The following is a 72089-nucleotide window of genomic DNA, read 5'->3' on the forward strand; positions in this document are numbered from 1 at the left end:
AGACTGGGGCAATGGTTCACCTTCCAACAGGACAACAACTCTAAGCACACAGCTAAGACCATGCAGGAGTTGCTTTGGGACAAGTCTCAATATCCCTGAGTGGCCCAGCGAGAGCCAGGACTTGAACCCAATCGAACATCTCTGGAGAGAACTGAAAATGGCTGTGCAGCGACCCTCCTCATCCAACCTGACAGAGCTTGAGAGGATCTGCAGAGAATGGGACAAACTCCCCAAATACATGTGCCAAGCTTGTACTCACTGCCAAAGGTGCTTCAACAAAGTACTGAGTAAAGGGTCTAAATACTTATGTAAATGTGATATTGCCATTTTTTATTTGTAATAAATTTGCAAAAATGTTTCAAAAAATGTTTTGCTTTGTCATTAAGGGGTGTAGATTGATGAGGGAAGAAACAATTTAATCAATTTTAGAATAAGGCTGTAACGTAACAAAATGTGGAAAAAGTGAAGGGGTCTGAATAATTTCCGATTGTACTGTAATATATTTAAATAATTTCTGCCATTTGTTCGGCTTCAATTTTAGTGCCTTTAATGTGACATTCTGTAAAAACTCAACCCTCTCAACCTTCCATGTCATCCTAGTTTTCTGACAGCCACTGTCAGCTGTTTGCTTGCTAGCTATTCCCACATTTTTGGTGGACATCAATCTTACTAGCTAGCTTGACATCAAAACTTCAACTGACAAAACGTTGTCCTAAAAATTCACCCATTCCAAACGCTTTTGTTCTGCCTGTCAATCAGTTCAAAAGGCTGGTGCCATGAAAAGTGGACCATATATCACAGTGTCTTTGTGTCTAGTGTGGTTATATCCAATGTCAAAATACAGTTTTTACTGAGTTTAACCTCACTTGCCAAGTCAAATCTTAAACAAAGATGAGACTAGCATTGGACATTTATTTTTGGGAATCTGAAATCAAATGAACACATGATGGCATACGGGTATAAACAGCACAAACCTTTATGATACAAAACAAACAATAAATGATGTGCATTATAGGTAAATAAACTTAGAATTCAAGCTTGACTTGCATTTCATAATCAGTACATTGAGAACAAAACCATTGTCGATTAATTGATTTGCCATTATAAAAACTAAAATCACAGCCCTCCAAAGAGCACATTGATATGACAGAAATGCATCTCTTATAACACATTTGTAACAGACAGCACACAACTGTATAACACTGTAATAAGGTCTTAGACCTTAGGTCTTTTATTTATTCAACAAATCCTTTCTCTGCAAACATATTGCTGCTTCTACAAAAGTACTTTTAATTGTCACAATATCAGAATAAAAGACTGAATAGTTCAACCCGAAAATGACAGCCCAATTACTCAGCTCCCATATCTCAAACCCTGGCTCACTGACAGCCCAATTACTAGTGATGCGGCAATAAAATCGGTACGGTTACATATCGGGATATTATTTTTGATGATGTTTCATATCGTTTTGACAATATGGCAATATTACTGTTGCGCTAGTTGGCTTAACCTGCACCAAAACTCCTTTATAGCTTGTTCTCCATCTTATTTTGAAATGGGGAGCCAATTTGTTTTCAGCACTTTCATTTCCATGACTGATCAAAACTCGTTATCTCATGGCTCTCTTGTCCCTCTGCAGCAGACATATCCTGAGAAATATGTTTGGAATATCGAATTGCAGTATCGAATCTCAATACATATAGAATCGTGAGAATCGCATCGGCACCTAAGTAGCGTGATATTGCATCGTGAGGTCAGTCCCTGGCAATTCCTATCAATTACCTGGACACATTTAAACAAACATGGAACCAAAGAAAGAGAGAAACAGAGACAGAGAGAGAGAGACAGCGAGAGAAACACACAGAGACATACAGAGAGACAGCGAGAGAAACACACACAGAGACATACAGAGAGACAGAGAGAGAAACACACACAGAGACATACAGAGACGGAGAGAGAGAGACAGCGAGAGAAACACACAGAGACATACAGAGACATACAGAGAGACAGAGAGAGAGGAGAAACAATGGTGGTTTGTTATGAGAACCATTCAGAAAGAAATGTTCTGTAGTTACAACAGCACTATGACAAGAACCCTCAGAAAAAGAGGTTTGTGTAAAAATAGGTTCATGTTGCCTTTCTCTGTTAATTTTTATCAAAGCATAATATTGCATTATGTAACTTCCTGTAGAGGGCGCTGAAAAAGGACATTAATCCTCTCTGCATTCCTGTCCCAACCCTGTGTCCCTTCATAATTCTTCCCCTCCAGTGTTTATGAATCTGATGAAAACAAGATCAATATGATGACAGCGTCCACCTAGACTTCCAACAGGCTTTGGGGATCGTCTGCTTTCTTGTGTATACAGTTCCATAGGTCCTTTAGTTCAGGTCCATGGGCACAAACACTGGGCTGTAGAATAGAGTGAGGCCTGCTCCTCCTGCTGAAGTGCTGGAGCCTGGGTCTTTTCTACAGACTTGTCAGGGCAGACACCTTCTTCTTCCGGGCTGCCAGCATCTCGTAGAAGGGGTCCCTGCTGATGGCATTTCTACATTAAGAGAGGGGAGAACAATATGAATTTAACTTTTTGGCATGAGACTAGAGCAGGATCATACAGATGAAGGATAGGACATGACTTGGAAGAAATAAGAACCAAAACTCTCGCCTTTCTCCCAAAATGTGCACTTGTTCACTTCCCGGAATGGATTTGAAAGTAAATGACTGGTACAGTTGAAGTCAGAAGTGTAGATACACTTAGGTTGGAGTCATTAAAACCCATTTTCAACCACTCCACAAATTCCTTGTTAACAAATTATAGTTTTGGCAATTTGGTTAGGACATCTACTTTGTGCATGACACAAGTCATTTTTCCAAAAATGGTTTAAAGACAGATTATTTCACTTATGATTCACTGTATCACAATTCCAGTGGGTCAGAAGTTTACATACACTAAAGTTGACTGTGGCTTTAAACAGCTTGGACAATTCCAGAAAATGATGTCATGGCTTTAGAAGCTTCTGATAGGCTAATTGACATAATTTGAGTCAATTGGAGGTGTACCTGTGGATGTATTTCAAGGCCTACCTTCAAACTCAGTGCCTCTTTGCTTGACTTAGGGCTGCAATCCTGTTAACAGATTGATATGACAACAGCCAGTGAAAGTGCAGGGCGCCAAATTCAAAACAACAGAAATCTCACAATGAAAATGTAATTTGGTGCGAAAAGTGGAAATCAATCCCAGAACAACAGCAAAGGGCCTTGTGAAGATGCTGGAGGAAACAGGTACAAAAATATCTATATCCACAATAAAACGAGTACTATATCAACATAACCTGAAAGGCCGCTCAGCAAGGAAGAAGCCACTGCTCCAAAACCACCATAAAAATGCCAGACTACAGTTTGCAACTGCACATGGGGACAAAGATCATACTTTTTGGAGAAATGTCCTCTGGTCTGATGAAACAAAAATAGAACTGTTTGGCCATAATGACCATCGTCATGTTTGGAGGAAAAAGGGGGAGTCTTGCAAGCCGAAGAACACCATCCCAACCGTGAAGCACCGGGGTGGCAGCATCATGTTGTGGGGGTGCTTTGCTGCAGGAGGGACTGGTGCACTTCACAAAATAGATGGCATTATGAGGAAAGAAAATTATGTGGATATATTGAAGCAACATCTCAAGACATCAGTCAGGAAGTTAAAACTTGGTCGCAAATGGGTCTTCCAAATGGACAATGACCTCAAGCATACTTCCAAAGTTGTGGCAAAATGGCTTAAGGACAACAAAGTCAAGGTATTGGAGTGGCCGTCACAAAGCGCTGACCTCAATCCAATAGAAACTTTGTGGGCAGAACTGAAAAAGCGTGTGGGCGCAAGGAGGCCTACAAACCTGACTCAGTTACAACATCTCTGTCAGGAGGAATGGGCCAAAATTCAACAAACGTATTGTGGGAAGCTTGTGGAAGGCTACTCGAAACATTTGACCCAAGTTAAACAATTTAAATGCAATGCTTCCAAATACTAATTGAGTGCATGTAAACTTCTGAACCACTGGAAATGTGATGAAATAAATAAAAGCTGAAATAAATCCTTCTCTCTACTATTATTCTGACATTTCACATTCTTAAAATAAAGTGGTGATCCTAACTGACCTAAGACAGGGATTTTTTACTTGGATTAAATGTCAGGAATTGTGAAAAACTGAGTTTAAATGTATTTGGCTAAGGTGTATGTAAACTTCCGACTTCAACTGTATATGGAAAGTCCCTCTAGCGCATGCCTACACAAATCCAATGGTGTTTTTTGAATGCATATACACTTCAGGAAGAATGAGAGGTTATTTGGACACCGCCAAGAATTCACTTTATGCTGGTGATCCACTCCTCCTTTTCCTCGGCTGTGGGGGCGGAGATTCGATAGAAAGTGTGGTTGCCCTCGACAACACGTCCGTCCGCCTCGGTCTTACATGCCTTGATCACCTGATCCCTGTGGTCAGGGATGAACAGCTCAAAACAGTTCTGAGAGAGAGAGAAAGCGAGGGAGAGAGATAGATGTGACTCAGAGGCTTTTAAAAGAAAACAGAGAGAAAGAGCACAGGAAAAGAGGGAGAGAGAAAGAAAGTAACTTACTGGTTTCTTGGAGTCGTCCACCTCTCTAATACTCAGATTCTCCAGAGGGATGATACCCCTAGGCTCCTTATCCTGGAGGGAGGGAGGAGTGAGAAACAGCTCACAACTGGTACATTGCATGTAATGGAGAAAAAGCATAACAGAAAAAGAGAGAGGAATAGAGAAGAGAGAGGAATAGAAAGAGAGAGCAACTCACAGTAGTGTACTCAAAGTAGTACAGGCAGTTGTCTGTGAGGATGAACCATCGTCTCTTCCATGTCTTCACACGCCCTCCTGAGGGGGTTAGAGGTTAAAGGTCAGAGTTCAATCAGGATTCATTAGATTAAAGGGTTAGAACAGATTAAAAAGGTGCCCCTAGACAGTCCAGGCAGACGGCAGCCCAGACATCAGCCAGTACCAGGCAGGAGGCTATGGACGCATTCCAGGTAGTCTTTAATGCAGTCATGTTTCTCAGAAGACACAGCATGATAGCAACAAAGTTGACCGTGAATGCAATGCATTAGTTGAGATCATACAGAATGATAGAGAACTCTTTTTTTGTATCTGTCCCATTAGGGCATCTATAAGTGCACAGGCAGTGCCATTGAGGCCATCTCCATTTTGAAGTAGTACATTTTCTTCTTCTACTACTACTACTTCTGTGTTGCTAAACAAACTGAAAGGGTGCATACTGCCACCTGGAGTGTGTTGTTTGAACAGGTATAAAGGTTGCCAATTTACTGCCACCTGCAGTTATGGAATATTTGCTCACGAGTATAATTCATTAGCTGATCCCTCCTGATGACCCGGATGGAATAATGTGATCATTTTCTAACCCATAGGAAGTCCCACCCAGTTGACTACTTCAAAATGGTAAAAGTCCTCAATTGCGCTGCCCATGCTGCAATGGGCTTTTGAGCACTAGAGTCCTCTATATATCTCTATGGTTCAGATACTGATTGGATGGTAGGGTTAGGTTTAAAGGTTGTTTGCGTTGAAGTTAATGACATCTTGCACAGATTAAAGAGCAGATAAATCACATTTTACCAACAATTAAACACCATTTCATTCTTTGTAATGAAATCATAGTTAACAGTAGATTTTCATTGGACAAAACCTTGTTTTTTTTATTTCACCTTTATTTAACCAGGTAGGCTAGTTGAGAACAAGTTCTCATTTACAACTGCGACCTGGCCAAGATAAAGCGTAGCAATTCGACACATACAACAACACAGAGTTACACATGAAATAAACAAAACATACAGTCAATAATACAGTAGAACAAAAGAAAACAAAAAGTCTATATACAGTGAGTGCAAATGAGATAAGTTAAGGAAATAAATAGGCCAAGGTGGCAAAGTAATAACAATATAGCAATTAAACACTGGAATGGTAGATCGGCAGAAGATGAATGTGCAGGTAGAGATACTGGGGTGCAAAGGAGCAAAATAAATAAATAAATACCAGTATGGGGATGAGGTAGGTAGATAGATAGACTGTTTACAGATGGGCTATGTTGCATGGCATGGGTTGCATGGCAGAGTATGGGAAGCAGCACCAAGAAGCAAAGCACATACAGGCTGAGGAGGTTAACACCTTGATCACACTGATAGCGTTATTACGCAAAATAGTAAGCAGCATCATCTGGATATGTGTGCAACAAATGTTCAACATTCACCTTCTGCTACCATTTCTGTCAAGCCGTCTACGCATTCAGTTTGACGCATATGTTCCATAAATCCAACGTATGCACCACACAGAACGCACTGCGATGCAATGCTGCAAGGCAAATGCAGCGCTCCATTGGAAATTAATGTACTTCTAGTGTACCAAAATGACGCTGTTGGCGTGATCAAGGCATCAGGCTCCCAATCCATAAATACATATTTACATACATACCTCCTGGAGACCAAAATCATCCAAAACAAATGAGGAAGAAAAAACACAAAGACAAACTACATTGAGTCATAAATACTTTTACCCATTATATATGTTTATACTCATTATATAGGCTATATTCTTGGTATGAATGAGAAGGCCAAACAGGAGAGTGTAGTTCTGCTTCTGTCCATACGAGGGAGTGGAAGTATCAATAAAGCTTGCTTTCCTGTGTTCTATAAGACTTTTACAGCAAAGTTGACTCTCTCACCTCTTTTGAGTAGCCAGCCCTCCCGGTCAGGGTTGAAGAAAGTGTGTGTGAGGTCATTCCCATCATCCTCTGGAATTTTAAAGGGCTCGTTCTTTATACCCTCATACAGGTTCTACAGAGAGTGCGAGAGAGAGAGAGATATTGAGAGTGAGTGATACGGAGAGAGAGAGAGAGAGAAACAGAAATAAAGAGAGAGAGAAACAGAAAGAAAGAGAGAGAGAAACAGAAAGAGAGAGAGAAACAGAAAGAAAGAGAGCGAGAGAGAGAGAGAAAGAGAGAGAGAGAGAGAGAGAGAGAAAGAGAAAGAGAGAGAAAGAGAAAGAGAAAGAGGGAGAGAGAGAAAGAAAAAAAGAGAGAAAGAAAGAGAGAAAGAAAGAGAAAGAAAGAAAGAGAAAGAGAGAGGGAGAGAGAGAAAGAGAGAGAGAGAGAGAAAGAGAGAAAGAGAGAGAGAGAAAGAGAGAGAGAGAGAAAGAGAGAAAGAGAGAGAGAGAGAGAGAGAGAGAGAGAAAGAGAGAGAAAATGAGAGAGAGAGAAAGAGAGAGAGATAAAAAAGAGAGAAAGAGAGAGAGAGAAAGAGAGAAAGAAAGAGAGAGAAAGAAAGATAGAAAGAAAGAGAAAGAGAGAGGGAGAGAGAGAAAGAGAGGAGGATATGGAGAGAGGGGTTATGGAGAGAGAGGGATATGGAGAGAGGGATACAGAGAGATGCAGAGAAAGAGATGGATATATATATATATATATATATATATATATATATATATATAGAGAGAGAGAGAGAGAGAGAGAGAGAAAGAGAGATATGGAGAGGGATATATGGAGAAAGAGGGAGATATGGAGGGAGAAAGAGGGATATTATATATACATATATGAGAGAGAGAAAGAGGGATGGAGAGAGAAAATAGAAAGGTATAGAAAGAGAGAGAGAGGTAGAGAAAGATTTTTTAAAATCTAAACACTCTTAGATAACTTTCTGGAAACCACATCCACTCACAGTAAAGAAGGCATCAATCTGTCAGTAGAAAAACGTCAACAATATAGTCAGGCAAACGGCAAAAGAAGCACAACTGGATTTATAAAAAACAAACCAAAACCCCCCACGATGACAAGACTATCAAACCAAAAGCACAGAGACCCAAATAATGGTGAATTACGCTTTACGCCTTATTACTGTGAGACATTAAAACTCTATAAACATACGCTCAGAACAAAAAAAGCCCAGTACAAAAGCAGCTGACACAAATTGAGTAGTCCATGAACAAACCATTTTTGGCAAAATTGGAAACTAGAGGGATTAGCATTACAAAATGGTGACATATGGACAACCCATTTTAAAACACTCTACAACACCGTTCAAACTGATACAAACACAGAACAATGCCAAATTCATGAGAAATTGAATGGATTAAAAAAAGCTATAAAGAACAATCAAAATCCTTTGGACTCCCCAATGACTGACCAGGAGCTCTATAAGAAACTTCAGGCCCTTAAATGTAAAAAAAAAAAAAAAAAAAAAAAAAAAAAAGCATACAGACCTGATGGCATCCTAAATGAGATGCTCAAATTCACTAGTGCAAAATTTCAATTCGCTATATTAAAACTGTTTAATTTTATCCTGACTGTAGGTTATTTTCCTGACATCTGGAATAAAGGACTCATAACCCCAATCTTTAAGAACAGAGACATATTTTACCCTAACAATTACAGATGCATTTGTGTGAACAATAATTTGAGGGAGGTTTTCTGTAGTATTATAAATGCAAGACTTCTAAACTTCCTTAATAAGCACAATGTCAAGTAAAAGCCAAATTCGATTTATACCAAAATATTACATGACCAATCATATTTACACCCTACACACCCTGATAGATAAACATGTCCACCAAAATAGCACCAAAATTTACGCTTGCTTTATCGACTTTCAAAATGCATTTAATTCTATTTTGCCTACAGGACTGTTCTAAAAAGTTATTGAAGGTGGTGTAAGGGGTAAAACATATGACATTATCAAAACTGGTAAGAAAAAACATAAGAATTCTTTAACCAGAGGCGGGGCCTTCGCCAGGTTTGCAATCTGAGCCCCACGCTCTTCAATATTTACATCAACAGTGGTATTCTAGAAAAAGCAGATGATCTGTGCCTGCTGACACCCACAGCACATGGCCAACAGCTGAGCCTGGACCTGCTAGAGCAGTACTGCCAGACCTGGGCCCTGGCAGTACACCCAAAAAATATTTTCCAGAGAAGATGCAGATCTCAGGGAATTAGACCAAAGTTCATAATTGGTACAAAATATAGAGTAGGGCACACACTACAATTACTTAGGTTTAAAAATAGTATTTACAGGACACCTTCATGAGGCGGTGAATGAACAGAGAGAAAGCACACAGGGCTATAAAACAAAATCAAATCGAAATACCTCAAATTTGGCGAAAACTAATTGATTGTGTCATTGAACCAATTGCACTATATGGCAGCGAGGTGCGGGGTCCACTTGCAAAACAAGATTCCACCCAATGGGACAAACACCCCATTGAGACCCTGCATGCAGAGTTTTGTAAGATTGTCCAGAGGAAAATTACAAACACTACATGCAAGGCAGAATTAGGCCAACATCCACTAATAATAAAAACAAAAAAAAGAGCAATTCTGTTTTGGAAACATCTAAAATACAGTGACCCCCTCTCATATCATTACCATGCCCTGCAATGCCAAGAGCTGAGCATAGAGTCCCCTCATCTAGCTGGTCCAGGTTCACAAACCTGTTTTACTAACACACTGAAGCCTCAGGACCAAACATCCAATGAATCAGAATAAACCAAATTACAACAGTCAAAACAATTATCCTATTGGGAAACACAAGCACAAAGCAGTGCTATCTGGCACCATGGCAAACTATTTGACCATGGTGACTAATCAAAACCTTAGAAAAACCTTGACAAAGAACATGCTCAATGAGCACAGCCTTGTCATTGAGAAGGGTAGACACAGGAAACCTGCTCCATTTAGAGGAAAGGCTGTGCAACCACTAAACCACAGCATAACCTGAGACAGAGCTGCATTTCCTGACAAAATGTCCAAAATATAAAACAAATAGTGTAATTTCCTTATTCAAGGTTTCAAAGACCTCTCTGATGAGAATAGGCTACCCGTCCTGTTGGGGGAGGACGCAGAGCGCTGTGGGTTGGCAGAGCACTACATAGCTGCCATAAAATGAGGGACAGTGTCTTACAGACCAACCAACCTGCACATGCCCTCTATGTTATTGTCCATTGTATGGTTATTTTTACCCTTGATTATTGTTGTTACTGATTGTCCCATTGACAATGTTGATTATTATTATTTTAATTATGTTAATATTGTAAATGTATCACTTAATCACCAAAGTATGCTTTGGCAATAAATAAATTATTACATCATGCCAATAAAGCAAATTGAATTGAGAGAGGAGGGAGAGAGAGAGAGAGAGAGAGAGAGAGAGAGAGAGAGAGAGAGAGAGAGAGAGAGAGAGAGAGAGAGAGAGAGAGAGAGAGAGAGACTTCCCACAAAATGAGGTGGAAACTGAGCTGCACTTCCTAACCTCCTGCCAAATGTATGACCCTATTAGAGACACATTTCCCTCAGGTTACACAGACCCACAAAGAATCCGAAAACAAATCCAATTTTGATAAACTCCCACTCCGCCAGGAAAATAACCTCTCCCCCAACAAAACGAAGGAGCTGATCATGGACTTCAGGAGACAGCAGAAGGAGCACACCCCTATCCATATCGACAGGATGTGCTGAAGAGGAGATCCCTTCTCCAAACTCATTGCACATTATAAGAGAAGACAGAGCTGTTATCTTGGCAAAGGGAGCTTGCGCAAAGTATTGAATGAAGGGTGCCAATAACTGTGGCACACATATATTTGAGGAAAAATATGTGTTTTATGATAAAAAAACATTTTTTCTTTCAATTATTTTACTTTAATAAAATGTTTGATTTTTGTGAATATTTTGAATGAAAGACCAAAAGGATATATTTACCAAGGGTGCCATTATTAGTGGAGGGCGTTGTACTACTGCACTGTTGGAGCTAGGAACAGAAGCATTTCGCTACTCCCACAATAACATCTGCTAAATATGTATATGTGACCAATAACATTTGATTTTATATGAAGTATTGGGTGAAATACCAGTGTGTCATCACAGCAGCAAGATGTGACCTATTGCCACAAGAAAAGGGCAACCAGTGAAGAACAAACACCATTGTAAACACAACCCATATTTATGTTTATTCATTTTCTTTTTTCTACTTAAACTATTTGCACATCGTTACGACACTGTATATAGACAGACGTTGTCATGTGTGACCAGGTCCTCAACCTCTAGTATTGTATGGATAGAGGGCGGAAGAGACAGAGGTATAGATAATGGGAGGGGAAGAGAGAGAGCTTTATAAAAGGACAGAGGGATGGAGAAAGTGATAAATACCCTGAGTAGGTCCTCAGGCAGGTCACCTCCATCGTTGATTCCTCTGTTCATGGCGTTGAATCTCTGGTGGGAGGGTTTGTCCTTCACATTGGGGTTATGGAGACTGGTGTTCAGCATGATCACAGCAAACGACAACACATAACACGTATCTGGAGCACAGAGGGGGACAGGAAGGTTTGTGTGTGTGTGTGTGTGTGTGTGTGTGTGTGTGTGTGTGTGTGTGTGTGTGTGTGTGTGTGTGTGTGTGTGTGTGTGTGTGTGTGTGTGTGTGTGTGTGTGTGTGTGTGTGACTGAATGGTGGCCTTTCTATACCGCTGTGCTGGAAGACCCCAGGGTTACAGTGACAGTATCTCTGGGCAAACGCCTCCATCATCCTGTCGATCTTCTGAGCTTCGCCTGGCAACCGGAAACTCCAAAGGAACTGCCTGGGTGAGAGAACATGCAATCATAAGGGTGTGTGTGTGTGTGTGTGTGTGTGTGTGTGTGTGTGTGTGTTTGTGTGTGTGTGTGTTACCTGAGGGCCTGGACCAGGTTGAGGTCTGTGAATTCATGCAGCTCCACGAAGGCATGTAGAACCTCAAGATTGAAGTCATTTCTACAGAAAACACATACCAACAGACAGTATTCAAGTCTATGGCCATAAAACTGAATAGATCAGGGTCATGTTCAGTAGGGAATACTGTAATTAAACGTTTTAAAAACAAACATTTGCATTTCCTGTTCATTCTGTTTCTCCTTTTTTCAAAATGTTGCTGTGAGATTTCTCAGAGAACAGCTCTGCAACCAGAAACATGGAAACTCAAATATAATCTATAATCTCCTAATACTGACCTCCTTTCTGTGGCCAATGTGTGTGTGTGTGTGTCTGTCTGTCTGTCTAGGGAGGATGGGCCAAATCAATATCACTGAGTTGAGAATGCATTAACCCACTTAAGAGGACACTTAAGAGGTCACTCAATACTGCTCACCCACCCACCCGTTTCTCACCTCTCCCCCAGATAGTCTCCGATGGCGGTCTTGTTAAGCCCCTCCCCTTTATAGAGAAACTGGGCGATGTCATTGCTGGTGTTCTTCAGCAGACCGCTGTCAATCAAAAACCGGATCCCCTGATTGATGGTACACAGCCAATCAAAACACAGAATCCCAACCACAGCACAGAGTGGAAGTTAGGGGCTGGTTTGCCATTGGGTTTCTCCCTCACCTTCTTGGGGTCCATGTTGAACTTCTTACGGCCCATGGACACCTGCTTGTTTCTCTGCATGCTTTTTCTACAGACAAAACACAGTTATGAAGTCTGTATAACACATTCATAGAGCCTACCTAAACACTACATAGGACCTTCAAAACACAATTCCAATTACCCTCATAACAGACAGAAATCTTTGTAAACCATTTAAACACACACTTCATACATGTTATTAACACCATCCCTCAATTAACAGCCCCATTAACTCATTTAGATGTCTGTAGCTTCGGGGCAACAACTGGCCCAGACCAATCACTTAAAGGAGACACACACAGACACCCGATCACTGACATCATTACCAATCATTAAGGATGATTCTTCTCCCTCTCCCAACATTTTTTACATTTGAATAATTTAGCAGATGCTCTTATCCAGAGCGTCTTACAGTTAGTGCATTCATCTGAAGATAGCTAGGTAAGGCAGCCACACATAGAGTAGTAGTAAGTCACTTTTTCCTCAATAAAAAGTTATCAGCAAAGTGCTAGTAGGAAAAGACAAGTGCAACTATTATTTATTTTTCAGGGGGCGGGCTTGGATGGCCCTTGAGACCACAGGTGGCAGAACAGAGTGCTAGGGTTGGGGTGTAGGGTTTGAGCATAGCCTGAAGGCAGGGAGGGGCAGAGCCATCACCACACAAAGGGTAGAACGCACACAGTACATACAGTACACACACAGGACAATCCTCAGTAGAGTGATACACAATCACAATAACAGACATAGAAACACACACAGATCATACCTCTCTTTGGTAATGCCCAGGTTGTCAATTTCATTCGTCACCTCTTCTATCTCATCCTTCAGCCTCTAGAGAGAGAGAGAGAGATAAGTGTATGGTACAGTGAGATCACATTACTCTGTCTGTCTCGTGATGTCTGACCATCCCTCAACCCCACAGAGCAGCTTTGATGCAGCCTCAGCTAATACTCATACCCATGGCACTAAAAGAGAGGGAGGGAGGAAGAGAGAGGAATAAAGGCGGGAGAAAGAAGAGTGAGAGAATTTGTTGTGTATATGTAATTGGTGTATGGATGGAATATGTTTACAAGACGTAAACCAACTGAAATATCTGCCTTTGAAAAAGGGGTTTCAAGGTTTCTGACAGGAGACATACTTTATATACTGTTTGGGAGGAGTTAAGTGGAGACAATCCTATGGGTTGTGTAGGAGGAGGTAAGTGGAGACAGTTCTATGGGTTGTGTAGGAGGTAAGTGGGTGAATCTTCTACAGATGGTCCCACTGGGAACTGATGCACCTGCTGCTAGCTAGGGTCAAACCAGACAACCCTCCCCCCGCCGGTCACTCATTTTGTGGCACGGAGTCAATGTGGATTACTCTACACACAGCCAGAGACAGTAGCCGCAGCGTCGCCCTTGCAAAAGAAACCTGCGACAGATTGGCTAGTGAAACACACACTCAACCCTGTGATTGGACCAAAAAAATGTCAATCAACACAGGTCGGTGAGCTAGCGAACAGATTACTGATTTGCTGTAGCATTCAGCTATAGAATTGGGTGCAGTGCAAAGGTCATATTGTAGGATGAGAGGATTGACATAATAAATAAATATGCAGCTCTAAACATTGTTTGGCTTATGAAGCCCCCTCCATCTGTGCAGAGAAGATAACCTCCTCCGAATCCCCAAAACACAACAGCCACAGGAGAACTTTGTTTGGACGTCGTAAAGGACCATTCACCAACACTGAAAAGATATAGCTAGCTAACAACCTCCTTTTCTATGTGGAAAAGACAGTCAGAGACTTACCAGCTACGTTAGCCTCTCGAAAAAAGCTTCTCCCAAGTGGGTGTGACACCTACTCCGATTGCCTGCTGCACTGCTACTTGGATTCCACCTGGCGATTGGTTCACCGTCTGCCCTGGCCTGTCTCCCCCTGTCTGGTATAGGCACCCCTGCCCCCCCCCTCTCCCCCGAGCTTTCGCTAGTCTCCAGCACACATGCACTGTTGAGGTGAGTGACTCTGAACTTACAATGGCTAGCCCCAAGTTGTTATATTTTTCTCTTGTGCTTTATGCTATTGGCCTCATGACTCCTGCATGCTTAGTTGACTATGAACCTGCTTGTTTAGACCAACCGTGGGACAGACTGTTTGTTCCCGCACTCGGGACTCTGACTCTCTATTGGTTACACGGAACCTTGGCCTCTCATCCTATTCTAACCGCATCTCGCCGGCGTTGTATTCATGTTACCTGATGAAATTGCTGTACAATATGATCTTGTTGCCATCTAATGCACATTCCAATGTTATAAAATCAACACTGCAGAGCTCTCCCTGTCCTCTGCCTTGCCCTGATTGTATTACTTCCAATTACAGTGGGGCAAAAAAGTATTTAGTCAGCCACCAATTGTGCAAGTTCTCCCACTTAAAAAGATGAGAGAAGCCTGTAATTTTCATCATAGGTACACTTCAACTATGACAGACAAAATTAGAAAGAAAATCCAGAAAATCACATTGTGGGATTTTTAATGAATGTATTTGCAAATTATGGTGGAAAATAAGTATTTGGTCAATAACAAAGTATCTCAATACTTTGTTATATACCCTTTGTTGACAATGACAGAGGTCAAACGTTTTGTGTAAGTCTTCACAAGGTTTTCACACACTGTTGCTGGTATTTTGGCCCATTCCTCCATGCAGATCTCCTCTAGAGCAGTGATGTTTTGGGGCTGTTGCTGGGCAACACAGACTTTCAACTCCCTCCAAAGATTTTCTATGGGGTTGAGATCTGGAGACTGGCTAGGCCACTCCAGGACCTTGAAATGCTTCTTACGAAGCTACTCCTTCGTTGCCCGGGCAGTCCGTTTGGGATCATTGTCATGCTGAAAGACCCAGCCACGTTTCATCTTCAATGCCCTTGCTGATGGAAGGAGGTTTTCACTCAAAATCTCACGATACATGGCCCCATTCATTCTTTCCTTTACACGGATCAGTCGTCCTGGTCCCTTTGCAGAAAAACAGCCCCAAAGCATTATGTTTCCACCCCCACGCTTCACAGTAGGTATGGTGTTCTTTGGATGCAACTCAGCATCCTTTGTCCTCCAAACACGACGAGTTGCGTTTTTACCAAAAAGTAATATTTTGGTTTCATCTGACCATATGACATTCTCCCAATCTTCTTCTGGATCATCCAAATGCTCTTTAGCAAACTTCAGACGGGCCTGGACATGTACTGGCTTAAGCAGGGGGATACGTCTGGCACTGCAGGATTTGAGTCCCTGGCGGCGTAGTGTGTTACTGATGGTAGGCTTTTTTACTTTGGTGCCAGCTCTCTGTAGGTCATTCACTAGGTCCGCCCGTGTGGTTCTGGGATTTTTGCTCACCGTTCTTGTGATCATTTTGACCCCATGGGGTGAGATCTTGCGTGGAGCCCCAGATCGAGGGAGATTATCAGTGGTCTTGTATGTCTTCCATTTCCTAATAATTGCTCCCACAGTTGATTTCTTCATACCAAGCTGCTTACCTATTGCAGATTCAGTCTTCCCAGCCTGGTGCAGGTCTACAATTTTGTTTCTGGTGTCCTTTGACAGCTCTTTGGTCTTGGCCATAGTGGAGTTTGGAGTGTGACTGTTTGAGGTTGTGGACAGGTGTCTTTTATACTGATAACAAGTTCAAACAGGTGCCATTAATACAGGTAACGAGTGGAGGACAGAGGAGCCTCTCAAAGAAGAAGTTACAGGTCTGTGAGAAACAGAAATCTTGCTTGTTTGTAGGTGACCAAATACTTATTTTCCACCATCATTTGCAAATAAATTCATAAAAAATCCTACAATGTGATTTTCTGGATTTTTTTTCTCTCATTTTGTCTGTCATAGTTGAAGTGTACCTATGATGAAAATTACAGGCCTCTCTCATCTTTTTAAGTGTGAGAACTTGCACAATTGGTGGCTGACTAAATACTTTTTTGCCCCACTGTATATCTGGAAATGTGCATGAACACCCTGGCCATCTGCTGTTGCTAGCCCCAATTCTGATTTGTGCTCTGATATCTGCTTCAATTATTTCTGGTCTTGTAAAAGCCTGGATTTTCTGCACGTTAACACTATAATCTTATTACATAAAATGGATCAATTGAAAGTGTGGGTTCTCAGCTCCAATCCAGATGTGTTGGTCATTACAGAGACATGGTTAAGAAAGAGAGTTTTGAGCAATGTTAACCTTTCTCGTTATAATCTTTTTCGGCAAGACAGATCTTCCAAAGGTGATGGAGTGGCAATCTTTAACAAGGATCACCTTCAGTGCTCGGTTGTCTCCACCAAGTCTGTCCCCAAACAATTTGATTTGCTGGTTTTACACATTAAACTTTGTTGACTGATACTGGGTGTTATCGGCCACCATCAGCACCGGCCTGTACCCTAAATGCCCTAAGCTCTCTCCTGGCCCTTTACACCAAGTCTGAATTTGTCCTATTCGGTGACCTAAACAGGGACATGCTTAAACCACCAGACCAAGTCCTAAAGCAATGGGACTCTAATCAAATTGTATTACTTACGAGCCCCTAACCAACAATGCAGTTTAAAAAAAATACAGATAAGAATAAGAAACTAAAGCAACAAGTCATTAAAGAGCAGCAGTAAAATAACAATAGCGAGACTAAATACAGGGGGGTACCGGTACGGGGTAATATGTACATGTAGGTAGAGTTATTAAAGTGACTATGCATAGATGATAACAGATAGTAGCAGCGGTGTAAAAATAATGGGGGGTGGGGAGGGGGGCAATGCAAAGTGTCTGGGTAGCCATTTGATTAGATGTTCAGGAGTCTTATGACTTGGGGGTAGAAGCGGTTTAAAAGCCTTTTGGACCTAGACTTGGCATTCCAGTACCGTTTCCATGCGGTAGCAGAGAAACCAGTCTATGACTAGAGTGGCTGGAGTCAACGACAATATTTAGGGCCTTCCTCCGACACCGCCTAGTATAGAGGTCCTGGATGGCCGGAAGCTTGGCCCCAGTGATGTACTGGGCCGTTCGCACTACCCTCTGTAGTGCCTTGCGGTCAGAGGCCGAGCAGTTGCCATACCAGGCAATGATGCAACCTGTCAGGATGCTGTCGATGATGCAGCTATAGAACCTTTTGAGGATCTGAGGACCCATGCCAAATATTTTCAGTCTCCGGAGGGGGAATAGGTGTTGTCGTGCCCTTTAAATGGTCTTAAATGATTGTGTTGGAGTTGTGCCTGGCCGTGCAGTCATGGGTGAACAGAGGGGACTGAGCACGCACCCCTGAGGGGCCCCTGTGTTGAGGATCAACCTGCCGTCTGCTGATTTCATGCTCTTATGACTGCTACAAGGTTCCTATTTTATACCATGTTGTGCTGCAGCCATGTTGCGTTGCTATCATGTTGTCATGTTGTGTTGCTACCATGCTGTGTTTTCATGTGTTGCTGCCATGCTAATGTTGTTGTCTTAGGTCTCTCATTATGTAGTGTTGTCTTTCGTCGTGATGTGTTTTGCCCTATATTTGTATTTATTTTTAATTTTCAATCCCTTTTGCCTTCTGGTAGGCCGTCATTGTAAATAAGAATTTGTTCTTAACTGACTTGCCTAGTTAAATAAAATCAAGAATATTAACTGTTTCCTTTGCTAGCTTACCAGCAACAATTACTAACATAGGCCGACTGATCTTTTGGTATGTAAAAATTGCTTGAAATGTATCATTTAGTTATGAAGCTTGTATTTGGGATTTGCTGTTAAAATGAATTATTACTGTGGCGAAGACACATCATATGCGAAGCTCTTCACTTGCGCTCTACAAACTCCTGCCTATGGAGGGCTTTTTTTCCTTGTTGAAATGTTTGCTGTTGCTTTCACACATGTAAATACATAGACCTGTGTGGTAAATCTATATGAAATCCAATACAACAATAATAATAGCTAGCGTTTCATCATTCCATCCCTATACTGTTCATTTCAACAGTCATTTCTGTTTGATAGGCCTATAATACATTTTCATTTAGCCAACCATTTCGTACACTGCTCTGAGTGGGCCCAATGTTTATAGTGCACATGAACTTTCGCAAGACTAATGAGGGAGAAGTTCTGTTTATTTAATTCATATTTCCTGTGTTATGTCAGAGTTCTGTGTCCTATTTTTTAAGATATGATTTAACAAGGCAAATCAGTTAAGAACAATTCTTATTTACAATGACGGCCTACACCGGCCAAACCCAGACGACGCTGGGCCAATTGTGCGCCACCCTATGGGACTCCCAATCACTGCTGGTTGTGATACAGCCCTATGTCTCTGCCATTATGGTTGTGGGTAATAGGAGTGAACATGGTGCTCAGTGTAACAGAAATATGCTACATGGCCTGCGCTCCACGCTTTGGGGTCAAAACGTTCAATAAGAGAAAATGATTGTTCCATGTATGCATGGTGTTTAAATATTAACAATCATTAAGTCTGATTAAGACGAATGTACCAATGTAACAATGGATGTGCAAAATGCCTTTTACATTGTAGAACCAGTTTATTGCCAATTGGGTAATTGTATGGTCCTGGGGGCCAAGTGCTTTTAGGTCTACCTGTTTGAGCTCCTTTTAGACCGTTTCCATTTGGTTTCTCAAGGGGAGGCTGTACAGTCTTGCCCTCTACCTGTGTCCATTCAGATATGACAGGTTAAGCCTGGTACAGAGGCTATTTCTTTTGGGCTGTTGCCTGTGTATATTTGGTACATTTACTTGAACATTTTGTATGATATGGTGCTTTCACCATTGATCACCAAGACCTGTAAAAAAATCTACACTGAGCACGTCAACCTGCCTTCTGCTGATTTCATGCTCTTATGACTGCTACAAGGTTCCTATTTTATAATTACATAGTCTAATCAAACTGTGTTGTAGATAAATGAAAAGGGCTGCCTCAATATATACACAAAGATTTGTAGTTGCATGTATAGATTCAATTTTTTTACTTGACTTGAAAACTTGTGACTCGACTTGCTCCTAAAATACCTTGGACTTAACTCGAGTCTTGACCTGTATTACTTGAGACTCGGATAATAGTGACTTGGTCCCACCTCTCACACACACAAACACAGTCCCTTTCAGGGTCAGGTTAAGGGGCAGGTCAAGATCTAAGCCCCTGGCTGGCTAATCAGAGCCACTGAGATCAAAGACACAAAAACAGAGAGATGAAACAAAGAGAAAGAGGGGGGGATATTGAATACATTCACAAAACAATGTTGAGAGAGAGGGGGATAGAGAAATTTGAGAGGGATAAATAAGATGGAGAGAGCAACAGAGAGGGAGGATGAAGGAATAAGAGAGTGAGATGAGACACATAGCGCTTTGAGAATCAAAAAAAAGATTTAACCTTTATTTAACCAGGAAGGGCTCATTGAGATTTGAAATATATTTTCAAGAGCATCCTGGCCAAGATAGGCCGTACCAAGTCATTACACAATTAAAGACAGACAACATGAAAAACTATAGGTAATCTAGTAAAAAAAAAGAGAATTCACAAGAGTATAACAAAATCATATAACAGCAAATTAAAAACATTGACAGGTCAGGGAATCAAACTCAAAATCCTTCATCAATGATTTAAAAACACCAATCGGGACAAGTTCTTCCAGTTTAAAAGTATTTTGTAAGGTGTTCCAAGACGATGGCGCAGAGTATATAAAAGCCCTTTTACCAAATACAGTTCAGACATTTGGAACAGTTAGCAGGATAAAGTCCTACGAACGAAGAGAGTACCCTCCACATTTCTGAACAATACAAATGCACAAATAAAAAAATGGTAGTAAACCCATAATGGCTTTGTAAATAAAAGTATACCAGTGACTGAGCCTACGAGTGACTAGAGAAGGCCAGCCTACCCTGGTATACAAAGTGCAGTGGTGCGTAAGAGTTTTGCAGTTTAAAATAAATCTCAAAGCTGCATGGTAAAAGGTGTCAATTGATCTCAAACACTGAGCAGAAGCATTCATATATAAAATATCCCCATAGTCTAGTAAGGGCATAAATGTAGCTGATACTAGCCTCCTGGCTTCAAAAGAAAAACAGGCCTTATTCCTAAAATAATAATCATTTATTATTATAGGGTGAGATGAAGAGACAGACGTTGCGTCCAAATGGCTTCCTACTCCCTACATAGTCAATTACTTTTGACCACTACCAGTGGACTTCATAGGGAATAGGGTGCCATTTGGACGCACCCAGAGAGGGGGTTACAGACCAGTTTCTAACAGATTAGAGGGATAATCATCGGAGGACAATATGCATGAGAGAGTCTGCTGACTCTGATGTATCCTGCATCTGTGTTTGGGTTACCAGTTTGACACGTCGCCAGTCTCGGTAACAGGGACATTACACTTCATTACCACTCCATCAGCCCCCCTGGGGTCCTACCATCCTTTACCAATAGACAACTTTAGCACAATACTAATATTAATGTTTGCACACACCCACAGGATAAGAGCGCCTACTAAATTACTTTTTTTAGTAGTTTGTTTTGCCAGTAATTTACTGGCTTTTAAAAATAAAAATGAGTCATTTAGCAGACACTCTTATCTAGAGCGATTTACAGGAGCAATTACGGTTAAGTGCCTTGCTCAAGGGCACGTCAGCAGATTTTTCACCTAGTCGGCTTAGGGATTCAAACCAGTAACCTTTTGATTACTGGCGCAAAGCCCTAACCGCTCTGCTACCTGCGACTTCTGTGCTGCCAGTAATTTACAGTAACCTATTGGCTACCGTTCCATTTATCATTATCACATCAAATCTACTGAAACACCAATGCACAGCATATTACTGGAACACCTGTCTACAGCAACATGCTGCATTTCTAGAATCTACAGTGCATTACTGGAAACAGTGGTAAGTAAACTGTTGCAGATTTACAGTGCAGGGAGCTAGTATCAACGACAGGCAGTATTTCTGCTCCATGTATTTGATATACAGTACAGTACAGTACAGTAGGTATTTCAATACCTATTTTGTCATTTGTATTTCACTGGCATAAACTACAATTCATGTAGCCCATTTTGTAACAGTTTAATAATGCATGCATGCATTTCCTAATACAAAAATGAACTTGCAAAAAGCCCGCTTAACTATAACAACATTGTCGGTAACGGCAACATGACCTTTATACTTGCCATGACTGTGCTATGCTCTTGCACTGACAGTGTCGCTGTGGATAAGTGTGTCTGCTAACTTACCAAAATGTAAAAATGAACACTTGCAAAGAACATGCTTGGGTATCAGCCCCTGAACTAGGCCTTAATTTGATCAAAATACAAGTAGTTTAAGGGTTGAACTCAGAATAATACCCAGCTGTGTGCTTTGCAAGTTCATTTTTACATTTCGGTCATTTAGCAAGTGCTCTTGTCCAGAGCGACTTAGTCAGTGCATTATACTAAGGTTGATAAGAAAACACATCATAGCAAGTACAACCTTTACTGAGAATTTGGTTGAAATTAAGGATACATTGGCCTTCAAGGTATTTTGTATTTGTAACAAGTTACTTTGAAGGATCTTTGCCCATCTCTGGCTAGTGGAAAGTACGTTACTGTAAGTTAGACCAGTAGACCAGTTGAGAACAAGTTCTCATTTACAACTGCGACCTGGCCAAGATAAAGCAAAGCACTGCAACACAAACAACAACAGAGTTACACATGGAATAAACAAACGTTCAGTCAATAACAATAGAAAAAGTCTATTTACAGTGTGTGCAAATGGCATGAGGAGGTAAGGCAATAAATAGACCATAGTAGCGAAGTAAATTACAATTTAGCAAATTAACACTGGAGTGATAGATTAACACTGGAGTGCAGATGATGATGTGCAAGTAGAAATACTGGTGTGCAAAAAAGTAAAATAAAACAATATTGGGATGAGGTAGGTAGATTGGATGGGCTATTTATAGATGGGCTGTGCACAGCTGCAGCGATCGGTAAGTTGCTCAGATAGCTGATGCTTAAAGTTAGTGAGGGAGATATAAGTCTCCAACTTCAGCGATTTTTGCAATTCGTTCCAGTCATTGGTAGCAGAGAACTGGAAGGGAAGGCGGCCAAAGAGGTGTTGGCTTTGGGGATGACCTGTGAGATATACCTGCTGGAGCACATGACCAGTGAGCTGAGATAAGGCGGACCTTTACCTAGCAAAGACTTATAGATGACCTGGAACCAGTGGTCAGGTGACGAATATGTAGTGAGGGCCAATCGACAACAGCATACAGGTCGCAGTGGTGGAGTGCATCCAGTTTGCTGAGTAGAGTATTGGAAGCTATTTTGTAAATGACATCGCCGAAGTCGAAGATTGGTAGGATAGTCAGTTTTACGAGGGTATGTTCGGCAGCGTGAGTGAAGGTGGCTTTGTTGCGAAATAGGAAGCCGATTCTAGATTTAATTTTGAATTGGAGATGTTTAATATGAGTCTGGAAGGAGAGTTTACAGTCTAGCCAGACACCTAGGTATTTGTAGTTGTCCACATATTCTAAGTCAGAACCGTCCAGAGTAGTGATGCTAGTCGGGCGGGTAGCGATCGGTTGAAAAGCATGCGTTTAGTTTTACTAGCGTTTAAGAGCAGTTGGAGGCCACGGAGGAGTGTTGTATGGCATTGAAGCTCGTTTGGAGGTTTGTTAACACAGTGTCCAAAGAAGGACCAGATGTGGTGTCGTCTGCGTAGAGGTGGATCAGGGAATCACCCACAGCAAGAGCGACATCATTGATGTATGCAGAGAAAAAAGTCGGCCCGAGAATTAAACCCTGTGGTACCCCATAGAGACTGCCACAGGTTCGGACAACAGGCCCTCCAATTTGACACACTGAACTTTGTCTGAGAAGTAGTTGGTGAACCAGGCGAGGAGGTCATTTGAGAAACCAAGGCTGTTGAGTCTGCCGATAAGAATACGGTGATTGACAGAGTCGAAAGCCTTGGCCAGGTCGATGAAGACGGCTGCACAGTACTGTCTTTTATCGATGGCGGTTATGATATCGTTTAGTACCTTGAGCGTGGCTGAGGTGTACCCGTGACCAGCTCGGAAACCGGAGAAGGTACGGTGGGATTCGAAATGGTCAGTGATCTGTTTGTTAACTTGGCTATCGAAGACTTTAGAAAGGCAGGGCAGGATGGATACAGGTCTATAACAGTTTGGGTCTAGAGAGTGTCACCCCCTTTGAAGAGTGGCATGACCGTGGCAGCTTTCAAATCTTTAGGGATCTCGGACGATACGAAAGAGGTTGAACAGACTGGTAATAGGGGTTGCAACAATGGTGGTGGATCATTTTAGAAAGAGAGGGTCCAGATTGTCTAGCCCAGCTGATTTGTACAGGTCCAGGAATAGAGCAAAGCACAAGCAAAGTCCTAGAGGAAAACCTGGTTCAGGTCTGTTTTCCAACAGACAGAGACAAATTCACCTGTCAGCAGGATAATAACCTAAAATGCGAGGCCAAATATACACTGAGTGTACAAAACATTAGGATCCTCTTACTTATATTGAGTTGCACCCTCTTTTGCCCTCAGAACAACCTCAATTCATTGGGGCATAGACTCTACAAGGTGTCGAAAGCGTCCACAGGGATGCTGGCCCATGTTGACTTCAATGCTTCCCACAGTTGTGTCAAGTTGGATGGATGTCCTTTGGGTGGTGGACCATTCTTGATACATACGGGAAACTGTTGAGCGTGAAAAACCCAGCAGCGTTGCAGTTCTTAGCACCCTGAAACCAGTTTGCCTGGCACCCTGAAACCAGTTTGCCTGGCACCCTGAAACCAGTTTGCCTGGCACCCTGAAACCAGTGTGCCTGGCACCCTGAAACCAGTGTGCCTGGCACCCTGAAACCAGTGTGCCAGGCACCCTGAAACCAGTGTGCCAGGCACCCTGAAACCAGTGTGCCAGGCACCCTGAAACCAGTGTGCCAGGCACCCTGAAACCAGTGTGCCAGGCACCTACCACCATACCCCGTTCAAGGGCACTTAAATCTTTTGTCTTGCCCATTCACCCTCTGAATGGCACACACAATCCATGTCTCAAGGATAAAAAATTCCTTATTTAAATCTCTCTCCTCCACGTCATCTACATTGATTGAAGTGGATTTAACAGATGACATCAATAAGGGATCATAGCTTTCACCTGGATACACCTGGTCAGTCTGTCAGGGTATTCAACGCTCACCCTACGAGGTCCGGCACCTGCTGGTTTTCTGTTCTAGCTGATATTTAAATTGCACCCACCTGGTGTCCCACGTCTAAATCAGTCTGTGATTAGAGGGGAACAATTTTTAAAAGCGGTGGAACTGGCTTCAAGGTCCAGAATTGAATTGGAAGGATTTAAGTCATGGAAAGAGCAGGTGTTCCTAATGTTTTGTACACTTCGTGTACACTGGAGTTGCTTATCAAGACGATATAAATGTTACAGATTGGCCTAGTCACAGTTTTGACTTAAAATCAGGTCAGAAAAAATCTATGGCAAGACTTGAAAATGGCTGTCTAGCAATGATCAACAACCAACTTGACAGAGCTTAAAGAGTTTAAAAAAATAATAAATGTGCAAATACTGTACAATACAGGTGTGCAAAGCTCTGAGAGACTTACTCAGAACAGAAAGACTCACAGCTGTAATCGCTGCCAAAGGTGATTCTAACATGTATTGACTCAGGGGTGTGAATACTTATGTGAATGTGTTATTTCTGTATTTCATTTTCAAAAATTAGCAAACATTTCTTAAAAACATGTTTTCACTTTGTCATTATGGGGTATTGTGTTTTTGTCATTATGGGGTAATGTATGAGAAAATAGATGTAATCCATTTTGAATTCAGGCTGTAACACAAAATGTGGAAGTCAAGGGGTATGAATACTTCCTGAAGGCACTGTAGGTATTCAGATGTATACCTTGTTTTTTTAAATTAAATTGAGGGTTCATATAAATTATCATAATAAAATATATTTGGTTATGGAATAACATTTTATTTTATTTTACCTTTATTTAACCAGGTAGGCAAGTTGAGAACAAGTTCTCATTTACAATTGCGACCTGGCCAAGATAAAGCAAAGCAGTTCGACAGATACAACGACACAGAGTTACACATGGAGTAAAACAAACATAAAGTCAATAATACAGTATAAACAAGTCTATATACAATGTGAGCAAATGAGGTGAGAAGGGAGGTAAAGGCAAAAAAGGCCATGGTGGCAAAGTAAATACAATATAGCAAGTAAAACACTGGAATGGTAGTTTTGCAATGGAAGAATGTGCAAAGTAGAAATAAAAATAATGGGGTGCAAAGGAGCAAAATAAATAAATCAATTAAAATTAAATACAGTTGGGAAAGAGGTAGTTGTTTGGGCTAAATTATAGGTGGGCTATGTACAGGTGCAGTAATCTGTGAGCTGCTCTGACAGTTGGTGCTTAAAGCTAGTGAGGGAGATAAGTGTTTCCAGTTTCAGAGATGTTTGTAGTTTGTTCCAGTCATTGGCAGCAGAGAACTGGAAGGTGAGGCGGCCAAAGAAAGAATTGGTTTTGGGGGTGACTAGAGAGATATACCTGCTGGAGCGTGTGCTACAGGTGGGAGATGCTATGGTGACCAGCGAGCTGAGATAAGGGGGGACTTTACCTAGCAGGGTCTTGTAGATGCCATGGAGCCAGTGGGTTTGGCGACGAGTATGAAGCGAGGGCCAGCCAACGAGAGCGTACAGGTCGCAATGGTGGGTAATATATGGGGCTTTGGTGACAAAACGGATTGCACTGTGATAGACTGCATCCAATTTGTTGAGTAGGGTATTGGAGGCTATTTTGTAAATGACATCGTCAAAGTCGAGGATTGGTAGGATGGTCAGTTTTACAAGGGTATGTTTGGCAGCATGAGTGAAGGATGCTTTGTTGCGAAATAGGAAGCCAATTCTAGATTTAACTTTGGATTGGAGTTGTTTGATATGGGTCTGGAAGGAGAGTTTACAGTCTAACCAGACACATAAGTATTTGTAGTTGTCCACGTATTCTAAGTCAGAGCCGTCCAGAGTAGTGATGTTGGACAGGCGGGTAGGTGCAGGTAGCGATCGGTTGAAGAGCATGCATTTAGTTTTACTTGTATTTAAGAGCAATTGGAGGCCACGGAAGGAGAGTTGTATGGCATTGAAGCTTGCCTGGACGGTTGTTAACACAGTGTCCAAAGAAGGGCTGGAAGTATACAGAATGGTGTCGTCTGCGTAGAGGTGGATCAGAGACTCACCAGCAGCAAGAGCGACCTCATTGATGTATACAGAGAAGAGAGTCGGTCCAAGAATTGAACCCTGTGGCACCCCCATAGAGACTGCCAGAGGTCCGGACAGCAGACCCTCCGATTTGACACACTGAACTCTATCAGAGAAGTAGTTGGTGAACCAGGCGAGGCAATCATTTGAGAAACCAAGGCTGTCGAGTCTGCCGATGAGGATGTGGTGATTGACAGAGTCGAAAGCCTTGGCCAGATCAATGAATATGGCTGCACAGTAATGTTTCTTATCGATGGCGGTTAAGATATCGTTTAGGACCTTGAGCGTGGCTGAGGTGCACCCATGACCAGCTCTGAAACCAGATTGCATAGCAGAGAAGGTATGGTGAGATTCGAAATGGTCGGTAATCTGTTTGTTGACTTGGCTTTCGAAGACCTTAGAAAGGCACGGTAGGATAGATATAGGTCTGTAGCAGTTTGGGTCAAGAGTGTCCCCCTTTGAAGAGGGGGATGACCGCAGCTGCTTTCCAATCTTTGGGAATCTCAGACGACACGAAAGAGAGGTTGAACAGGCTAGTAATAGGGGTGGCAACAATTTCGGCAGATAATTTTAGAAAGAAAGGGTCCAGATTGTCTAGCCCGGCTGATTTGTAGGGGTCCAGATTTTGCAGCTCTTTCAGAACATCAGCTGAATGGATTTGGGAGAAGGAGAAATGGGGAAGGCTTGGGCGAGTTGCTGTTGGGGGTGCAGTGCTGTTGACCGGGGTAGGAATAGCCAGGTGGAAAGCATGGCCAGCCGTAGAAAAATGCTTATTGAAATTCTCAATTATGGTGGATTTATCAGTGGTGACAGTGTTTCCTATCTTCAGTGCAGTGGGCAGCTGGGAGGAGGTGTTCTTATTCTCCATGGACTTTACAGTGTCCCAGAACTTTTTTGAGTTAGTGTTGCAGGAAGCAAATTTCTGCTTGAAAAAGCTAGCCTTGGCTTTTCTAACTGCCTGTGTATAATGGTTTCTAGCTTCCCTGAACAGCTGCATATCACGGGGGCTGTTCGATGCTAATGCAGAACGCCATAGGATGTTTTTGTGTTGGTTAAGAGCAGTCAGGTCTGGGGAGAACCAAGGGCTATATCTGTTCCTGGTTCTAAATTTCTTGAATGGGGCATGTTTATTTGGAGAAATCGGTTCTAGACTTTATTTTCCTTATCCATTATTAAATAGCCTGCCTAAAAGATATCATGAGTCTTGTAAAACTAGGTAGAATTGCAGAAAATTATCTTAAGAAAAAAAAGAAAAAATGCATCAGTCCCTCAAATTAAATTAAATAAAGCTGGTGTTGTATTTAATATAGACTCTCTCAATAAACAATACTACAAAAGTGAATAAGGGGGCTCTGGGGAAAATAGTTAGGAACCCCTGATCTAGAATGTAACGCTCTAGTGGACAAATGTGTTCCTTCAGTACCCCCCTTTCCTTCTCCCTTCCCCTCTCCTTCTCTACCACTTTCATGATTGGCCAGTGAAGAGGGCATACCGTGCAAGTAGAAATCAGGCCCAGCATTGAGGAGGAGGTCCTAATTCTTAGGACATGCTCTTTCAGGTTTAACCGATTAAAACCACAGAGAGAGAAAATTGACATTCAATAACAGAATCAGCTGCTTTGCATTTGGCAATAAAGGTTTGAAGGCTCCAGCGGTCCGCTACTGAAGTGTATGTTACCTGTATGTCCTGCAGTAGTTCTTGTTTCCTGCGGCGTATGCTCTCCAACTCCTGTTTCTCCTTGGGACTCAGATCATGAGGCACTGAGAGAGGGAGAGAGAGAGCAAGTGTGTGAAGTAGAAAGTGAGGATAATAGTGCTCTGGGTCACCATGGCAACACAGAGCCTACATCCATCAAATTACACCCCAAACTCCAACCCCCTTCTAGCCAACTGTTGAGGTGACATACCCCCACATACACCTTAAAACCAGCCCCCCCCCATGCCAATTATTAAGCACTCAAACGCCACACCAAGTACTCACTCACAAGACCAAACTAACCCTCCCAGACACACACCTGAACAATATCTGCACTACAAAAATAAGAGAAAGACAGAACACCACGTATCCAGCCGAGAGAGAAAGCTGGAAAAAGGACACACGTCACAACGTAGACCAACTAAACAGAGAAGCTGAAGCTGTAGACCAAAATATCAGTTCCCATTTTGAAACATGGACATGAGAATAACATCTCCCTGGTGCGTGCACACCCACTACATGAGCCCCAAATTTCATCAGGGGAGGAGAACAGAATGGATTTACATATCAGCTTATGAAGTAATCAGGTCAGTGGTATAGTTTAGAGGTCAGTGTGTGTGACAGAACACACTGTCATAGCTCTACTGCCACTGGATGTGTGGTGGCTGCACCTTCAACAACAAAACACACACACTGTTGGCCTCTGCCTGTTTACTGTCCTTACACACACACGAGAAAAATCCACAAAGTCATTTAGGCTACTAAACAACAGTTTAGGTCTTCTACAAAATAAATTGAAATTACCTGCTAAAGTTCTCAATTTTATCCATTGAAGACTGTTGTGATGTGTCTTTTGTACACGTAGGCCTAGTACTCAACTAAGACGTGTGTATACAGTGCATTCAGAAGAGACCCCTTCACTTTTTCCACATTTTATTACATTACAGCCTTATTCTAAGATCAATCTACATGTAATGGATGTGAAACGGCTAGCTAGTCAGCTGTGGTGCGCGCTAAATAGCGTTTCAATCAGTGACATCACTTGCTCTGAGACCTTGAAGTAGTGGTTCCCCTTGCTCTGCAAGGGCTGCGGCTTTTGTGGAGCGATGGGTAACGATGCTTTGAGGGTGACTGTTGTTGATGTGTGCAGAGGGTCCCTGGTTCGCGCCCGGGTATGGGCGAGGGGACGGTCTAAAATTATACTGTTACATACACACAATACCTCATAAAGTATTGTGAACATCACCGGGACCAAGCTTCCTGCCATCCAGGACCTCTATACCAGACGGTGTCAGAGGAAGGCCCTAAAAATTGTCAAAAGACTCCAGCCACCCTAGTCATAGACTGTTCTCTCTGCTACCGCAAGGCAAGCGGTACCGGAGCGCTAAGTCTAGGTCCAAAAGACTTAACAGCTTCTACCCCCAAAACCATAAGACTCCAGAACAGCTAATCAAATGGCTACCCAGACTATTTGCATTGCACCCCACCCTCTTGCCGTACAGGTACCCCCAGTATATAGCCTCGCTATTGTTACTTAACTGCTGCTCTTTAATTATTTGTTACTTACATTTTTTACTTAACACTTTCTTAAAACTGCATTCTTGAGTTGTAAGTAAGCATTAAACTGTAAGGTGGTATTTGGCGCATGTGACAAATACAATTTGATAATGACAAAGCGAAAACAGTTTAAAATTTTTGCAAATGTATAACATTAAAACATGTAATACCTTATTTACATAAGTATTCAGACCCTTTGCTATGAGACTCGAAATTGACGTCAGCTGCATCCTGTTTCCATTGATCATCCTTGAGATGTTTCTACAACTAGGTTAGAGTCCACCTGTGGTAAATTAAATTGATAGGACAAGATTTTTAAAGGCACACACACACCTGTCTATAGAAGGTCCCACAGTTGACAGTACATGTCAGAGCAAACACCAAGCAATGAGGTTGAAGGAATTGTCCATAGAGCGCCAAGACAAGATTGTGTCGAGGCACAGATATAAGGAAGGGTACCAAACAATTTCTGCAGCATTGAAGGCCCCCAAGAACACAGTGGCCTCCATCATCCTTAAATGGAAAATATTTGGAACCACCAAGACTCTTCCTAGAGCTGACCGCCTGGCCAAACTGAGCAATCAGGGGGAGAAGTGCCTTGGTCAGGGAGGTGACCAAGAACCCGATGGTCACTGACAGAGCTCCAGAGTTCCTCTGTGGAGAACCTTCCAGAAGGACAACCATCTCTGCAGCACTCCATCAATCAGGCTTTTATGGTAGAGTGGCCAGACGGAAGCCACTCCTCAGTCAAAAGCATGACAGCCCGCTTGGAGTTGCCAAAAGGCACCTAAAAGACTCTCAGACCATGAGAAACACGATCATCTGATCTGATGAAATCTAAATTGAACTCTTTGGCCTGAATGCCAAGCGTCACGTCTGGAAGAAACCTGGCACCATTCCTATGTTGATGGCAGCATCATGCTGTGGTGATGTTTTTCAGAAGCAGGGACTGGGAGACTAGTCAGGATCGAGGGAAGGATGAATGGAGCAAGGTACAGAGAGATCCCTGATGAAAACCTGCTCCAGATTGACCAGGACCTCTGACTGGGGTGAAGGATCACCTTCCAACAGGACAACGACCCTAAGCACACAGCCAATACAACGCATGAATGGCTTTGGGACAAGTCTCACTGTCCTTGAGTAGCCGAGCCAGAGCCCGGACTTGAAACCGATCGAACATCTCTGGAGACCTGAAAATAGCTGTGCAGCGACGCTCCCCATCGAGCCTGAGGATCTGCAGAGAAGAATGGGAGAAACTCCCCAAATACAGGTCTGCCAAGCTTGTAGCGTCATACCAAAGAAGACTCGAGGTGGTAATCGCCGAAAAAGGTGCTTCAACACAGTACTGAGTAAAGGGTCTGAATACTTATGTAAACGTGTTTTATTTATTAGCAAAAAATTCTAAAAACCTGTTTTTGCATTGTCATTATGTGGTATTGTGTGTAGATGGATGAGGATTTTTTTTTTTTAAATCAATTTTAGAATAAGGTTGTAACCTAACAAATGTGGAAAAAGTCAAGGTGTCTGAATACTTTAACTAGGCAAGTCAGTTATGAACTAATTCTTATTTTCAATGACAGCCTAGGAACAGTGTTCACTGGCAGCACAACAGATTTGTACCTCATTAGGTCAGGGATTTGAACTTGATACCTTTCGGTTACTAGTCCAACGCTCTAGGCTACCACTAGGCTACCCTACCGTATCAATCAATAATTTATTTGTTCAGGTCATCACACAGCATAGGAGTCATTCATGATTTGAAATGCAATCAAGCACTTTAGTTTTAAAATACCTAAGCGAACATTGAATAATTTGCATAAACAATAAATAGGCCTAAACCATTACATTTCGGAAATTGCATTCACAAATGAATGTGACTGTTTTTAGTGTTTGCTGTAATAAAGGCTTCAGACTATCTGGTACCCTTATCATCTATTTAGTGTGGTTTACATTGCTCCAAATGGTCAGAAAACATATTGTAAACAAACAGTACCTGTTTGGCAGACATAATATGCATGCAGCACTTGCTCCTTACCTTCTTTTTCTTGATCTCCAGTATTTTCCACAACTAGTCAAATGTATTCCACATATCAGACTTCCCCTTTACTGCCTGAGCAACCAGTAAACATTCCCGTTTCGAGTTTGTCACGTGCTCTGCATCCATTTTGCTGTCACGGTGTTCAGAGTTTGTTATAACCAATTTATTGGTGTGATTAGGATATGCTATATGCTATCGGTCAGGCCCTATTGCGATGCATACATGTGTCACGTAAAGAGAGCAAGGGTTGAATGAATGTTTTTCCTAAACAAATTAGGGATTTCGGAAACAAAATTTCTCAGTCAGAAATGGCTGTAATTATGTTGCAGCTTCAGCAACACTGACAGCGCGATACACACTGTTGATGTCCTGTGGTGGTCGCTGCAGCGTGGAGGAGAGTTTTTTTTAACACAGTGCAGCAAGTCTAAGCCAGATCCAGCTCGAGACGAAACGGTATGAAAATTTCAGATCACGATTATAATGAATCACAGTATTATCTCGGTATTGTTAACAATGTGCTGTAAATGTTCAAGTACTGATACACACAATTAAACAATTTCACAACGTTTTATGTTGAAAACCAACAAACAAATCAAATTAGCAGCACTATGCACTTTGTGTGCATAAACATTAAAATAATAACATTAAAGATGTGGCCATGAGAGGTAAAAGTTTCCCTAGTGCAGGTTTTAATGAATACTACCTTAAGTAAGCAAATTAAATGTGCATATAAAAGCAACACAAGTAAAGCAATGTGCATGTAAGAACAATACAAGCATATATAAACAAATCCAATGTGCAGGTGTTGACCTTAAAATAACACAAAATATGTAAACAAATCAAATGAACAGCACTGTCTGTCTGTTCTCTCCTTCATAAAGACATAAGGTGCTGCTGGCCTAACATCCTGTATGTATGTATCTTTGTTCACTTGAGATTGAAATGTAAAAATGTCAGCATATTTTCTTTGTCTGGTTTAAGTAGTGATCTGCGAGGGGAGACAATGTGCCCGCTGGCACTGAACACTCTCTCTGATGGCACGCTGGTTGCCGGGATGCAGAAAAGCTTCCTGGCAACCCTGGCAAGGTGTGGCAGCTCAGATGCATGGCCCCTCCACCACACCAGTGGATCCTCTTCTGCTGGAATGGGTGGCAGAGACAGGTAGACCTTGATCTCTTCTTTCACTCTGTCTTCTGGGGTGGTTGGAATCTGACCCTCTTCACCTCTCTGCTGCCTTGTTGAGGTAATTTTTCTCAGCAACCCAGCCAGGCCTTTCCCCTCCGATGCCGCTATGGGGGTGTTGGAGGTGCTGCTGGGGATTGTGGTTCTTCCCTTGTGCAGCTGTCAGCTTCAAGACCTCCTGGACAACCTCTGTGTCAAGTTTTGCAGCCTCAGGCTCATCTAAAAAGCTCATTTTGAAGCATGGGTCAATGAAACAAGCCATATGTGCATGACTCTCTTTGCCTTCTCTGTGGATCTGTTGTTAAGGTCTTCTCTCATTACCCTTTTCATCTCCTTGGTCAGGGATGGCTCCGTATCCTTTTCCACCAGAACTTCATGGGTGATGTGGTCCAGTCAGGCTTGATGGCTTGATCTGAGGCAAGTGCATCTGTAAACTTGCTCAGAGGTTCAAGGAGCGGGCACAGTTTCTCCATGACACTTATGTTGGCATCCTTGGGCATCACATGCCATGTTCCTCTTTCTCCAGCCACTGGCTGCTGTTGGCTGAGGAAACACTCAAGCATCTTGAGTGTAGATCCCCATCGGGTCACCACATCATGAATCAGAGCTTTCTGTGGCATGTTGAGGGTAGCTTGCTTTTCTCTCAGTTATCTCCTTCTCTCCCAGCTCTGAGAAGCCTTGGACCAGATGACAGCAGGCCTTGACTGCTATGTCAACTCTCTGAATTTTCAGAGCCTTTGAGATGGCCAGGTTCAAATTATGGCCAAAGCACCCAAGCCACAGATCTGGAAACTCTTCAAAAGCCTTGATCATGTTTGTTGCGTTGTGTGTGGTTTTGCAGACCAGGTCTTTCTTGTTGATCCCCCACTCTTCCAGCATATTCTCAAAAAACTCTGATGTTGTGAGCCAAGTGATCTTCTGAGAAGAACTGTATTTCCAGGCAGTTTGATTCCAGTTACCAGTCTGGGGTGAGGTAATGGATAGTGAAGCTGATGTAGGGTTAACCACCCCTGCATTCATTGGTCCAGAGGTCAGTAGTTGCAGCAAACCATGTGCCTTGAGAAACCTTTTCCAACATCAGCTTTAGCCTGGTTGTACAGGCTTGGGATTTCAGTCTTGGAAAATAGTGATGGAACTTTGTAGTGAGGCACGGCAACCTTCATCAGCCTCAGAAAGCCAGGCCTCAACAATTTGAAATGGCATCATGTCCTTTGCAATGTAAAATGAAAGGGCTGCAGTGAGGTCGAGCATTTTTTGATGTGTGTGCATAAGCAGCCTGCCTGTTAAATGCTTGAGTGCCTGTGTCACAACTGTAGATGAGGGACCAGTAGCACCACTGGGTTTGCCTGCTGCACGCCCACTCTGTGAACAAAGGAATAGCAAATGTATTATTATTATTGGTGTTGTTACATTATTAACATACATCTATATTCTGTGTTGCATTTGAGTATATGCAATGACCCCATGCACAATTTACATAAATACAAATGAGTCTTAAGAAGACAGTGACAGTAATTGCAATGAGCCCAACAATTTACATAAATACAGGAGTCTTGTATAGGACTCTATAGTGTTTCTCCTGTTGGAACAGTTTTACAACCAAGACGATGACTGCCGGATTTTAAATTAACAAAATATGTTGGTTGTGTGACTAAACTACATGATGTGTTATGATGTGCAGTGGGAGAATAGAGTCTGCAGACAATGCATACAGCAGCAGAACAACATGTAGTGTTTTTACAAGAGTAGGTACCACTAAAAGCTTCAAGTTAGACAGACAAACCATGACATTTTCCCCCATTCCGAAGTCCCCACATCATGCATTGAGCTAAAAGTCAACTGACCTTGCATTCGCTATAAAGTAGTGGGTGGTGGTCACGAAGATGACTCAAGAGATGTGAAGTGTTGCCCCCTTTCGCAGCAAATTTTTTGTTGCATGTTCTGCAGACAGGGTGACCATCTTCAATTAAGTTTTCCTCAGTACTCTTGTAAAACCCTAAATACAACCACACTTCAGATTTGGTCCTCTTAGGAGGCTGAAAAATCTCCAGAGCACTGTCACTGCCTTCCGCCATGTTCTCACACAAAACAAACCCAAAGTTGCATGCTGCACCTGCGTCAGACTGTTGCTAACTTTGGTTGATGCTGAAGAGTATTTACCGTGAGTTTTTCAAACAGCTGTAATCAAATACAGTTTTAATGATAATTAAAATTTGAAACTAATACTCACCTTCAGAAATTTTACCATGGTTTATCTTGAAACCAGTAACCGTTTCATCCCTATGTCCAGCACCATCAAATCAATTGCGGTCAGACTCCCCTTTAGTCAATTGTGTGTCTTAATTATTTAATCAAAAAGTTTGCTTAAAGCATCAGACAAGCTCACTGGATATAATTGATTTGATTAAAGCACATAGGATGCGTCTATATATGGAAAAATACACATTTAAATAATGTCAACCAATCGATTGGTTGAAAGAACAGACAGCTCTTGGTTGACCAATACTTTTTTGTTGTTGTTGTTGGGGACAGACCTAGTACACACATTTGACAGATGCTCTTATCCAGAGTGACTTACAGTAGTGAGTGCATACATTTCATACTTCTTTTTTTCCCTCTCTCCATACCGTCCCCTAGTGGGAATTGAAACCAACAACCCGGACATTGCAAGCACCATTCTCTACCAACTGATCCACACGCACACACTTTCTCCTCAGCTTATACTATAGTTTTCCTACCTGAGTGAGTTTGTCTCTCCCAGTCCTCCCACTGTTTCCAGTATAACACTGGTCCAGAAGCAGCTGTCTCCTAGTAACCCTTTATTCTGTCTACCAGTATCCAGACCCAACTCTCTAGCCTGGTCTACTGTTCCAGTAGACGTGCAGTTCCAGTAGCAGAGCGTTGTGCCAGTCCAGCCCAGCTCAGTAAAGCTCACCAGTATTAGCGAGTCTCGCAGTTAAAGAGTTATGCCTGAGTCCAGTCCAGTCTAACCTAGTCCAGTTTAAATATAGTCCAGTCTTAGTCCTTGTCTAATTCAGTCACACAGTAGCAGCACTCTATCAATAATATAGTGCAGACTTCTCTCCCTGTACAGCAGACAAGTATTATTAGTTCTTTCCCAGTATAACCCAATTGTATCCCAGTCCAGTCCAGTACCAGCTGTATAACCGACTGTCCCAGTCACTCTGAGCCCTCCTGCACCCGTCTGGCCTTCCAATTCTGTGGTGCGATACTAAAATAACCAACACGGCCCCCCTCTCTCCTCAGCAGCCGGGCAGATTGTCTTTAACTCTTAACCTGCCAGGCTCACCGACTGTCTGTCACACCACCACACTACAGGCTCCTAATCCAACACAAAGAGAAAGGAGGATGACAAAGAACAAGGCACGAGGTTGGCTGCTCCACCACACCAGAGAGAGGGAGAGAGAGCAAGAGGAGTGTTCAGCTCAATCACTTACCTTTTGTTGAAAGATCACTGACAGGACAGGGCGTGAAACCCTCCCTCCCTCCCTCTCAACTCCTCCCTCTTTCCCTCCAAATATTAGGCCTATACACAGTCTCCACCCTGTGGACACACACACACCCACACACAGGCCTAGATGAGATATATGTGTGTGTGTCTGATTCCTCTCTTCGCTCATGACTGTCAGATTGTACACCAATATCCTCCAGCTCTAAACATAATCTCTGACTTCAAAACAGAACCATCCTGTAACAAGTGGTCCTCTATTCCACAAAATTGCATGAAAATTTATTCTCTGGCACTTTGTTTTTGCATTATTTAAACCAAATTGAACATGTTTCATTATTTATTTGAGGCTAAATTGATTTTATTGATGTATTATATTAAGTTAAAATAAGTGTTCATTCAGTATTGTTGTAATTGTCATTATTACAAATAAATGTAAACTATTATTATTTATTTTTTAATCGGCCGATTAATCGGTATCGGCTTTTTTTGTACCTCCAATAAATCGGAATCAGTATTGGGGTTGAAAAATCATAAAATCGGTCGACCTCTAGTAATCATTAGTCCAACAGTCGCAAGTGAGCTTCTATTGGAGAAATTCAGGTATGTTTATCCCCATTTCGTTCCATTTAAGAAACGTTTTTTCAAGAGAATCGGTGGAATGAATACACCCCTGATCACACGCAAATCACTCCCATAGCAGTCACATAAAAACAGTATGATCACTTTGCTTGTTGTATATAACTCATGCAAGACATTTTATAGATAAAAGGATAAGTATGTTATCATTATTAAATGTGTGCATGCTTTTCTCCTTCGAGAAAACAACAGCCGATTCAAAGGGGGTGTGGAGGATTTAAAACACTTCTGCGGTAGTTGCCGGGAGGATACTCTTGTGCATCCTCTGCTGAAGTAGGCAGGGATTTTTCTGCCAAAGAAATCTTTGAGCAGTCCGCCTAAGCGTTTAAAAAAATAAAATGGTTAATACATTTTCGGGATAGAAAAACACTTTCAGTGTAAACTTAAAAGTGACTAAAAGCAGATATAAATGTATGCAGAAAAGATAAATGGACCTATTTATTTGTATAATAAAATCTTTGAGAACTAACAATCACCAAAATAAAAGCTAGACAGCCAGGGCAATTGAAAATACCAAAAACAATTAATTTAAACAGTATTGGTCTTGTTATTAAGATCGAGCAAAAGAACACACCATTAGCATTGGCAATTGAAGGAAATCGTCTTTAAAACAGCATAATTTAAAATGTTCTCAGCCTCCCGAGTGGTGCAGTGGTCTGTGCCACTAGAGATCCTGGTTCGAGTCCAGGCTCTGTCACAGCTGGCCATGGCTGGGAGACCCATGTGGCAGTGGGTAGCCTCGTGGTTAGTGCGTTGGACTAGTAACCGAAAGGTTTCAAGATCGAATCCCCGAGCTGACATGGTAAAAATCTGTCTTTCTGCCCCTGAACAAGGCAGTTCCCACTGTTCCTAGGCCGTCATTGAAAATAAGAATTTGTTCTTAAATAGTTATATAAAGGTAAAATAATAAATAAAATAGTCGTCTGGGTTAGGAGAGAGTTTGGCCAGCAAGGATGTTCTTGTCCCTTTGCGCTCTAGCGACTCCTGTGGCAGGCTGGGCACAATGCACGCTGACACCGTGTTTCCTCTGACACATTGGTGCTTCTGGGTTAAGCAGGCATTGTGTCAAGAAGCAGTGCATCTCATCTGGGTTGTGTTTCAGAGGACACAAGGCTCTCGACCTCCGCATCTCCCGAGTCCGTACAGGAGTTGCAGCGATGGGATAAGCCTGTCAAATTGGATACTACAAAATTGGGGAGGAAAATAATAATGTTCTCTAAAAATTCTTTCAACAACCATGCGCATTGCCACACCCATCACTCTTTTCGAGCTAGAAAAAAAACACTGAGTAGACAATCGAGGAGGGAAGCATACACCTCGGGTTTATCTACTATAGAATGACACTCTTCACCACTTATCGGATTCCGGGGTCACGGAGGAGCAGAGGACAGACTTTTGCCCAATTAGGAATCTCCCAGAGTCACGAGAGGAGTGCAGAGTGTGAGATATCAGCATCTCTTCGATTCACCCATCATCTCTCCTTTCCCTCTCTTCTCTGTGACTGTATGACCCGGGGTCAGGGTTTAGAGGACAGACTGGAGGGAGACCCAGAGAGACACGGGCCCAATCCCAAATTGAGCCCTAAACCCTATGCACTTGCGGAGGTCTGAGAGGATTTGACAGATGTAAGCAATATGGTAATAGCTCCACCTTGCCCTCTGATAGGTTAAGTGGAAGTTTCACCATATTGTTTATACCAATCAAATCAAATGTTATTAGACACATGTGCCATGACTATGTGCCGTGACCCGTTGCTCTGCAAGGGCCGCGGCTTTTGTGGAGCGATGGGTAACGATGCTTCGTGGGTGACTGTTGTTGATGTGTGCAGAGGGTCCCTGGTTCGCACCCAGAGGGGACGGTCTAAAGTTATACTGAACACAACAGCATTTCACCTTACAGTGAAATGCTCACTTATGAGCCCCTAACCAACAATGCAGTTACATTTTTTAAATAAGAATAATTACCTGTTACTTTTATTTCTTAAAGAGCAGCAGTAAAATAACAATAGCGAGAATATATACAGGGGGGTACCGGTAGAGTCAATGTGCGGGGGCACCGGTTAGTTGTGGTAATGTGTAAATGTAGGTAGAGTTATTAAAGTGTCTATGCATCGATAATAACAACAGAGAGTAGCAGCAGTGTAAAAGAGGAGGGGGGGGGGGCAATGCAAATAGTCTGGGTAGCCATTTGATTAGATGTTCAGGAGTCTTATGTCTTGGGGGTAGAAGCTGTTTAGAAGCCTCTTGGACCGCTTGCCGTGCGGTAGCAGAGAGAACAGTCTCTGACTAGGGTGGCTGGGGTCTCTGACACCAGGCATAGGATGTAGGGCTAAGGGGGGGCATTTTGGATTGGGACACTCACTGGGCAAAACAAATGTCAGGAGTTCTCAAATTCTGTCTGTCTGTCAATTGGGAAAATACATATTGAACCAGGCACACATACAGGACAAAGCAAACCACCCACCTGTGGCAATGTGCACAACTCACACACACGTTGACAACTGTTTACCAATACAAATAAACATTTGATTGATTAAATTGACTTCTACCACCCCACACAAACTTTAACAGAAGAGCATCCCAACAACGTGCGTGCGAATGTAGCATCTTTATATCATATCCTTTTAACTGAATCAATGGACCCTTTCATCATATTTATAGACAGACTCATTATGAATTCAGTGTTACACAACGCACACATAGCTGCATGGCCTCAATTCAGTCAGCTAAATGAACCTATTGTTCTAAAGTCGTCTGGAAATCTGCAGAATTAGGAAACCAGATTACAGACCTGTTGCGCTGCAGACTGGGTAAATTAAATTAATTTAGCCAGTCAACTTGAAAACGTACAGCTAAAACATTTGACTAACAGCCAACAGAAACAATGTAGTAAGAATTTAGATGAAAGAGAAATAGCCTACAAGTATTAACTGTTTATAAAGCTAGGGCCTACATCAAATAGCCTCAGCTAGACAACGTTAGGCTAATTAGGTCGGTCGCTACTTACCCACTCCGTCTTCCGACTTCAGAACCATCGTGTAGCCTTTCTGTAAACTACGAATTCTTTTAAAATAAATTACAGATTGCTACTTACTTAGCACCACTTTATTTAAGAGCTCAGATTATAAATATTTTTTTGATGATAACTTTTTGTAGACTTTCTATCTTCAAATGTAACAGCTGTGAATTGACTCTGAACTGGGGCGTCCCATGCGGTAGAAATGAGGCGTGGTTTAGGAACACTTGCTACTGGGTAGCCAATCAGATGCTTTGCTAAAACCGAGAAATGGGAAGAGAGAGAGGTGAGAGTATACAAGGACAGAGAAAATGATAGACGAGAGAGAGGAAGAAAAAGAGAGAGGAAGAGGGAGAAAAATGGGATAATGGAGGGATAGGGTTTTAAAGAGCAGCTGTGTGCTTGAATCAGAGCTTCATTCACTAAGTTTGGCCACAAAGAGAGGAAAACAGGATATGCTGAGATAGGGAGAGAACTGAGGAGGAATATAGTCATAGGGAGCATTACATGATATGCCACTGATATCTGCAGAACCAAGGAGGAAAAGTTACTTAAAATAAGGTACACATCGGAATATATGAGTGCCTTGCACTGAATTTCTTCACATTTTATTGTGTTATAAAGTGGGATTAAAATTGATTTAATTGTCATTTTTTTAGATGCACAAAAAAATGCATAACTAAAATATAGTCGTTGCATAAGTTTTCAGCCCCTTTGTTTAGGCAAGCCTAAATTAGTTCAGGATTTGCTTAACAAATCACATAATAAATTACATGGACTCACTCTGTGAAATAATACGGGTTGACATTATTTTTTTATGACTAACCCTTCCTCTGTCCCCCATACATCAAACAGTATTGAATTTGAATTCCAAGCACAGATTCAACTACAAAGACCAGGGAGGTTTTGAATGCCACATAAAGAAGGGCAGTGATTGGTAGATGGGTAACAATAACAAATCAGACATTGAATATCTCTTTAAGCATGGTCAAGTTAATAATTATGTTGTGGATTATATATTAAACCACACAGACACATAAAATATACCGTTGTCCTTCTGCACGGTGCTGCAAGACAGGAATGAAACTGCTCAGGGATGTTACCATGAGGCCATTGGTGATTTTAAAACCGCTACAATGTCTGTGAGGGTAGAAAACTGGTGATGGATTAACAACATTGTATTGACTCATCAATAATCACCTGAAGGACAGAGTGAGAATAATACAAATATACAAAATAATTTATATGAATCTTTAAAAAATATATATCATTTTTTCTTCCTCTTTGACATTACAGAATATTTTGTGTAGATTGTTGACAAAAAAATGCAAATTAAATACATTTTAATCCCACTTTGTAACACAATAAAATGTGAAGAAATCCAAGTGGTCTGAATGCTTTGTAAAGCACTATATATATTATTGGAAGGAATATATTTCAATAGCAAATCTGACCTTTCTGCTTAAGGAGTTTATCAGTAAAATTATTTAAACCATGGTGAATGGTGATTTTACCACAGTGGCAGGAGAGGGCAAGAGCTAAGAAAGAGAGAGGACTAAAAACACATTCAATGAACATTTTTATTGAGGAAGGTTTTAAGTACAGGAATAGGCACTAGATAGGCTTACTGTTCTTCAATCTCACTGTTAAGTTATATTTGGTGAGTTTGTTTTAAAACTGCTACATTTGTCTATGCATAAATGAGGCACACAGTGGAGAATGTCAGGTTCTAAGGCTCTGGGTGGAGCAGGCAGAGGGAAGAATAAGCAAATTGGCATATGATGTACACAGGGGTTATTTGGCTTGTAACCAAATCAGAACCCTTTTTGGTGCTACTGAATATAGAACCCTATTTTTAAAGTTACATAAAGAACCATGCTCATGCAATTCTAAATGGAACCTGTATGGTGCTATAAAGGACCATTTCCCAAGGTTCTATAAATAACCATTAAACAAGGTTCTATATAGCACCAAAAAGGGGTTCTGTTATGGTCACAACCCAATTTGGGGCTATATAGGGAAAAAATGTATCAGAAGTTCTTTGTAGATCCTTTTGAAGAACCATACAGGGTTTTTTTATTCTGGTCAGCCAATATTATATTGTTAATATTCCATCCATGTTACTTTTATGTTAATTGACAAGTTGAATCAGGTGAGCTACCTCTGGAACAGCTGGGGGTCCCTGAGAAGATAATTGAAAACCACTGTCTGATTTAGTCAACCATTCTCATTTGACACAATGCCATACCTGAGTCTTCCAAAAGACAGCTTAATTGTCTATAATCATATATAATGTGTAAAAGCATAACACAACACATTAGATAAGCTGGAATGACACACACATGCACAGTTGTTCAAAAAGTGCTGTGAACAAACCACGCCCCCAAATAATGAGCTGCCTCCCCTTATATTTAATTAGCATTAAAAGAGCAAAGAACCCTTTTGTGAACTGTAAAGAAACCTTTTGTGAACTGTTGTATTTGTCATATGCACCAAATACAAATACCGTGAAATGCTTACTTACAAGTCCTTAACCAACTATACAATTTTAAGAAAATAGAGTTAAGAAAATATTTACTAAAAAAACTAAAGTAAAAATAATAAAAAATATATATACAGTACCAGTCAAAAGTTTGGACACACCAAGAGTGTGCTAAGCTGTCATCAAGGCAAAGGGGGCTACTTTGAAGAATCTCAAATATAAAATACATTTAGATTTGTTTAACTCTTTTTGGTTAGCACATGATTCCATATGTGTTATTTCAAAGTTTTGATGTCTTCACTATTATTATAATACAATGTAGAAAATAGTACAAATTTTAAAAAATCCTTGAAAGAGTAGGTGTGTCCAAACTTTTGACTGGTACTGCATATCACTTAGTATAAAAAACTTTAAAAAACTAAAAATATGAAAAGAAATGAAGATAAAAAAGAAAAAAGAAAATAACACCATAAAAGAATAATAACGAGACTATATACCGGGGTACCGAGTCAATGTGCGGGGGTACAGGTTAGTCGAGGTAATTTGTACATGTAGGTAGTGGTAAAGTGACTAGGCATAGCTAATAAACAGCGAGTAGCAACAGTGTAAAAACAAGGGGGGAGGGGTCAATGCAAATAGTCTGGGTGACCATTTGATTAATTGTTCAGCAGTCTTATGGCTTGGGGGTTGAAGATGTTAAAAAGCCCTTTGGACCTAGACTTGGCACTCCGGTACCGCTTGCCATTCGGTAGCAGAGAGAACAGTCTATGACTTGGATGACTGGAGTCTTTGACAATTTTTGGGGCCTTCCTCTGACACCGCCTAGTGTATAGGTCCTTGATGGCAGGAAGCTTGGCCCCAGTGATGTACTGCACCGTATGCACTACCCTCTGTAGCGCCTTACAGCCTTGCTCTCGATGGTGCAGCTGTAGAACTTTTTGAGGATCTGGGGACTCATGCCAAATCTTTTCAGTCTCCTAAGGGGGAAAAGGTATTGTTGTGCCCTCTTCACGACTTTCTTGGTGTGTTTGGACCATGATAGTTTGTTGGTGATGTGGACACCAAGGAACTTGATACTCCCGACCCGCTCCACAACAGCCGTGTCGATGTTAATGGGGGTGTGGTTCGCCTTCCTTTTCCTGTAGTCCATGATCAGCTCCTTTATCCTTTTCACTTTGAGGGAGAGTTGTTGTCCTGGCACCACACTGTCAGGTCACTGACCTCCTCCCTATAGGACATCTCATGGTCGTCGTTGATCAGGCCTGCCACCGTTGTGTCAACAGCAAACTTAATGATGGTGTTTGAGCCGTGATTGGCCTCGCAGTCGTGGGTGAACAAGGAGTACAGGAGGAGACTAAGCACGCACCCCTGAGGGGCCCCCGTGTTGAGTATTAGCGTGGCAGATTTGTTGTTAACTACCCTTACCACCTGGGGGCAGCCTGTCAGGAAGTCCAGGATCCAGTTACCGAGGGAGGTCTTTAGATTAGTGATGAACTTTGTTGGCAATATGGTGTTGAACACTGAGCTGTAGTCAATGAACAGTATTCTCACATACAGTTAAAGTCGGAAGTTTACATACACCTTAGGCAAATGCATTTAAACTCAGTTTTTCACAATTCCTGACATTTAATCCAAGTAAAAATCCCTGTTTTAGGTCAGTTAGGATCACCACTTTATTTTAAGAATGTGAAATGTCAAAATAATAGTAGAGAGAATTATTTATTTCAGCTTTTATTTCTTTCATCACATTCCCAGTGGGTCAGAAGTTTACATACACTCAATTAGTATTTTGTAGCATTGCCTTTAAATTGTTTAACTTGGGTCAAACATTTCGGGTAGCCTTCCACAAGCTTCCCACAATAAGTTGGGTGAATTTTGGCAGAGCTGGTGTAACTGTATCAGGTTTGTAGGCCTCCCTGTTTGCACACACTTTTTCAGTTCTGTCCACAAATTTCAATAGGATTGAGGTCAGGACATGATGATGGCCACTCCAATACCTTGACTTTGTTGTCCTTAAGCCATTTTGCCACAACTTTGGAAGTATGCTTGGGGTCATTGTCCATTTGGAAGACACATTTGCGACCAAGCTTTAACTTCCTGACTGATGTCTTGAGATGCTGCTTCAATATATCCACACAATTTACTTTCCTCATGGTGCCATCTCTTTTGTGAAGTGCACCAGTCCCTCCTGCAACAAACCCCCGTGCTTCACGGTTGGGATGGTATTGTTCGGCTTGCAAGCCTCCCCCTTTTTCCTCCAAACATAACGATGGTCATTATGGCCAAACAGTTCTATTTTTGTTTAATCAGACCAGAGGACATTTCTCTAAAAAGTACAATCTTTGTCCCCATGTGCAGTTGCAAATCGTAGTCTGGCTTTTTATGGCGGTTTTGGAGCTGCTTGCTGAGCGGCCTTTCAGGTTATGTCGATATAGGACTCGTTTTACTGTGGATATAGTTATTTTTGTACCTGTTTCCTCCAGCATCTTCACAAGGTCCTTTGCTGTTGTTCTGGGATTGATTTGCACTTTTCGCACCAAAGTACGTTCATCTCTAGGAGACAGAACGCGTCTCCTTCCTGAGGGGTATGATGGCTGTATGTTCCCCATGGTGTTTATACTTGTGCACTATTGTTTGTACAGATGAACGTGGTACCTTCAGGCATTTGGAAATTGCTCCCAAGGATGAACCAGACTTGTGGAGGTCTACATTTTTTTTCTGAGGTCTTGGCTGATTTCCTTTGATTTTCCCACGATATCAAGCAAAGAGGCACTGAGTTTGAAGGTATGCTTTGAAATATATCCACAGGTACACCTCCAATTGACTAAAATGATGTCAATTAGCCTATCAGAATCTTCTAAAGTGAAATAATCTGTCTGTAAACAATTGTTGGAAATATTACTTGTGTCGTGCACAAAGTAGATGTCCTAACCGACTTGCCAAAACAATAGTTTGTTAACAAGAAATTTGTGGAGTGGTTGAAAAATAATTTTTATGACTCCAACCTAAGTGTATGTAAACTTCTGACTTCAACTGTAGTTCCTCCTTTTGTCCAGGTAGGAAAGGACAGTGTGGAGTACGATTGAGATTTTGTCATCTGTGGATCTGTTGTTGCGGTATGTGAACTTGAGTGGGTCTAGGGTTCTGGGATGATGGTATTGATGTGAGCCATGACCAGCATTTCAAAGCTCATCATCGCTACCGACGTGTGTGCTATATATATTTACGCAGGTTACCGTTGCTTTCTTGGGTGCAGGGACTATGGTGGTCTGCTCGAAACATGTAGGTATTACAGACTTAGGGAGAGGTTGAAAATGTCAGTGAAGATACTTGCCAATTGGTCCGCGCATGCTCTGAGTACACGTACTGGTAATTTGTCTGTTCAACAGCCTTGTGAATGTTGACCTGTTTGAAGGTCTTGCTCACATCGGCTACGGAAAGTGTGATCACACAGTCGTCCAGAACAGCTGGCACTCTTATGCATGCTTCAGTGTTGCTTGCCTGGAAGCGAGCATAAAAGGCATATAGCTCGTCTGGTAGGCTCGCATCACTGGACAGCTCGCGGCTGGGTTTCCCTTGGTAATCCGTAATAGTTTGCAAGCCCTGCCACATTTGATGAGCGTCAGAGCCGGTGTAGTAGGATTCAATTATAGTCCTGTATTGACTCTTTGCCTGTTTGATGGTTCGTCTAAGGACATAGTGGGATTTCTTATAGGCGTCCGGATTAGTGTCTCGCTCCTTGAAAGCAGCAGCTCTAGCCTTTAGCTCAGTGCGGATGTTGCCTGTAATCCTTCTACACCTGCACTGCTTGCTGTTTGGGGTTTTAGGCTGGGTTTTTGTACAGCGCTTTGAGATATCAGCTGATGTAAGAAGGTCTATATAAATACATTTGATTTGATTTGATCCATAGCTTCTGGTTGGGATTTGTGCTTACAGTCACTGTGGGGATGGTGTTGTCGATGCACTTATTGATGAAGCTGGTGACTGAGGTGTTATACTTCTCAATGCCATTGGATGAATATGGGGAACATATTCCTGTCAGTGCTAGCAAAACTGTCCTGTAGCTTAGCATCCACTTTCGTATTGAGCGAGTCACCAGTACTTCCTGCTTTTGCTTGTAAGCAGGAATCAGAAGGATGTAATTATGGTCAGATTTGCCAAATGGAGGGCGAGGTAAAGCTTTGTACGTGTCTCTGTGTGTGGAGTAAAGGTAGTCTAGAGATTTTTTTCCTCTGGTTGCAGATGACATGCTGGTAGAAATTAGGTAAAACGCATTATAGTCCCCGGCCACTAGGAGCGCCGCTTCTGGATGAGCATTTTCTTGTTTGCTTATGGCTTTATACAGTTTGTTGAGTGTGGTCTTAGTGCCAGCATCGGTTTGTGGTGGTAAATAGACGGCTACGAAAAATATAGATGGTAGATTGTGTGTTCTACAGCTTATCATTAGGTAAGACTTCCTTAATATTAGACATCGCGCACCAGCTGTTATTGACAAATAGACACACACCACCACCCCTCATCTTACCGGACGGAGCGATTCTGTCCTGCCAATGCACTGAAAACTCAGCCAGGTATATATTATCCGAATCGTCGTTCAGTCACCACTCGGTGAAACATAAGATTTTACAGTGTTTAAATGTCCCATTGGTAGGGGGAAAATTCTCACAAGGTACTCAGATTTGCACCCCCTGTATCTCCATCTTTTCTTCATGCGAATAGTGGGGATTTGGGCCTGCAAAAGTATATCCTTCGCATCAGACTCATTAAAGAAAAAATCTTTGTCCAGTTAGTGGTGAGTAATCGCTGATATCCAGAAGCTCTTTTCGGTCATATTTGTTTTGTATTTTGTATTTATTTTATTTAACCTTTATTCAACTAGGCAAGTTAAGAATAAATTCTACCCCGGCCAAATCCGGATGACGCTGGGCCAATTGTGCACTGCCCTATGGGACTCCCAATCACAGCCGGATGTGATACAGCCTGGATACAACCAGGGTCTGTAGTGACACCTCTTGCATTGAGATGCAGTGCCTTAGACTGCTGCGCCACATAAGAGACAGTATCAGCAACATTATATACAAAATAAGTTACAAACAATACAAAAAAACATACAAAATAGCACAATTGGTTAAGAGCCCTTAAAAGGGCAGCCAACCCCTCCGGCGCCATTATCTTTTTGAAGACCATTGAAGACCTTTGAGTCATTATGATTCCACATACTCTGAGTGTTCAAAACATTAAGAATGTCTTCCTATTATTGAGTTGTACCCCCCCCTTTTGTCCTCAGAACAGCCCCAATTCATCAGGGCAAGGACTCTACAAGGTGTCGAAAGCATTCCACAAAGATGTTGGCACCGTTTTGACTCCAATGCCCCCACAGTTATGTCAAATTGGCTGGATGTCCTTTCGGTGGTGTAACATTTTTGATACACACGGAAACCGTTGAGCGTGAAAAAACCAACAGCTTTGCAGTTCTTGACACAAACCGATACACCTGGAACCTACTACCATACCCCGTTCAAAGGCACTTAAATCCTTTGACTTGCCCATTTACCCTCTGAATGGCATACATACACAATCCATGTCTCAATTGTCTCAAGGCTTAAAAATCTTTCTTTAACCTGTCTCCTCATCTTCATCTACATTGATTGAAGCAGATTTAACAAGTGACATCAATAAGGGATCATAGCTTTCACCTGGATTCACCTGAGAGGTCAATTTCACAAAAAGAGCAGGTATTCTTAATGTTTTGTGAATTCAGTGTACACAACACATTAGATAACCTGGAAAGACACTCTCACAGTTGCACAAAAAGAACAGTGCACAAATCACGCACCAAAATAGTCTAATGAGCCACCTCCTCTACATTTAATTATCACTCAGAGAGAAAATAACCCTTTTGTGGAATGTACAGAACCATTTAAGAGCTCAAAGTTTTATTTGAGTCATTATGGATTCACATAAAACGATCACCTTTCCCAAAGAACCCTTGAGGAACCCTCATTTTTTGGTGTGTATATGACATTGTATTGTTCAGTTTGGTTGAAAACACATATCCCCGTACAGAACAAACAGAAGCCCCTGTTCCTATAAGCAGGAATATAGACCTGAAAGTATTATTATACAGTGCCTTGCGAAAGTATTCGGCCCCCTTGAACTTTGCGACCTTTTGCCACATTTCAGGCTTCAAACATAAAGATATAAAACTGTATTTTTTTTGTGAAGAATCAACAACAAGTGGGACACAATCATGAAGTGGAACGACATTTATTGGATATTTCAAACTTTTTTAACAAATCAAAAACTGAAAAATTGGGCGTGCAAAATTATTCAGCCCCCTTAAGTTAATACTTTGTAGCGCCACCTTTTGCTGCGATTACAGCTGTAAATCGCTTGGGGTATGTCTCTATCAGTTTTGCACATCGAGAGACTGAAATTTTTCCCCATTCCTCCTTGCAAAACAGCTCGAGCTCAGTGAGGTTGGATGGAGAGCATTTGTGAACAGCAGTTTTCAGTTCTTTCCACAATTGTGTTTTCTAGGTGTGAAGGAGAGTCGGACCAAAATGCGGCGTGTAGATTGCGATCCATGTTTAATGAACAAACGTAAAACACAAATCAATATTCAACACTACAAAACAAAGAGCGTAACGAAAACCGAAACAGCCTATACTAGTGTAAACTGAGACAGGAACAAGGACACTAAGGACAATCACCCACGACAAACTCAAAGAATATGGCTGCCTAAATATGGTTCCCAATCAGAGACAACGATAAACACCTGCCTCTGATTGAGAACCACTCCAGACAGCCATAGACTTTGCTAGATAACCCCACTAGCTACAATCCCAATACATACACACCAAAACCTCAAGACAAAACACACCACAATACAAAAACCCCATGCCACACCCTGACCTGACCCAATACATGAAGAAAAACACAAAATACTTAGACCAGGGCGTGACATGGCCATGGAAAAATGCTCAATAACAGGGATGTAAACACATTTGTGCACAAAAATTGAGAAATAAGCTTTTTGTGCTTATTGACATTTTCAGGGATCTTTTATTTCAGCTCATGAAACATGGGACCAACAATTTACATGTTGCGTTTAGATTTTTGTTCATTGTATATATACAGTGCATTCTGAAGTTATTCAGACCCCTTGACTTTATCCACATTTTGTTAGGTTACAGCCTTACACTAAAACTGATACAATTATATATTTTTTTGCAAATGTATTAAAAATTAAAAACAGAAATATCTTATTTACATAAATTTTCAGACCCTTTGCTATGAGACTCGAAATTGAGCTCAGGTGCATCCTGTTTCCATTGATAATCCTTAAGATATTTCTACAGCTTGATTGGAGTCCACCTATGGTAAATTCAATTGATTGGACATTATTTGGAAAGGTGCACACCTGTCTATAAAAGGTGCCACTGTTGACAGTGCTTGCCAGAGCAAAAATCAAACCATGAGTTGAAGGAATTGTCCGTAGAGCCCCAATACAGGATTGTGTCGAGGCACAGATCTGGGGAAGGGTACCAAAACATTTCTGCAGCATTGAACCAACACTTTACATGTTGCATTTATATTTTTGTTCAGTATATATATATATATATATATATATACTTCAAAACCTACCCTAAAATCTATAGTAAAAAAAGCTAAAATACTCTAGTCCAATCTAGTTCTCAATACATCAAGTAGCAGGGACATATGGCATTTACTGTATGTTTCAGCCCAATAGTAGCCCAGCAATGAACAAGCTACCGTTGGTTCCTGGAGCAACAACATTCTCATCTGGTTGTACTCTGAAGTCAACGGGATATAAGCACAGCAGGCATGCACAGGCTTTAAACTGTGGTCCTGTCTCCTCTTCAGTCATTCTCATATCGACGTAATCTGTAGAAAGAAAAATACAGGATGTAAAATTAAAATAGCCGTGATAAAAGTGTTATACTAGTTTAGAATTACACATTGGTGTTTGGGTGTGGCCTTAAAGTAGTGAATCAATTATGGCGTGCTAGCCCCCTGTATATACTGTCCGCTACTGCTAGCCGATGGCCTAGCTTAGCATGCTAGCCCATTGTATATACTGGTCTATTGTGTGCTACTATCCACAGCCTGCGGCCTGCTAGCCTATCGTGCAGGCTCACCACTGTCGCCTATGCTAGCCACCCGGTACCCTAGCCATAGCTCTAAAGTGTGACCAAATATTTGCCCCCATGACCAGTACTTTTGTTTTGGGAGCACCATGCGGCTAAAAAAATTGTCCAATAAAAAACATAACATAAGTCAAAAGCACATAAAGTGCGGGGACAAGTGCATTGGGGCAGGGGCTGGAGTAGCTCTCCAAAACTTTAGGTTGCATTCTGCCTTTCCCTACAGTTTTCAGTGGTTAGTTTCACCCACGACTAGCTCATGTGAACTACAATCCCGACACTGTGGTTTAACATTTAGAAAGGTCATCGCTTGCAATACGGCTTTCGAAACATATGGCCCTTAACTTTCATCAGGGATAAATAATTATTCAAATAAAAAAGACACACTTGCTGTAGCAGTTGTGCACAGAACCATACAGCTATGTGTGCCTCCAACCAATGAAACTTCACTTCCGATACACTTATACTTACACAGAATTGTTCGGAGCACGCTAGATAGCTAATTAGCACAGAAGGTTGCCTCTGACTTCCGTCTGTTTCCCGTAAACAAGTGCTGTAACATGGAGATATGGCTGTGGGGAACACTAACCTTAACCCTATTTTATTTTTTTATTTTTATTTTACCTTTATTTAACCAGGCAAGTCAGTTAAGAACAAATTCTTATTTTCAATGATGGCCTAGGAACAGTGGGTTAACTGCCTGTATTAAAGGTGTGTATTAATTTTACCTTTTAACGTGTTAATATTCAACAACAAAACTCCATCACACAGAAGACGCCTTCTTCCAATGACTCTTATGTGTAATATAATAGCAATGAGAGTCATGATCAGTAGCCAAGGCTGGAGCAACATCAATATGTCTACTACCAGGTAGCCGTATTTGACAGGCAACAGGTGGCAGCCCAAGTCGGTCAACAGGCGGAGCTAACTGAGCTGGAGATTAAATTTAACACTGTTTATTGCATTGCCAAAGAGGCTGTAACCAAATTCAGACCCAAGTTACTCACCCAGAAAAATAATGGATTATAAATCAACCCGACATATGGAAATGAGGTGTCCTTCGCAAACATTATTGGCACAATTGAGGACACTATCTGGGAAGAGGATTAGTGCCCTCCGGGATCCTTGGGACATTCCTACCCTAAACCCTAACCCTAAAAGCAAGTTGATTTATTAGCTAAATTCTAGATCAAAGAAATTGATTAGTTATTGTGAGAGGAGACTAAACATTTATTACATTATCCAAGTGTCAGTTAATAGTCAGCATGTTGCCTTGTTACAACATTAACATTATTAGTTACATAGTTTTTTATTATTATTATTTTCATTATCTGTTACCTGTACTTTTAAATGCATAAAGATTTTGTCGCCTAAACTTTATAAATATATTTGCTGTTGCACGTTTGAATACAATTAATGTTCAGTTTTGTATGTTACATTCTACATTAAGAAAGAATGATAGAACAGTCATTTGCAGTAAAAAAATACATAAATTATTGTGCTCCTAAATTTTGTCTGGTGCTCCTTACTTTTCAACGTTAGAAGCACCAGTGCTACCAAATAAAAAAGATTATTTAGAGCCTTGACTCGAGCCAACTGTTAATTGATATACTGTATACTGTGCCAACACTGTTAGCCCAGCACTACTAATGCTACTTGTTGCCTATATTGTTTATATTGAGTGCTACGTTTAGTCTGCGAAACCTGTGATGACATTATCCACAATGTAGGCCCTATGCCATACCTGTCTTTGTACTGCTTCCATTGCACTGCTAGCCTACATAGTATCTTGTTAGCATACATTGCTAGCATACATTGTTACCCTGATATTACACATTTAATACATGCTGTCTGGTGCTGTCGGGCACCAGATTTCTATATCATATGGTTAGCTTATAGATGATATTTGAAATACCTATGCAGGCTTTGTAAGGCTTGGCAAGCATCTGCAATGTTATTGGGCAGGAACGCGGCCATTATGTAGAACAAACATGTTAAATACATATTTGTATTACTTTAATCTCTTTACTAGTACTTTAAAACAATGCTAGCCTTTTTCACTTTTGATGTGATCATTATTTTGGTTCCAGGCACCCTTTCATTTGCAAGAGTGTAAGAGTCGAGTGTGTTCTCTCCCTTTATTACCGTGCTATGATACAGTACATACAAAAGAAAGAGAGAAAATAGTTCCCAGTTGTTTTCAGTAACATATCACATTAAGTATATGTATATAGAGTAATGCTTACCTGCCATACTCGGTTGAAAATCTGAAAATATCTTGTGTAAGCTTCAGCGAAAGATTTACTGTAAAAGAAATCCTTTCATTTTTACAGTAAATTACTGGCAGCACAGTAGGCAGTAGGTTACTGTACATTTAAAGTAAATTACTGGCAGCACAGAAGCCAGTAAATTACTGTAGATTTACAGGACCTTTACTGTAACACAAATTGCCAGCATATTCCTGGAACACCTGATTACAGGAACATGCTCTATTTTTAGAATGTACAGTGCATTACTGGATGCACAGTGGTAAGTAAACTGTTGCAGATTTACAGTGCAGGTAGCTAGTGTCAACGACAGGCAATACAGTACAGTACATTAGGTATTTCAATACTTTCAATACCTATTTTGTCATTTGTATTTCACTAGCCTGAACTACAATTCATGTAGCCTATTTTCTAACAGTTTAATTACAGTAGAATACATGTTTTTGGTATTTTCTAATACAAATATATACCTGCAAGTAGCCTGCTTAACTACAACATTCACGGTAACAGTAACACAATCTTTTTATTTGCTATATTCTTGTTTACCTTAGTTTAATACACTGACTGTAAATCGCTCTGGATAACAGAGTCTGCTAAATGACCAAAATGTAAATGTAATAAAAATGTAATTACATATTAACTGTTAGCAATTGCTCACAGTAAATATGCAATTATATATTCTGTGTTTTAAATCACTTGCACTTGAGAAGAGAAACTGATAAACAGGATGGAAGTAGAGAGGGACTTGGCAGCTTTGTGCTTGAATTAGAACTTTATTTACAGAGTTTGGCTTTGAAGAAAGAAATGACAGAGTGGGAAAGAGAGAGAGGTAGTGGGAGAGAGAGGGGGGGAAAGCGAGACAAAAATAAAGATAAAGACTCATCTCACACTCAGACACACTTTCTGTCTCTCTCTTGAAATGTGTTGATTTATTTGACAATTTAAAAACACAATTCAACTACACATCTGAAAACAATGTATATAAAATCATTGCGGATAACAGACGAAAGTTTATCAACTTATTTCCATTGTGGTCCTCTGGTTCTGGCCGGCAGGAAATAAGTTGTTCAGCTTTTCTGTGTTATCCTTGATCATCAGAGGTGAGGGATGACTTACCTTGAGTTGCTGCAGGTCTTGCTGTTGGACAAAGAAAAGTCTGGAAACTGGAGGCACACAGCTCACTAACCGTCCCCATCATAGCACTGTGTGTGTGTTTGTGTGGCCTGTGTGAGTTAAACTAGGTGTTGAAGCTAAGAGCCCCAATGTTCTTAGCGTCTCTCCTCTTTTTGCTGTCCTCTCTCTTCTTCTGTCTGTCTGTCCCTCCAGGCAGCCCCCCCTCCACGCATAAGTTTTATGAATCACAAAATTGAAGCATCCTCTCTAGGTTCAGGTTTCCAGACTCCAGTGCTCTCTCCCCTCCTCTGCCACACACTAACTGACTACAATTAGTACGTTCTCTTTTTCTCTCACTCCCCTCTCTCTCTCTCCTCTTCAATCTCATTCATTCACTTGACCTCTATATTTTTCAAGGTGCTGCTTACACACACTCTCTCCAGCACCCTCTCTCTCTAGCAGTTGCTGAGATATTCTTAGAGCTGATGACATATTAGACACACACAAATGCAGATGCGCGTGCGCACACGCACGCACGCACGCACGCACACACGCACACACGCACACACACACACACACACACACACACACACACACACACACACACACACACACACACACACACACACACACACACACACACACACACCTGCTGCTCCACTCATACAGACTCATAAACACACCTCCTGTTTCACATCCACACACACACACACATCAGAGTCCCCCACTCAGACCTGCTAGGCATCCAATCCAAGTCACACTATAGGTACTGCACACACACACACACACACACACACACACACACACACACAGGCTATATACAGCACTTACAATCATACATGTACCAGTGTCCTTTAAGACAAGGGAGGACAAAAAAAAATCCCATGAGCATGGCCTTATTTCTATTACAGCATGTTGGATGACTCTCATTCATATTCCATGTAGTACCCAGTTCAATGTAACAGCAATAGGTTTAGGCTACTACATGATACTCAAATTTCCCTATACCCATCACGAGGTTGCTACAACCTAGCCTATGAATGAAAGTTTACAATGTAGGTGCACACAGGTCGAGAGACACATTTGACAGACAGTGATGGTCGTTAAGACACTAACATCTTACAGACTGTAGGCAATTATGTTATGAAAACTTAGGACACTAAAGAGGCCTTTCTACTGACTGAAAAACACAAAAAGAAAGATGCCCAGGGTCCCTGCTCATCTGCGTGAACGTGCCTTAGGCATGCTGCAAGGAGGCATGAGGACCGCAGATGTGGCCAGGGCAATAAATTGCAGTGTCCGTACTGTGAAACGCCTAAGACAGAGCTTCAGGGAGACAGGACGGACAGCTGATCGTTCTCACAGTGGCAGACCACATGTAACAACACCTGCGAAGGATAGGTACATTTGAACATCACACCTGCGGGACAGGTAAAGGAGAGAAATAACAACTGCCCGAGTTACACCAGGAATGCACAATCCCCCCATCAGTGCTCAGACTGTCCACAATAGGCTGAGAGAGGCTGGACTGAGGGCTTGTAGGCCTGTTGTAAGGCAGATCCTCACCAGACATCACCGGCAACAACGTCACCTATGGGCACAAACCCACCATCGCTGGACCAGACAGGACAGGCAAAAAGTGCTCTTCACTGACGAGTCACAGTTTTGTCTCACCAGGGGTGATGTTCGGATTTGGGTTTATCATAGAAGGAATTAACATTAACACAGAGGCCTGTACTCTGGAGCAGGATTGATTTGAAGGTGGAGGGTCCGTCATGGTCTGGGGCTGTGCGTTACAGGGAAGCCATCCTCCTCCCTCATGTGGTACCCTTCCTGCAGGCTCATCCTGACATGACCCTCCAGCATGACAATGCCACCAGCCATACTGCTCGTTCTGTGCGTGATTTCCTGCAAGACAGGAATGTCAGTGTTCTGCCATGGCCAGCGAAGAGCCCGGATCTCAATCCCATTGAGCACGTCTGGGACCTGTTGGATCGGAGGGTGAGGGCTAGGGCCATTCCCCCCAGAAATGTTCAGGAACTTGCAGGTGCCTTGGTGGAAGAGTGGGGTAACATCTCACAGCAAGAACTGGCATATCTGGTGCAGTCCATGAGGAGGAGATGCACTGCAGTACTTAATGCAGCTGGTGGCCACACCAGATACTGACTGTTACTTTTGATTTTGACCCCCGCTTTGTTCGGGGACACATTATTCCATTTCTGTTAGTCACGTGTCTGTGGAACTCGATCAGTTTATGTCTCAGTTGTTGAATCTTGTTATGTTCCTACAAATATTTACACATGTTAAGTTGGGGAAAATAAACGCAGTTGAAAGTGAGAGGACGTTTCTTCTTTTGCTCTGTTTAGTAATACCAAAAGCTTACCTTGACTTGAAAGAGTTCCAGTGTTGTGTTGGAAAGTCATAGCCAGCTAGCTAACTTAGCATCCCTCTGTTTGAGCAGGGTGTTTCAGTAGGCTAAAGTAGCGAGCTGCATTTGCTAGCTAAGTAAGAGAAACTGAAAGTGAAAAAACATTACGTAATAACTCTCTCTATTTCTGTCTTGCTTCTCTTTCATTTTGGAAGAAATTAATTTGTTCAAAACTATTCAACTATTGTCTTTCTCTCTCTTTGAGTCAACTACTTACCACATTTTATACACTGCAGTGCTAGCTTGCTGTAGCTTATGCCTTCAGTACTAGATTATCTGATCCTTTGATTGGGTGGACAAAATGTCAGTTCATGCTGAAAGAGCTCTGATAGGCTGGAGCATGTCCTCCGGAAGTGGTCATAATTACTGTGTAAGTCTATGGAATGGGGTGAAAACCATGAGCTTCCTAGGTTTTGTATTGAAGTCAATGTATGCAGAGGAGGATGGAAGATAGCTGTCCTCTGGCTACACCATGGTGCTACCCTACAGACTGCTGTTGAGGTTACTGTAGACCTTCTTTACAATATAGTGTTTTAATCAGTTATTTAGTGATATGGCTATATTTAGTATAGTTTTATCTAAAAATGATAACCATTTTAATGAAATTCATTGAGGAGGATGGTCCTCCCCTTCTTCATCTGAAGAGCCTCCACTGACATATATCATCAAGGATATGAGGCCAGAACACACACACACTTACAATTCTCTCCCTCTCTCTGTCTGTATGCCCAACACCCTTCTTTCCTTCCTTTCGTTCCTTTTATCGCTCTCTTGCTATCTCCTAGTAGCATTCCCACCAACAACACCCTTTATAATGGGTTCACTTTTTATTGGTGTTCTGTCTTCTGCCCCCCCTCCTCTTTTTTGTATCATTCACTCTTTCTTTTCCCTTTGCTCAATCTTCTTTCACATATTCTCTTCTCTCCTCCTCTTCTCTCTCTCCTCTCTGTTCTTATTCTCTCCTTTCCCATTCAAATTATTTCTGAAATATCCAGTGTAGTTCCTCTGTGGCCGCCTTCAACCTGTCTCAACCACCTCCCTCCTCTACCCCAACCTTGACTGCCCCTGACCTCAAACAACTAGCACTCTCCTTGGCCCCTACAGGCCTAAGGCTCTAGGTTTCATCTCTAGAGTGCCAACTTCTGAAAATGAGTAGTTTGAGATAGAGGGAGAAAAGAAAGAGAAAGACACACACATACACACTTATGTATGGAGGACCTACTTGGAAAGGCCTCGATCTAATTTTCAAAGTAAATGTATTTTCTATCGCCAATCAAAAGCCTGAATTATTTTACTTTCAAGGACAAAGTGACGCTTCAACTAAGAACCAGTCATAATGTCTGAAGAATAGAATCTGTGACTTTGTCTCCTTCCCAAGCCACACATACTGTATATACCACGCGCACACACGCAAAAACAAACAACCATAGAGTCAGGCCAGTATTCAATCCGATCATACTTTGTTGGCTATGCACCTTTAAAAGGCAATGCTCCCACATTCACGGAGAACACTTTCACAGTGCTGCATATGTCGTCTCAATCAGAAATGTCCCTTTAAAGAAGTCCTCCAGCAAATTTTCTTACTTTTACTGTTGAAAAGCGGAATCCCAAGTATAAATACAGGTAAATACACACCAGAGGAGCCTGGTGGGAGGAGCTATAGGAGGACAGGCTCATTGTAATGACTGGAATAGAATCAATGGAAAGGAGTCCCACACACTTTTTCCATTTTTCCATTTTTTTCCACGGCTGTCAGTGAAAAGCATCTATGTGTGAAGATAATGTGTCTTGAGTATATTTAAAATGTTGTGTTTTCTCCAGAATGTGCTCCACTGTCTCCTGCCAACCCTTGTACACACATTGTTTCATTGTGTGAATTGTTTGCCCTTTGACAGTTTTTTAAATGTTTATAAATTCCCCATATCAAAAATAACCAGTAGGCCTACTAAATATACCGTTAATCCCCGTCATTTGGTTACATTAATTTCTGTTAATTCTTGTATTACAGTCATTTACCATTGTCATTCTCGAGTTCACAACTTGCTACACATGTGAGAAACAACTTTGGTTTATTTCATAACCATCATTTGGGAGTTTTGTCAATGTTTTAATTGTCTTTTGTTTGAACTGCTCCATGTGAGCAGTGATCATGTGTGTGGTTTTTCTGTCCTGATAACTTTGATGGTGCATGCCGCCCAAACACACCAACCTGCTGAATTGATACAATGTTGCACTACACTAGAGAGAGCTCAAGTCAAGACAGATCAAATGGGAGGCAGACAGGCGGAGTAGAGACATTAATGCAATTGAAAGAACCTGCATTTTCATCAGGATACTTTCTACTGTTTTTATTTGTCGGCTTTAGGTCTATGTGTTTTACTTAGTTAGTTGCATTGCACTGCATTGGCCTTGCAAAAGTTTTAATCCGCCTTGGCATTTTTCCTATTTTGTTGCATTACAACCTGTAATTTAAATTCATTTTTATTCGGATTTCATGTAATGGACATACACAAAATAGTCCAAATTGGTGAAGTGAAATTTAAAAAATAACTTGTTTTAAAAAATTCTTAAAACGTAAAAGTTGTGTGTGCATATATATTCACCCCCTTTGCTATGAAGCCCCTAAATAAGATCTGGTGCAACCAATTACTTTCAGAAGTCACATAATTAGTTAAATAAAGTCCACCTGTGTTTCAATCTAAGTGTCACAAGATTTGTCACATGATCTCAGTACATATACACCTGTTCTGAAAGGCCCCAGAGTCTGCAACACAAAATAAGCAAACACATTTTGTGTTTGCCAAAAGGCATGTGGGAGACTCCCCAAATATATGGAGGAAAGTACTCTTGTCAGATGAGACAAAAATGTAGCTTTTTGGCCATCAAGGAAAACACTATGTCTGGCGCTAACCCAACACCTCTCATCACCCCAGGATTACCGAGATTACCATCATGATGCTGCCACCACCATGCTGTGGGGATGTTTTTCATCAGCAGGGACTGGGAAACTGATCAGAATTGAAGGAAGGATGGATGGCGCTAAATACTGGGAAATTCTTGAGGGAAACCTGTTTCAGTCTTCAAGAGATTTGAGACTGGGACGGAGGTTCACCTTCCAGCAGGACATTGACCCTAAGCATACTGCTAAAGCAACACTGGAGTGGTTTAAGGGGACATACTTAAATGTTGTGGAATGGCCTAGTCAAAGCCCAGACCTCAATCCAGTTGAAAATCTTTGGTATGACTTAAAGATTGCTGTATACCAGCGGAACCCATCCAACTTGAAGGAGCTGGAGCAGTTTGGCCTTGAAGAATGGGCAAAAATCCCAGTGGCTAGATGTGCCAAGCTTATAGAGACATATCCCAAGAGACTTGCAGCTGTAATTGCTGCAAAAGGTGGCTCTACAAAGTATTGGCTTTGGGGGGTGAATAGTTCATCATAACAGACACGCAGATAGGTGGAAATTGTAGGATAAATTGTAAGCAAATTTCTTGTTAACAAACCATAGTTTTGGCAAGTCGGTTAGGACATCAACTTTGTGCATGACACAAGTAATTTTTTCAATCATTTTTGCAGACAGATTTTTTCACTTATTCACTGTATCACATTTCCAGTGGGTCAGAAGTTTACATACACTAAGTTGACTGTGCGTTTAAACAGCTTGGAGAATTCCAGAAAATGTCATGGCTTTAGAAGCTTCTGATAGGCTAATTGACATAATTTGAGTTAATTGGTGGTGTACCTGTGGATGTATTTCAAGGCCTACCTTCAAACTCAGTGCCTCTTTGCTTGACATCATGGGAAAATCAAAAGAAATCAGCCAAGAATTGTAGACCTCCACAAGTCTGGTTCATCCTTGGGAGCAATTTCCAAACGCCTGAAGGTACCACGTTCATCTGTACAAACAATAGTGCGCAAGTATAAACACCATGGGACCATGCAGCCATCATACCGCTCAGGAAGGAGATGATGTTCTGTCTCCTAGAGATGAACGTACTTTGGTGCGAAAAGTGCAAATCAATTCCAGAACAACAGCAAAGGACCTTGTGAAGTTGCTGGAGGAAACGTACAAAATCCACAGTAAAACGAGTCCTATATCGACATAATCTGAAAGGCCGCTCAGCAAGGAAGAAGCCACTGCTCCAAAACCGCAATAAAAAAGCCAGACTACGGTTTGCAATTGAACATGGGGAAAAATATCGTACTTTTTGGAGAAATGTCCTCTGGTCTGATTAAACAAAAATGGAACTGTTTGACCATAATGACCATCGTTATGTTCAGAGGAAAAAGGGGGAGGCTTGCAAGCCGAAGAACACCATCCCAACCGTGAAGCACGGGGGTGGCAGAATCATGTTGTGGGGATGTTTTGCTGCAGGAGAGACTGGTGCACTTCACAAAAGAGATGGCATTGTGAAAATGATGTGGATATATTGAAGCAACATCTCAAGACATCAGTCAGGAAGTTAAAGCTTGGTCGCAAATGGGTCTTCCAAATGGACAATGACCCCAAGCATACTTCCAAAGTTGTGGCAAAATGGTTTAAGGACAACAAAGTCAAGGTTTTGGAGTGGCCATCACAAAGCCTTGACCTCAATAGTATAGAAAATTTGTGGGCAAAACTGAAAAAGTGTGTGCGAGCAAAGAGGCCTACAAACCTGACTCAGTTACACCAGCTCTGTCAGGAGGAATGGGCCAAAATTCACCCAACTTATTGTGGGAAGCTTGTGGTAGGCCACCCGAATTGTTTGACCCAAGTTAAACAATGTAAAGACAATGCTACCAAATACTAATTGAGTGCATGTAAACTTCTGACCCACTGGGAATGTGATGAAAGAAATGAAAGCTGAAATAAATCATTCTTTCTACTATTATTCTGACATTTCGCATAATTAAAATAAAGTGGTGATCCTAACTGATCTCATACAGGGAATTTTTACTAGGTTTAAATGTCATGAATACTGTTAAATGTTGTGAATAACTGAGTTTAAATGTATTTGGCTAAGGTGTATGTAAACTTCCAACTTCAACTGTAATAACCTTATTTCTCGAAGTCTTCATCTCTCTGGTGGATAACACGACTCTAAACCCAGAGGGTTTTATACACTGGCCTGAGGGGTATATTACAAAGTAGGATCAAGGACTTAACCAGCTAACAATCTAAATATTCAAACATAACTACTTTTTCGTGATATCCAATTACTATCTTGTCTCGTCGCTGCAACTCCCCAATGGGCTCGGGAGAGGCGAAGGTCGAGTCATGTGTCCTCCAAAACATGACCCACCTAAACACACTTCTTAACAGCTTAACCCGGAAGCCAGCTGCAACATTGTATTGGAGGAAACAACATTCAACTGACTACTGAGGTCAGCCTGCAGGCGCCCAGCATGACACAAGGAGTTGCTAGAGCCCAATAAGCCAAGTAAAGCCTCCCCCGGCCAAACCCTCCCCTAACCCAGATGCTGCTGGGGCAATTGTGCGCCACCCTATGGGACTCCCGGTCACCCGGGTCTGCAGTGATGACTCAGTGCCTTATGCAGTGCCTTAGACCGCTATGCCACTCGAGAGGCCACAAATCAATAGTTATTTCTGGTTACTTTTTAAAGTCAGCTGTATAACTCATTGAAATGGCTTTCTACCCCTCTGGTTGCCAGGTCTTTTTTAGCCAAATGTTTTGCTCCCTGTCTTGTCTGCCACACGGTGGTGCTATTGCTTCAAGTGACAAAAGCTTTGTCCTCAACATTCATAAAACAACCTTATTTACATTTACGATTCATACATTTCGGTAACTAAAGTGGTTGTAAAATCTCACCATGGACTGAGTAAAACAGCAATGGGAGGTTGCGTCTGTGTGTGATTACCTGTGTGTGTTTGAGAAGCTGTGTACGTGAGCAAATGCATGTGTGAGTGTGTACCAACTAAGCTGTAACTTTCACAATTGTTGTGCCCTGGTATTGCTACACATCTCTTCTGGGCACAGCTTCTGTATATTATCTGCATTTCCTCACCCCCTAACATCCTATCATCCGAAAGCAGAAGAGTTAGAAGTAGTGTTGCAGCCTCACGTGATGATGAGCCTTGCTTGAGACATGGAACATCCACTTTTGCTGTCAGACCGGAATCTAGCTTCGATTCACTCACTCGCATGCACACACACACACACACCTTATTATCATGACGGTTAATTGCCTGTGCTGATAGAGTTGGTGCTTACAAATGAACTATGATCACTGACTACTGAGCAGACATCTTGTTTTGGGGTCATCTCATAGTGAGATGAGAGCAGAAAGATGACTAAACCACCAGTTCTGGGCACACACTGCACATTCTCTGCATAGTTTCCCAGTTGAGTCAATCACCACAGCCATTAAAGTACATTTGTCCTCCCTGCTCTCTCTCTCTTTCTCACAAACACACACGCACAAACAAAGACATACATACACACACCCTGCACATCAGCAACACCAACAAAGGCATCCAGATAGTCAAGCCACTATATTGCATTGTTATACAGCAGCACTTTTTAAAAACGTGTGTGTATGTGCTTGTGTGCGTTTTTAAAAGGGGGAAAGATAAGTTCTGCAGGGTTAAAAGGTTATTTGTCTGGATTGGGTTGACTCAGCCCTGTTGGGGTTTCCATGGTGACAGTGACACATATTTGTACTTCTGAACTGTCTGTCATACTATGTCTTGTGTGTCACTTCCAGAGGTGTCCCCATACATTCAACTGTTGTCATAGATGTACGTCAACATATTCTGTATTAAAGGTCAACTGTCGGTCGTTAAATCCTAACTCTGGTGACCAACAGCCACAGTGTCGAAAGCCTGATGTAAATCCTGACCTCTTGACCTCTATCTCTATCAGGTCAGGGGTCAGGGACAGCGCACAGTGGGGTCAAAAGAAAACCCCTACTGTTCTGACCTTTCAGAGGGTCTCTCTCTCTCGTTCAATTCAAATTTGCCTTATTGGCATGGGAAACATACTGTATGTATACATTGCCAAAGCAAATAAACAATAAACAAAAACAACATCAACAAAAAACTATTAGAAATTAACAGTAAACAAGGTTTCAAAAAGATAAAAACATTTCAAGTGTTTTATACTGAAAAATAGAAACTCAACACATAAAGTGTTGGTCCCATGAATCATGAGCTGAAATAAAAGAACACAGAAATGTTCCATACACACAAAGAGCTTATTTCTCTCAAATTTAGTGCACAAATTGGTTTACATCCCTGTTAGTGAGCATTTCTCCCTGGTGGGGTTATGGTATGGGCAGGCAAAAGATATGGACAATGAAACAATTTTATCGATGGAAATTTGAATGCAGAGATACCCTGACGAGATTCTGAAGCCCATTGTCTTGCCATTCATCCACCACCATCACCTCATGTTTCAGCATGATAATGTATGGCCCCATTTCGCAATGATCTGTACATAATTCCTGTAAGCTGAAGACGTTCCAGTTCTTCCATGGCCTGCATACTTCACCAGACATGTCACCCATTGAGCATGTTTGGGATGCTCTTGATCAATGTGTACGACAGTGTGTTCCAGTTTCCGCCAATATCCAGGAACTTCGCAAAGCCATTGAAGAGGAGTGGGAGAACATTCCACAGGCCACAATCAACAGCCTGATCAGCTCTATGCGAAGGAGATGTGTTAGGCAAATGGTGGTCACACAAGATACTGACTGGTTTTCTGATCAACAACCCTACCTTTTTCTTAAGGTATCTGTGACCAACAGATGCATATCTGTATTCCATAGATTAGTGCCTAATGAATTTATTTCAATTGACAGATTTCCTTATATATTTTTTTATTTTTTTATTTTTTTATTTCACCTTTATTTAACCAGGTAGGCTAGTTGAGAACAAGTTCTCATTTGCAACTGCGACCTGGCCAAGATAAAGCATAGCAGTGTGAGCAGACAACACAGAGTTACACATGGAATAAACAATTAACAAGTCAATAACACAGTAGAAAACAAAGGGGGGAGTCTATATACAATGTGTGCAAAAGGCATGAGGAGGTAGGTGAATAATTACAATATTGCAGATTAACACTGGAGTGATAAATGATCAGATGGTCATGTACAGGTAGAGATATTGGTGTGCAAAAGAGCAAGTAAATAAATAAAAACAGTATTGGGATGAGGTAGGTGAAAATGGGTGGGCTATTTACCAATAGACTATGTACAGCAGCAGCGATCGGTTAGCTGCTCAGATAGCTGATGTTTGAAGTTGGTGAGGGAGATAAAAGTCTCCAACTTCAGCGATTTTTGCAATTCGTTCCAGTCACAGGCAGCAGAGTACTGGAACGAAAGGCGCCCAAATGAGGTGTTGGCTTTAGGGATGATCAGTGAGATACACCTGCTGGAGCGCGTGCTACGGATGGGTGTTGCCATCGTGACCAGTGAACTGAGATAAGGCGGAGCTTTACCTAGCATGGACTTGTAGATGACCTGAACTGTTGATATGAACTGTAACTCATATAAAATCTTTGAAATTGTTGCATGTTGTGTTTATATTTTTGTTCAGTGTATTATCAGCTATGTACAGTATTTTACCAATGTGCAAATAGTTATAGTACGAATCGTGGGGGAAGATACATTGCCTTTAGAAAGTATTCACACCCCTTGTTACAGCCGGAAAAATAATAATAATTAAAAACATCAAGCGCTATGATGAAACTGGATCTCATGAGGACCACCACAGGAAAGGAAGACCCAGAGTTACCTCTGCTGCAGAGGATAAGTTCATTATAGTTACCAGCCTCAGAAATTGCAGCCCAAATAAATGCTTCACAGAGTTTAAGTAACAGACACATCTCAACATCAACTGTTCAGAGGAGACTGTGTGAATCAGGTCTTCATGATTAACTTGAGATGGTGTGTCACTGGTCTACACACAATACACCATAATGTCAGAGTGGAATTTGTTTTCAGAAATGTTTACAAATTAATAAAAAATGAAAAGCTTAAATGTTTTGAGTCAATAAGTATTCTACCCCTTTGTTATGTCAAGCCTAAATAAGTTAAGGAGTAAAACGTTGCTTAACAAGTCAAATAATAAGATGCATGGACTCACTCTGTGTGCAACATACAATTATCTGTAAGGTCCCTCAGTCGAGCAGTGAATTTCAAACACAGATTCATCAACAAAGACCAGGGAGGTTTTCCAATGCCTCACAATGACAGGCACCTATTTATAGACTGATAAAAATAAAAAACAGACATTGAATATCCCTTTGAGCATGGTGAAGTTATTAATTACACTTTGGATGGTGTATCAATACATCCAGTCACTACAAAGATACAGGCCTCTTTCCGAACTGAGTTGCTGGAGAGGAAGGGAACCGCTCGGGATTTTACCATGAGGCTAATGGTAACTTTTAAACAGTTACAGAGTTTAATGGCTATGATAGGAGAAAACTGAGGATGGATAAACAACATTGCAGTTGATCCACAATACTAACCTAAATTACAGATTGAAAAGAAGGAAGCCTGTACAGAATACAAACATTCCAAAACATGCATCCCGGTTTGCAATAAGGCACTAAAAAACTGCAAAATATGTGGCAAGGAAATTAACTTTATGTCCTGAAAACAAAGTGTTATGTTTGGGGCAAAATCAACAACACATCACTGAGTACCGCTCTTCATATTTTCAAGCATGGTGGTGGCTGCATCATGTTATGGGTATGCTTGTCATCGGTAAGGACTAGGGAGTTTTTTAGGTTAAAAAGAAATGGAATAGAGCTAAGCACACTCCCAGAGGAAATCCTGGTTCAGTCTGCTTTCCAACAGTAACTGGGAGACAAATTCACCTTTCAGCAGGACACTAACCTAAAGCACAAGGCCAAATATACACTGGAGTTGCTTACCAAGATGACATTGAATGTTACTGAGTGGCCTAGTTACAGTTTGGACTAAAATTGGCTTGAAAATATATGGCAATACTTGAAAATGGCTGCCTAGCAATGAGCAACAACCAACTCGACAGACCTTGAAGAATTGTAAAAAGAATAATGTGCAAATATTGTACAATCCAGGTGTCTAAAGCTCTTAGATGTACCCAGAAAGACTCAGCTGTAATCACTAGCAAATATGATTCTGACATGTATTGACTCAGGGGTGAGAATACTTCTGTAAATGAGATATTTATGTATTTCATTTTCAATAAATTTGCTAAAATGTCTAAAAGAAAATTACTTTGTCATTATCGGGTGTTGTGGGTTGATGGGTGAGATAACAAAAATGTAATCAAAATGTGGAATAAGTCAAGGGGTATGAATATTTTCACTGTAAATAAACATAAATATTGGTGGTATTTATAATGTTCTCACTCTCTCTGAATATGCTGATAACGTCAGCAGCAGCTACAGACGGAGAAGAGGGAAGTGATTCAGAAGAGGAGAATATGAGAAGAGGAAAACTTTGAACGTAGGGCTTCAGCGCCTACCGCAGGACGAATCGTTACCGAGGGGGGAGGAGTCCAACATGCAGCAGCCTTTAAAACTCATCTGATCCCGAAAGGAAGAGCACCAGACTCCAGTGAACGGTCGCACTGTTCGACAGTGCATCAGCGGTTCCTTCACGACGTTCTGAAGGTGGATTTTTGTTTCCTCCTGCTCAGAACTGCTAAACTGCGTGTGGGGACCCAGGACCTGCGGTCTTCTTCCGTTATTCTTGTCATTGGTCTCGGAGCAACACACTCATTGTAGTTGTACTCACACACAGATCGCCTACGCACACAGACAGCGCTCAACGGATTTCACTCTCAATAGGGACACTCCCCCTCCCCCTCCCCCCCGCATTTCAAAGGAAGGTAAACAACGCGGGAGAAAATGGCGTTGTCAATTAACGGCGTCCTCTGTACGCTGACCGTACTGATTTTGTGGCGGGCAGAGGAGCTAGTGGAAGCTTGCAGCTGTGCACCCGTGCATCCGCAACAGGCTTTCTGTAACGCCGACGTTGGTAAGTGATTGACAGGCTACGCCCTCACGTGTACCTTCTGTTGTTGCGTCATTACTATAGCCTCTGTCAAGAAGTCTGGTCCTTTAAGGTGTGCTTGCCAGTTCTGTCTGTTTTCCCAAAGTCACCACACTGGTGGCAGAGTTGGTCACTTCTTCAGGGTCTTACTCATTATTAGAAAAAGTTTGTTCCAAATCGGATGTTAGGTACTATATTTATTGAATATGTTAAATAAATTAAATTAAAATGGCCAATTTGTGTCCAATCAATTAGCTTGATGTCTCATCAAATGATATTAAAACAAGCATAAGGAAACTGTTATGTGTTTAAAAAAAAAAAAAAAACTAATTTCATAACAATCTGAGATGGTTGGTGTCATGGTTTGCTGAAATGACATGGAACCACCCTTCTTTTCCACACTGGCTGTTGACTGATGAGAATTGATTGACCAATTTCCAACCTCAAATGTAAGCAGGAGATGATTAGTAACTTTGCTTGAGAGATTTGAAGGCTTGCATTGTCTCTACCTGAAAATTCTGCAGACATATTGGACAGGGTCTGATAGTAATGCAGAGGTGACACATGCATGCCATTGTTTCCCCTAGATTTTTTTTTGCGTGTGGTGGCAAAGAGTGTGACATGTCCCCGGATTTATTATTATTATTTTTTTTTTGTAGAACTGTGAGAAGCTAATTTCTGGTGTTTTTTTTTACTCCAGTGAATGAAGTTGGTGTTGGCAGCATTCATTTATCTATAATCCTGGCCCAATATTGGCAAAAAAATGATAAAGGCTCTTAGCCTGTACATGGCACCATACAATATTATCAGGTAGGTGTGTTATTAGAAATAAGCAAGGTTTTTTTCTGGATCAGAGGGGCTACTTTCCTGCAATTCTACACATTTTGCCATGGCTAATTCTGTGTTCTGATGCTCAAACAAAATCAATTGGTTTCATTGTTTGAGCTTTTTCTGGGGTGATTTCAAGTTATCGAAGATAGAATGATTGACCTTGTGTTTTTTTAATCATTTCTACAAACTTTGTCTGGTTATACTCTTAAGTGTACACTTTCAGTGTTTTTCCATCCCAAAAAGTTATATTAAACAAATTATTTTTGTTTTTATTGATATATTAGTACCAGTCAAGTTTGGCCTCACCTACTCCATTCAATGATTTTTCTTTATTTTTACTATCATTCTACAATGTGGAAAATAGTGAGTACATCAACTAGTAAATAACACATATGGAATCATGTAGTAACCAAAAAAGTGTTAAACAAATCAAAATATATTTGAGACTCTTAAAAGTAGCCACACTTTGGCTTGATGACAGCTTTGCACCCGTGGCATTCTCTCAACCCGCTTCATGAGGTAGTCACCTGGAATGCATTTCAATTAACAGGTGTGCCTTGTTTAATTTGTGTAATTTCTTTCCTTAATGCATTTCAGCCAATCAGTTTTTGTTGTTGTGACAAGGTAGGGGTGGTATACAGAAGATCGTCCATTATTATGGAACAGTTCAAATAAGCAAAGAGAAATTACAGTCCATCATTGCTTTTAGACAAGAAGGTCAGTCTGGGAGAAACTTTAAACATTTCTTCAAGGGCAGTTGCTAAAACCATCAAGCCCTATGATGAAACCGGCTCTCATGAGGACCGCAACAGGCAAGGATAACCCAGAGTTACTTCTGCTCCAGAGGAGAAGTTCATTAGTTACCAGCCTCAAGTTGCAGCCCAAATAAATGCTTCACAGAGTTCAAGTAACAGACACATGTCAACATTAACATTTCAGAAGAGACTACGTGAATCAGGCCTTCATGGTCAATTTGCTGCAATGAAACCCCTACTAAAGGACACAAATAAGAATACTTGCTTGTGCCAAGAAATATGAGCAATGGACATTAGACCGGTGGAACTCTGTCCTTTGGTCTGATGAGGCCAAATTGATTATTTTATTTATTTATTTTTGGGTTCCAACTGCCCTGTCTTTGAGACGCTGAGTAGGTGAACGGATGATCTCCCCATGTGTGGTTACCACATGACGCATGAAGGAGGTGTGATGGTTTGCGCTTAGTGGGACTATCATTTGTTTTTCAACAGGCAATGAACCAACACACCTCCAGGTTGTGTAAGGGCTATTTCACCAAGGAGAGTGATGGAGTGCTGCATCAGATGACCTGGCCTCCACAATTACCTGACCTCAACCCAATTGAGATGGTTTGGGATAAGTTGGACTGCAGAGTGAAGGAAAAGCAGCCAACAAGTGCTCCGTATATGTGGGAACTCCTTCAAGACTGTTGGAAAAGCATTCCAGGAGAAGCTGGTTGAGAGAATGCCAAGAGTGCAAACCTGTCAAGGCAAAAGGTTGCTACTTTGAAGAAAAGCAAATATAAAATATATTTTGTTTGAAGCTTTTTACTTTTTTTGGTTACTACATGATTCCATATGTGTTTCTTAGTTTTGCTGTAGAAAATAGTCAAATTTAAAAACTCCTTGAAAGATTAGGTGTGTCAACTTTGACTCTGTGCGCACACATACAGTGGGGCAAAAAAGTATTTAGTCAGCCACCAATTGTGCAAGTTCTCCCACTTAAAAAGATGAGAGGCCGGTAATTTTAATCATAGGTACACTTCAACTATGATAGACAAAATTAGAAAAAAATTTTTAAAAAATCACATTGTAGGATTTTTAATGAATTTCTTTGCAAATTATGGTGGAAAATAAGTATTTGGTCAATAACAAAAGTTTATCTCAATACTTTGTTATATACCCTTTGTTGGCAATGACAGAGGTCAACCATTTTCTGTAAGTCACAAGGTTTTCACACACTGTTGTTGGTATTTTGGCCCATTCATCCATGCAGGTCTCCTCTAGAGCAGTGATGTTTTTGGGCTGTTGCTGGGCAACACGGACTTTCAACTCCCCCCAATGATTTTCTATGGGTTTGAGATCTGGAGACTGGCTAGGCCACTCCAGGACCTTGAAATGCTTCTTACGAAGCCACTCCTTCATTGCCTTGGGCGGTGTGTTTGGGATCATTGTCATGCTGAAAGACCCAGCCACGTTTAATCTTCAATGCCCTTGCTGATGGAAGGAGGTTTTCACTCAATCTCACGATACGTGGCCCCATTCATTCTTTCCTTTACACGGATCAGTCGTCCTGGTCCCTTTGCAGAAAAACAGCCCCAAAGCATGATGTTTCCACCCCCATGCTTCACAGTAGGTATGGTGTTCTTTGGATGCAACAGAGCATTCTTTGTCCTCCAAACACGACAAGTTGAGTTTTTACCAAAAACGAATATTTTGGTTTCATCTGACCATATGACATTCTCCCAATCTTCTTCTGGATCATCCAAATGCTCTCTAGCAAACTTCAGACGGGCCTGGACATGTACTAGCTTAAGCAGGGGGATACGTCTGGCACTGCAGGAGTTGAGTCCCTGGCGGCGTAGTGTGTTACTGATGGTAGGCTTTGTTACTTTGGTCCCAGCTCTCTGCAGGTCATTCACTAGGTCCCCCCGTGTGGTTCTGGGATTTTTGCTCACCGTTCTTGTGATCATTTTGACCCCACGGGGTGAGATCTTGCGTGGAGCCCCAGATCAAGGGAGATTATCAGTGGTCTTGTATGTCTTCCATTTCCTAATAATTGCTCCCACAGTTGATTTCTTCAAACCAAGCTGCTTACCTATTGCAGATTCAGTCTTCCCAGCCTGGCGCAGGTCTATAATTTTGTTTCTGGTGTCCTTTGACAGCTCTTTGGTCTTGGCCATAGTGGAGTTTGGAGTGTGACTGTTTGAGGTTGTGGACAGGTGTCTTTTATACTGATAACAAGTCCAAACAGGTGCCATTAAAACAGGTAACGAGTGGAGGACAGAGGAGCCTCTTAAAGAAGAAGTTACAGGTCTGTGAGAGCCAGAAATCTTGCTTGTTTGTAGGTGACCAAATACTTATTTTCCACCATAATTTGCAAATAAATTCATTAAAAATCCTACAATGTGATTTTCTGGATTTTTTTCCCCCCTCATTTTGTCTGTCATAGTTGAAGTGTACCTATGATGAAAATTACAGGCCTCTCATCTTTTTAAGTGGGAGAACTTGCACAATTGGTGGCTGACTAAATACTTTTTTGCCCCACTGTACATTCACACATGCAACTCAAGCTCTGCTAGAACTGCCACGGTCAACTAAGTGCTGTTATTGTGAAGTGGAAACGTCTTAGAGCAACAACGGCTCAGCCGCGACGTGGTAGGCCACACAAGCTCACAGAACGGGACTGCCGAGTGCTGAAGCGCGTAAAAGTGTCTGTCCTCGGTTGTCACACTCACTACCGAGTTCCAAACTGCCTCTGGAAGCAATGTCAGCACAAGAACTGTTCATCGGGATCTTC

At 41.6% G+C, this 72089-nt stretch overlaps 2 protein-coding genes across 3 annotated transcripts in view; one reads left to right on the forward strand and one right to left on the reverse strand.

Annotated features, from left to right (window-relative positions):
* Window positions 1-960: 960 nt before the first annotated feature.
* Window positions 961-40489, reverse strand: LOC112257405 (cytohesin-1-like). 2 transcript variants are annotated; one of them, XM_042325884.1, is made up of 13 exons: window positions 40265-40489; window positions 28356-28438; window positions 13205-13269; window positions 12421-12487; window positions 12207-12325; window positions 11734-11814; window positions 11532-11644; window positions 11220-11368; window positions 6753-6864; window positions 4821-4897; window positions 4625-4696; window positions 4359-4513; window positions 961-2546 (listed from the first exon to the last, which is right to left on the reverse strand). In XM_042325884.1, exons 1-13 carry the CDS (start codon window positions 40290-40292, stop codon window positions 2468-2470), a joined length of 1200 nt encoding a protein of 399 aa, XP_042181818.1. In that variant the 5' UTR covers window positions 40293-40489; the 3' UTR covers window positions 961-2467. The 2 variants fall into 2 exon arrangements, with proteins under 2 accessions (XP_042181818.1, XP_042181819.1); XM_042325885.1 differs by lacking the exon at window positions 40265-40489 and adding an exon at window positions 35889-36577 and having other exon boundaries at window positions 4821-4899; window positions 6752-6864.
* Window positions 40490-67250: 26761 nt separating this feature from the next.
* The window catches only part of timp2a (TIMP metallopeptidase inhibitor 2a), a 16208-nt gene continuing 11369 nt past the window's right edge, over window positions 67251-72089 (forward strand). Inside the window, exon 1 of the mRNA XM_024430950.2 lies at window positions 67251-67709. Within this exon, the coding sequence (XP_024286718.1) occupies window positions 67580-67709 (130 nt within the window). The 5' untranslated portion in view covers window positions 67251-67579. The remainder of the gene's footprint in view (window positions 67710-72089) is intronic.

Source organism: Oncorhynchus tshawytscha, linkage group LG01, assembly GCF_018296145.1.
Source record: "Oncorhynchus tshawytscha isolate Ot180627B linkage group LG01, Otsh_v2.0, whole genome shotgun sequence".
In the NCBI taxonomy this organism is placed as follows: domain Eukaryota; kingdom Metazoa; phylum Chordata; class Actinopteri; order Salmoniformes; family Salmonidae; genus Oncorhynchus; species Oncorhynchus tshawytscha.

Bases quoted from the DNA above. Each gene is read 5' to 3' on its own strand.
- LOC112257405 (XM_042325884.1), bottom strand. From the start codon at position 40,292: ATGGTTCTGAAGTCGGAAGACGGAGTGG. The intron at 13,270-28,355 runs GTAACATACACT...CTCTCTCTCTAG, and splicing joins AACTACTGCAGGACATACAG to AGGCTGAAGGATGAGATAGA. The intron at 11,645-11,733 runs GTAACACACACA...TCTCTCACCCAG, and splicing joins AACCTGGTCCAGGCCCTCAG to GCAGTTCCTTTGGAGTTTCC.